This window comes from Camellia sinensis, chromosome 5 (genome assembly GCF_055761805.1).
Source record: "Camellia sinensis isolate YWXY chromosome 5, ASM5576180v1, whole genome shotgun sequence".
NCBI lineage: Eukaryota > Viridiplantae > Streptophyta > Magnoliopsida > Ericales > Theaceae > Camellia > Camellia sinensis.
In genome coordinates this window covers 166,554,840-166,626,928 of record NC_138965.1, presented here as the reverse complement: position 1 = coordinate 166,626,928, position 72,089 = coordinate 166,554,840, and the positions used below count along the sequence as shown (strand labels likewise).

The following is a 72,089-nucleotide window of genomic DNA, read 5'->3' as shown; positions in this document are numbered from 1 at the left end:
AAAGAAAAAAGAGAGGGTCAGATGAGGATAATGGTTTTTTTTGGATGGGAAAGGATTTTGTTTTTGCTGGATTCAAAGGGGAACAGAGTGGACATTGTGATGATAAGTTTTGGGTGGAAAATAATTCGGTGAAGTAGGTTTGAAAAGTGATGGAGGAAATTGAAAAAAGAGGAGGGCAGATGAGAGTGGGTGGAGAGGAGACACCTAATATCAGAATAATTGAGGTCTGTGGGCACCAGGGGTGTGAATTTTTTATGATTGTTGGCATGGTGAATGATAAACAATTAAAAAATCTCAATCTTTATATTTTCCAACTTGTTTGAAGCAAAAGGGGGGAGGGGAGACACTACACAGCAGAGAGAGACCACATACACACAGACACCCAGGTGACACATGCACAAAGAGGTTGATCTCTCTCCCTCTCGGCACCTCTCTCTCTGAGAGGCTGCATGGCCTCTTTTCTCTCTCTCTCGGGTGGAACAATGGCACACAACCACACACACTCATCACCCACACACTACCCATGCACACACACACCATTCACACACAGCACATACCCACACGGCTCTCTCTCACCTCTCTCTAGCTGGGTCTCTCACGAGACACACCCGTCAGACACCCAATACATGGCAGAACACACCCAGCACACCCAACACAGACCAGCCACACATAGACACCATTCACACTCTTCTCTCTCAAGATCCATACACACCCATGGACATCACGGGGGACACCAATTGAAAAAGGATCAACACACGGCACACGCATCACACATAGCACACTGACATACACACACACACACAAGCTCACCTCTCTCTTTGGGGGCTGCTATCACACTACACACACCCGTAGAGATCACACGGCACACAGGATAGACACACAGACACACGGTTTTGAGAGGGGAAGATCCATACACATGCGGTCCCTCACCATTTTTTAGCTATCTCTCTCTCTCTCGGCAGAACCCCGCCGACTTGAACTCTCTCACACAGACACACAGATTTTTGGGCAGCAGGGGATTGGATGGTGATTGAGCAAAACACACAGGAGGGACTTCACCCTCCTCTCTCTCTCGGCTGTTTTTGAGTGTTGAAAATGGAAAGAGATACACACTGATACGGACTCAACACACACTTCCAATTGTTCTCTCTCTCAACATCAACCTCTCTCTCTCTCGGCTATCACAGTCCATACACACAGACCACAGAGCACACATTGAGACATGGGCTGATTCTCTCTGTCTTCTAAGTGCCATGGGCAGATCTCCTTGATGTGAGAAAAGAACATACAAACAAAGGAGCATGGACCAAAGAAGAGGAGTGGACAAAAGTAGTGGACTGTGGACTGTGCCAGTGATGAAGTTCTTTATCTTCTTTTTCTTTTGAGTGTTTGTGAGGTTTCATTTTATTTTATTATTCCCTCCTCTCTCTCATTTGGATTTGTAATATTTAAAGGATTGTAATAATTCCCCCACCCCGCTTCTTTCTATCCCATTCTTTACTCGCTTTCCCTAACTGTACATATGTATATATCTGACATGCCATGCATATCCATACTTTACATTTATGTCTCATGCATTAAGATTCGGCTACATTTACATGTGTGGATTTAATCAATTCTTCTGTGATTCTATGCGCTACCTCATGTTATTGAGATGATTCACATGCCATATTTTAGAAGCCGAATCTTTAGTGCATCACATGAGTGAATTGCATTAGGATTCTGTATATAAGATCATGCATATTTTACTAACTTTGTTTTGTAGTTGTTCGAGGGACGCCGGTCGATTTGTGAGTTTTTATGCTTTAGCATCTCATTTGTGTGTGATTTTCTTATTATGTTTAGCATCCTACCATGTGGCTATTTGCTTAAGTGATAAACTGTATGAATGCCTGTGGATGAAGGCTTGTTGTTTGAATTGGAATAATTCAATAAATGTACGTTTTAAGCCCACTTTGTAGTGGCAAATTCACAAACTTTAAGCCCACTTTGTCAAGTGGCAAATTCAAACCCTTTTCGAAAAACGAACATAAAATTGAATTGTTCTAATTTGAGCAAACTAGTCTATACTTGTATGCTTCACATAGTAAATTTTAGGATTTATTCAGTAATCAGAACATGAACATATAAAAAAAAAATAAAAAGTCATATCATGGTTTAGTAGAGGCCGATCTTTTGATCGGGTGAGCGGGGGTGCTCATTATTGACCTTCCCCTCTCATACCTAAGGTTCCGAGCCAAGCATCCTTGGTTACGACGAACAGTGGCCTTGGCACCGAGTCATGGGTTTCCTAATTTCCCAAAATATTAGGTGGCGACTCTGACATCTGATGACGCAGTCCATTTTTGACAAAATTGCAATAAAATGGATTTTCAATAAAAGTTTTCAAATCTGGACTCTCGTCTACGTTTCACATTACACTCGTGAGAATAAATCAAAGAGATCTCGGGGGTCCGAACTGTTTAACGCGCGCGGGTACCCCCCCGGGCATGTTACAAGACCCCATCAGATACTCACCACATAACAGCTCTCAAATTCTAGCAGATCTATCAGATACACACCAAACACACCAGTAGCATTCCTCCGATTATATCAGACCATACACACCAAATATACTAGTCTAGGAGCCAAATCAGCAGGCAAATTGTTGATCAGTATTCTATTTGTGTATCAGTATTCTTTGTCATTCAATGAAGACTATCTACTTGTTTTGCACATGCATACAAACTGATTCTGCGAAAAAAATTCTCTGAGATTTTGTTTTTATCAAAAGATTTAAGAGGGGGAAAAAAAAGAAGAAATTTCACTTTTGTCTTTCCTTTTGATTTTTTTCCACTTATTTTTACTCTAATTCTTGATTGAAATACAGAATGTTTTGGTTTTAACTACTCACTTTGCATTTGTAGTTTTTGCGATTGGAGCCATAAGGAGTGAAAATCTAAACAAGAGAAGGTTGACAACGATGTCAAAACCACTTTCCCGGAACTGTAGGTTTAGTTTATGACAATGTTTCACTTGTCAGACACTAAATATATCCTTCATTCTCATATATTGCACAACCAAAAATGTCTGGATTCATTTTGGTTATGTTTTGGGGAACCCAATGCCATTTTCTTTTTTGCTAACATGATTTGGTTTATAGGGGAACCAAATTGAATCCAACCATCAATGCACCACTAGTGTCTTTAGTCGCACAATATATATAAAAAAAAAAAAAAAAAAAAAAAAAAAAAAAATTGATGCATTAGTAGTCCTACTGGTGGACAACCATGATAACCTAAAACCCACAACTCAATGATTACTTGGAGTTGCATCAACATATCTCCACAACCAATCTCAAAAGGAAGTATAGTACTTGGCGAAACACCATTTGCCAAGGTTAAAATCTCCATGAAAATAATTCCTCCTCTAAATAATGATAGACCCACGTACAACACACTAACAAAATATTATGAGGTAATAACAAGCATTCCAGTGACATATAGGATAGAACTTTACAATATGCTGATGGTTTTCTGTGTCAAAAACTGGTAAGCCTTTCTTGTAGCATGCTTTGCATCGTTGACATAGCAACCAAATGAGTACTAGCATGTAGAGGGCCACATGTTTGTACCAGTGATGATGCACAATGCTGAAGTTCATAACAAAGATTCAGCTATTGAGGTCTTGTGCAAGTTGCATGAACAATGTTCCCTGCATAGGCTCAGGTAAAGGTTGCACACTCCTAAAACATGGATATTCTCTCTATTAAATCCTCATTACTAGAATAAGGGTCATAGAAGTAAGATTTATGAGAAAAGCAATGGATGAGGCATGCTGTGAAGCAGATATCCTTTTGAAAAAAGTGCAGGGAGGAAAGGAAAAGTTGTCGGGAGAAGAGAACGATAGGAGAGAAGATAGAATTGCATGAGATGCGCAATAACGCTTTGAATGTGAATGCAATAGTTTCAAAGAAGTCACAGAAAGCCACACAAAATGTCTGAGCTACTTACCAATTCATGAGAGAGGGGATCAATGATTTGAAGGTGTAAATATATATATATATATATATATATATATATGTCTTGCTCGTGGTGCTTTCTTTGCTACTTGCTAAAGGTTTTCTACTGTGTAGTTACGGCATTTTATAGTTTTGGCTAGGTTGCTGTATATATAGCAATTTTGGTTTTGTTAGTTATAAGATATGTGATTGGTTTTTGTTCTTAATTGATACCCCAAAGAAACAAGAAAGCAAACTAAAACTCCCAAAAATAGTAGCAGCAGTAGCCACAGAATCAAATTGACAGATAGCAGCAGTGGCCATAGAGCCAAACCAATAACCAAAACTGACAGCTCAACCACCTCAATCAACTACCAGCTCTAACAACTTAAACTCCAACACAAATCAAAAAAAAAAAAGAAAAGAGAAAGAAAAAGCATCAGGACCAAACAAGAATTCAGAGTCACCTGGAACAAAATCTAACCCGATATAAATTAAAGATAATGTCATTCATTGGGAAGGGCAATCTTGTGTATGATGCTTTGGTCCATAATGCAATTCTCACTTTGACAAGTAAGCCCCTATGTTGTGTTTCTGGGAATTGCATTCTATTTATACAAGTGAGCTCCCTATCTTGTGCAATATCTAGCTTAAGATCACATTGGAAGATGCATTTATTGTACCATACTCTTATTTTTATGAGTTTCCTAAGTTTTTATTATTTTTTTATTTTATTTTATTTTTTTTTAACCACGGCCTTTATGAATGGTTGTCTTTTTTACATTTTTAGTAATGATGAATAAAAATAGTAGTAGCATAACTTACTCAACTCAACTAAGCCCTGTCCTGCTAGTACTAGGAGTAGTGATATTGGTCGTGTTTGCAAAAATTAACGTTCAGAACTTATTACCTTCCAAACCAGAAAAAAATAGAGAAAGAAAAACATGATTTTGTCTACCCTTTTTAGCCATGTAAAACACAACCAATTTGAATGGGAATTTCTGGTTCACTAGTCTGACCAGCTAATCTGGAACTTCAATGTTAAATGCAATGATGCATGTTAGGGCTGTGCATAGGGTTATTTGATCCGCCCAAACCGCCCTACCCGATCCGAACCACGCACGTATGGGTGGTTTCGCAAACACATTAGGGTAGGGTGCGGTTTGGATTTTATGTAATTTTCGGGTTGCGGGCGGGTTGCGGGTTTAACCCGCACCCGCCCAACCCGCCCGCCTAAAACACTTTTTTTTTTTTTTTTGGGTTCAAATCTAATCTAACCGTTTAAAAAAAAACCCCTTTTCTTTTCCTTCAAATCCGACTGTTCAAAAAAGAAAACCCTAATCAATATTATCTATCTCTCACTCTATCTATCTCATTTTGTGTCTCTCATTCTCACGCTCACTCTCACTCTCGCGATTTTTATCTCCACTGCCTACACCCACTGATCCACTCTCTCTGTCTTCGCAAGATGGACTAATCGACCGATCAACAGATCGACCTCATCGCATACCTCACAGGTAAGCTCCTCTCTGAATCTCAGTCTCTGTCTATGTCTCTCTCTCCCCGATCTTTGTGTCTCTGATCTGTCTCCCTCCTCCACTCTCTCATCTCACAGTCTCTCACTCTTTGGCTTTGCATCTACTGCACCAATCGACTTTCTCTCATCACAAAATCGACCGATCGATTGACTCTATCATCTCACCGATCGCAAGTAAGCCTCTCTCTCTCTATCTTTCTCTCTTTCACTCTCCCCAATCTTTGATCTGTCTATGTTTGGAGAATCAGTTGATAGATCTATTTTGAATCTATTCATTAATGTGGTATTGGTTTGAAGAATCAGTTGATAGATAGATCTATTTATGTTATTTGTTGATGGAGGACATTAAATCTGTTTTTGGAATTAATCTGTTTTAAATCTGTTTAATTTGTGGAATCTATTTAATTTGTATTGAATCTGTATTAAATCTGTATTGAATATGTTTTAAATCTATTTGTGGAATCTATTTAATTTGTTTTAAATCTGTATTGAATCTGTATTAAATCTGTTATTTAATTTTTGGAATTAAATCTATCTGTGTCTGTATAATCTGTTTTTTGGAATTAAATCTGCGAAATTGAATCTATTAACTTGATTCAATTTGTTAACTTGAATCTGTGAAAAAAAAAGGTCCAAAATAAAGATTGACAAAATGGAGGAAAAAAAAAGGTTTAAAAATAAATTTTTGGAAAAAAGTTCAATCCGCAAACCGGCCGCAACTGCCCGCATGTCACGACCCAAACCCGGCCCTATGGGTTTAGCACCGTAACCGGCCAGTAATCCGAGATTACTGAAGGCCTGCTTAACAGAAATACAGTAAAACAGAGTACAGGGCCTGGCGGAAGCCAATACAGAAATTAAACAATGTCCAATGAGCTGTGACAGTCTGTATGCAAAAGATTTTCCATGCATTCATACATAAACGGTACAGAACAGTAAGAACAATATTCACATCCAGTCAAACTAGGGACTCAACCCTACATAACGGTACAGAAAACATTCCGTCTGTACAAAACAGTACGGTCTATACAAAATTTACAGTCACACAGTACAGGGACCTAATCCCTGTATAACAGTACAGTAAACAGTCAGTCTATACAGAACAGTTAGACAGTACAGAAGACAGGCGGGGGAAAACAACCAAAACACCCCCAAGCCATAGCATGGCAACTCGGAACCTCGCAGTGAGGCGCAAAGGCTGGCTTGACAAAACTGGAGTTACCCTGACGCTCCTAGCTCCGATCTGGTGCCTGTACACCTACATATATATATGAGCAGTGAGCTAAAGCCCAGTGAATAACACAATATGTAAAGAGGTTAAGAATGAATGTCCTTACAGTATGAAAACAGTTCATTTCAATCAGTCATTCAGTTGTTCAGTACAGTAAACAGTCATATGTGGTACATCCATTAGCATAACAGTAACAGTAGGTCTTAAAAGACCGAACAGTAATGATGGCCATCAGTCAGTAAACAGTAGTGGTTCCACGAGGGAACCGACAAAGATCTCTGTAACAGTAACAGTAACAGTAAACCGTAGGTACTAAGGATGCCACAGTACAGTTCAGAAATAAAGGACATACATTCATTCAGTAAATAATACTAGTTCAGTAAACAGTTCAGTTTAGTATTCAAAAGATAATCAGTTGAACATATCTTTACACAATTGTTACTCACAGAGTTCTGGGCTACAGTATGCTAGAGCGTGTCTCCCCAGTCGCCAACCCTACACAGTTCACAGGTTGAACACACTAAGCTACATAGTTGGGAAATCTCATAACTTAATCCCTAATTTGCCTTGGTGTGTTCTACATCTATATCCTCATTAAGATGCCTTAAAGTAGGCCTAAGAATGCCTAGGATGGGATGAGGATGCAAAAATACACTTAGAAAATATTTCGCAAAGTTTGCTAAAAATAAGGGCTTCGCTCGAGCGAGACTTTCTCCGCTCGAGCGTAAGTCCAAAATCAAAGGCTTCGCTCGAGCGAGTAAACCTTCGCTCGAGCGGTCTGCAAAACAGTAAAAATACTGGATGCTGTGATTTTACGCGCGATGGTCGCTCGATGGTCGCTCGAGCGGAGCCCTGGACAAAGGTGCTCGCTCGAGCGAGGAATCCTTCGCTCGAGCGAGGAATCCTTCGCTCGAGCGAGGAAGCCAAATCTGGAATTTCCAAATCTGCCTCCCAAGCTCAAACCAAGCATTCTACCACTCCAAACTCGACCTCTTGGGCCCAAATTCTGGAAAACATCATTAAATTCAATGTATAACAAGTTTCAAAGCTCAATTTGTGAATTCAAGCCCCAAAGGTGAGTCAATTAAAACCACATTCAAACCCATTTTCAAGAACAACATTCAAACATGTCATGCATGAGTTTCAAACCAAATTAAATCTTCAAAGCTTGTTCAAATGGACTCATTTCTTCAAGAACATGATGAATTCATGGAGTATGACCAAAAGATGGACATGCATGTAACCTTTTGCCATGGAAACAACTCAAATATCTACATTACAAACATGCATGCATGAAATGAGTTCCAAATCAACACAATGAACCAATTCTAGACTTGAATCACTAGAGGCTCAAGAATCTAACATGAAGGAGCTCAAACACAACAAAGAGGGGTTGAATTCCTTACCTACGGCTTTAGTTACAAGGTGTGGAAGTTAAATTTGCAACCTATGTTCCAATTCCTTCAATTTCCAAGCAATTCACAAGGTAGAACTCAATTTCTCTCCCTCTCCCTCTCTTGGTCGGTTAAGCACAAGAAAATGGCTGAGCAAATGTGTTTTGATTCAAGTATAAGGCTCAAGTGTGTGTATATGAGATAGTGGCAAAATGGTAAATATGGAAAACCCTTTAATTGGCTTATTTTAATCTAATTTAATCATACCTAATCAGTTTTCAGATAAATATACCATAAAATCACATTAATTATGAGGGTCACGGAACATCAATCGGTTTCTAATTCGGCCGCCGATAAGGCCTTCAATTAGCAGTTTAAACATATAAACATGAACAGATAATCAGACAATCAAACAGATAGAATACAATTAACTAACATATACTCAGTCAATTCAGTTTCAATTTCAGTCAGTCAGTTCAGTATTTCATTCAGTTCGATTATCAGTCAGTTATCAGTTCCGTTTAGCAGTAATCGGTGATTATCGGTAATCAATCAGTCCTTAATCAGTAAACAGTATGAGGGTTGTTACAGTCTCCCCTCCTTATAAAGAGTTTAGTCCTCTAAACTCGAGTTACCTTCATTCTGGAAGAAAACCGGATTCAGTGGAAACAGTTCGGGATATCGTTTAGCCATGTCATCTTCCCTTTCCCAAGTGGCATACACGCCACCATGGTTCTGCCAGTCAACTTTCACTAACGGGATCTCTTTGTTCCTCAGTTTCTTGATTCGTCTGTTTACAATCTGTATAGGCCGTTCCTCGTAAGTGTAGTCATCACTCAACACTACATGGGTAGGCTCTATTATATGGAAGGGATCCGGGAGATAGTCTCTCAACATAGAAATGTGGAAGACGTTATGCATATGCTCCATTTCAGGAGGAAGCGCAACTTGATACGCCATCGGATTGATTTTCTCAATGACCTCGTATGGTCCGACGTATCTCGGTGCTAACTTGCCTTTGACTCCAAAACGAGTCTGGCCTTTCATTGGTGTCACTTTCACAAAAACGTGATCACCCACTTCATACTCTCTGTCCCGTCTTCTGACATCTGCATAACTTTTCTGTCTACTCTGTGCAGTTTTCAGTCTTTGCTGTATCAGTTTCACTTTTTCAGTTGTTTCATACACAATCTCGGGCCCAAGCAAAGGCCCATCTCCAACTTCTGCCCAGCAAATTGGAGATCTACATTTTCTGCCATACAATGCCTCAAAAGGCGCCATACCAATACTCGAATGGTAGCTGTTGTTGTAGGCGAATTCAGCTAAGGGCAAGTGACTTTCCCAGTTTCCCTGAAAATCAAGGACACACATTCTCAGTAAATCCTCCAGAGTTTGGATGGTCCTTTCTGATTGGCCATCTGTCTGAGGATGATAGGCACTACTCAGTCTCAGTTCAGTACCCAATGCAGTCTGTAGGCTTTGCCAAAACCTCGATGTAAACTTCGAATCCCTGTCAGAAATAATAGACACAGGCACTCCATGCAGTCTTACAATTTCATCAATATAGATGACAGCCAATTTATCCGCATTATAGATTGTCTTGACAGGTAAGAAGTGAGCAGATTTGGTTAGTCTATCAACAATAACCCAAATTGAATCCATACCTTTTCTGGAGCGAGGTAATCCAACGATAAAATCCATCGTGATATGCTCCAATTTCCACTCTGGTATGGGTAGGGGTTGCAATAGTCCGGCAGGTCGCTGATGTTCAGCTTTGACCTGTTGGCAATGAAGACATTTGGATACAAAATCAGCAATTTCTTTCTTCATTCCCGGCCACCAGAAATTCTGTTTCAGATCTTGGTACATTTTCGTATTCCCCGGATGGATAGACAATTTCGAATTGTGGCCTTCTTGCAGAACTCTTCTTTTCAGTTCAGTATCATTTGGTACACACAGTCTTTCTTGAAATTTCAGTACATTATTCTCAAATTTGAATCCCGGTCTCGGTTTAGATTCTCTTTCTTCGATGATCTTCTTCAAGAAGTCATCCAGTTGCTGTTTCTCTTTAATCTCTTCAATCAGCGCCGGTTGAGCAGAAATAGCAGCTAAGGTTCCACCTTGTTCTCTTAAAACAATTTCTATTTCAGATTTTTCAAGGTCACAAAGCAACTCTTTCTGTCCTGTAAGCAAACAGGCTAAGTTTCCAATCGATTTCCGGCTCAATGCATCGGCAACGGTATTGGCCTTTCCCGGATGGTACAATATCTGTAGGTCATAGTCTTTAATCAGTTCCAGCCATCTCCGCTGTCTCATATTCAGTTCTTTCTGTGTGAAGAAATACTTTAAACTCTTGTGGTCGGTGTATACTTCACATGTCACCCCGTACAGATAGTGACGCCAGATTTTCAGTGCAAATACTACTGCAGCAAGTTCCAGATCATGGGTCGGGTAGTTCTTTTCATGTGGTCTCAGTTGTCGGGAAGCATAAGCAATAACCTTCCCATTCTGCATTAAAACACATCCCAAACCCTTATGAGAAGCATCACTAAATACAGTATAACCATCCGTACCTAAGGGTAAGGTAAGCACCGGTGCAGTCACTAATCGAGTTTTCAACTCCTGGAAAGCAGATTCTCTTTGGTCAGTCCAGTCAAATAATATCCCCTTCTGAGTTAACTGAGTCAATGGTAGAGCAATTTTGGAGAAATCTTTGACAAATCTTCTGTAATATCCAGCCAATCCCAAAAAGCTTCGGACTTCAGTCACATTTGTTGGTCTAGGCCAGTTCACTACAGCTTCAATTTTCTGCGGATCAACAGAAATTCCATTTTTGCTAACAACATGCCCCAAAAACATAACATGGTCAAGCCAAAATTCACATTTAGACAGTTTAGCATACAGTTTTTGTTCTCTTAAGGTTTGTAGGGCAAGTCTCAGATGATGTTCATGCTGTTCTATGCTTTTGGAGTAAATCAATATGTCATCAATAAATACAACAACAAAGTCATCAAGGTACGGTTTAAAAATTCTGTTCATGAGGTCCATAAAAGCAGCAAGGGCATTCGTGACTCCGAATGGCATAACCAAAAAATCGTAGTGTCCATACCTTGTTCTAAAAGCAGTTTTATCAATGTCTCCCGGTTTAACCTTCAGTTGATGGTATCCTGATCTGAGATCAATCTTGGAAAACACTTGTGCACCCTGTAACTGATCAAATAAGTCATCAATACGTGGCAAAGGGTATTTATTTTTCACAGTTACCTTATTCAGTTCACGGTAGTCTATACACAACCTCAACGAGCCATCTTTCTTCTTTACAAACAAAACTGGTGCACCCCATGGTGAGGTACTGGGTCTGATGAACTTTTTGTCTAACAGTTCTTGCAGTTGCACTTTCAGTTCTTTCAGTTCAGTTGGAGCCATTCGGTAAGGGGCTTTAGAAACTGGTTGTGTTCCGGGAATCACATCAACGGTAAATTCAATCTCCCTGTCAGTCAAATCTCCTGGAAGATTATCTGGGAAAACAACTAGAAATTCTCTGACTATAGGAATGCAATTCACATCAGTTTTAACGCTATCATCAGTAGACACAGTCAGTACAGAACACAGATATCCTTTACACCCCTTTCTAATTAATTTAACAGCTTTTACTGACGAAATCAAATACGGAGGAGGTACTACTCCACTCCCATTAAACACAAATTCAGGTAAACCAGGTGGACGGAAAACAACTTGCTTGGTCACACAGTCAATAGTGGCATAATATTTTTGTAACCAATCCATCCCCAATATTACGTCAAAATGATCAATGTTCAATGGCAGTAAATCAATAAACAGATGCATATCCCCAACAATGATTTCACATGCGGGGTACATATAAGCACATGTCATGGATCCCCCTACGGGTGATGATACGGCTAGCAGATAGTTCATAGGTTCTAAGGGTCTATTCAATTTCCGTGAGAAAGCATGCGATACATAAGAATGTGTAGACCCCGAATCAATCAATACATATGCATTTTGTGTACAGATAAAGAGGATACCTGACACAACGGTCTCAGTATTTTGCACGTCTCCCGGTACTAGGGCGAACACTCGGCCCTGCCTCATGGGCTCTTTCCCGGTAGCTCTGGGGTTAGGCTTTGGTGCTACAGTTGATGCTGCTGCGCTTGGTGCAGCTTTACTACTGGCTTGTGGAGCAGAGGGGCAGTCTTTAACCATGTGGCCCACCTTGCCACACCTGTAACAGGCTCTAGATATTCTGTAGCAGACCCCCTTGTGCTTCTTGCCACACTCAGGACAGGGTGGTATGAATCCACTCCCTTGACTGGGGCTAGTTGTTGTCCCCGTATTCTGTTTCTTGTTGGCTGGGTTGTGCTTGCCTTTCTTGAATTTGAAACCCTGCCTTTTACCATGCCATTCAGTTGTTGGTGTTTCAGATTGTTTCACTGCTGCAATGTTCGACTCGGCCATCAATGCCTGGTCGAGGACACCCACAAAAGTCGGTAATTTCAAAACATTTATCCGGTCAAGTATTGCCACATTAAGGCCGCCTTCAAACTTTCTGGCCTTCTTATATTCCGTATCCACCATATGCGGCGCATATCTAGCAAGCTCGGTGAATTTCGTCTCGTATTCCGCAACAGTCATTGTGCCCTGCTTCAGCTGTTCAAATTCAGTCACTTTTCTATCCCTAACACATTGAGGGAAATACTTTTCAAAGAAGGACTCCTTGAACTGAGCCCAAGTCATAACGGTATTTGTATCACGGATTAACATCCACCACCTTCTAGCCTCTTCTTGTAGGGTGAAGGTAGCTAACAGTACTTTGTTCGCTTCTGAGCACGGAAACACTTCGAATAATTTTTCTGTTTCCAGAACCCAAGCTTCAGCTTTTAACGGTTCAAGGCCTCCCTGAAAGGATGGCGGTTTCATCTTGCTGAATTTATGGGTGAGAGCAATAATATCCCCATCATCCACATTCGCATTAGGTTCCGGCTGTACCGGAGGAGGAGGAGGTGGGGGCGGTTGGTTCTGTTGTTGTTCAAGTCTAGCAGTTATCAGTTCTATCATTCTTTCCATTCTTTCCATTCTTGCCTCGGTAGACGAGGATTCAGGTTCATTTGCATTGTCCATTTCACTATAAGTAGTTATAACAGTTTTAAACATAAGCAGCCATTTGTTTAACAGTTTAACACATTAGCATGTATTCAGTCATAACATAACCACACACTTATCATGCTCATGAGATGCCCTAATAACTTTTCTAGGACACCCTATAGCTCATTTGGACACGTGTGTGCGGTATAACTCGTGGTTAAGTATCGCTCTGATACCACTCTGTCACGACCCAAACCCGGCCCTATGGGTTTAGCACCGTAACCGGCCAGTAATCCGAGATTACCGAAGGCCTGCTTAACAGAAATACAGTAAAACAGAGTACAGGGCCTGGCGGAAGCCAATACAGTAATTAAACAATGTCCAATGAGCTGTGACAGTCTGTATGCAAAAGATTTTCCATGCATTCATACATAAACGGTACAGAACAGTAAGAACAATATTCACATCCATTCAAACTAGGGACTCAACCCTACATAACGGTACAGAAAACATTCCGTCTGTACAAAACAGTACGGTCTATACAAAATTTACAGTCACACAGTACAGGGACCTAATCCCTGTATAACAGTACAGTAAACAGTCAGTCTATACAGAACAGTTAGACAGTACAGAAGACAGGCGGGGGAAAACAACCAAAACACCCCCAAGCCATAGCATGGCAACTCGGAACCTCGCAGTGAGGCGCAAAGGCTGGCTTGACAAAACTGGAGTTACCCTGACGCTCCTAGCTCCGATCTGGTGCCTGTACACCTACATATATATATGAGCAGTGAGCTAAAGCCCAGTGAATAACACAATATGTAAAGAGGTTAAGAATGAATGTCCTTACAGTATGAAAACAGTTCATTTCAATCAGTCATTCAGTTGTTCAGTACAGTAAACAGTCATATGTGGTACATCCATTAGCATAACAGTAACAGTAGGTCTTAAAAGACCGAACAGTAATGATGGCCATCAGTCAGTAAACAGTAGTGGTTCCACGAGGGAACCGACAGAGATCTCTGTAACAGTAACAGTAACAGTAAACCGTAGGTACTAAGGATGCCACAGTACAGTTCAGAAATAAAGGACATACATTCATTCAGTAAATAATACTAGTTCAGTAAACAGTTCAGTTTAGTATTCAAAAGATAATCAGTTGAACATATCTTTACACAATTGTTACTCACAGAGTTCTGGGCTACAGTATGCTAGAGCGTGTCTCCCCAGTCGCCAACCCTACACAGTTCACAGGTTGAACACACTAAGCTACATAGTTGGGAAATCTCATAACTTAATCCCTAATTTTCCTTGGTGTGTTCTACATCTATATCCTCATTAAGATGCCTTAAACTAGGCCTAAGAATGCCTAGGATGGGATGAGGATGCAAAAATACACTTAGAAAATATTTCGCAAAGTTTGCTGAAAATAGGGGCTTCGCTCGAGCGAGACTTTCTCCGCTCGAGCGTAAGTCCAAAATCAAAGGCTTCGCTCGAGCGAGTAAACCTTCGCTCGAGCGGTCTGCAAAACAGTAAAAATACTGGATGCTGTGATTTTACGCGCGATGGTCGCTCGATGGTCGCTCGAGCGGAGCCCTGGACAAAGGTGCTCGCTCGAGCGGGGAATCCTTCGCTCGAGCGAGGAAGCCAAATCTGGAATTTCCAGATCTGCCTCCCAAGCTCAAACCAAGCATTCTACCACTCCAAACTCGACCTCTTGGGCCCAAATTCTGGAAAACATCATTAAATTCAATGTATACAAGTTTCAAAGCTCAATTTGTGAATTCAAGCCCCAAAGGTGAGTCAATTAAAACCACATTCAAACCCATTTTCAAGAACAACATTCAAACATGTCATGCATGAGTTTCAAACCAAATTAAATCTTCAAAGCTTGTTCAAATGGACTCATTTCTTCAAGAACATGATGAATTCATGGAGTATGACCAAAAGATGGACATGCATGTAACCTTTTGCCATGGAAACAACTCAAATATCTACATTACAAACATGCATGCATGAAATGAGTTCCAAATCAACACAATGAACCAATTCTAGACTTGAATCACTAGAGGCTCAAGAATCTAACATGAATGAGCTCAAACACAACAAAGAGGGGTTGAATTCCTTACCTACGGCTTTAGTTACAAGGTGTGGAAGTTAAATTTGCAACCTATGTTCCAATTCCTTCAATTTCCAAGCAATTCACAAGGTAGAACTCAATTTCTCTCCCTCTCCCTCTCTTGGTCAGTTAAGCACAAGAAAATGGCTGAGCAAATGTGTTTTGATTCAAGTATAAGGCTCAAGTGTGTGTATATGAGATAGTGGCAAAATGGTAAATATGGCAAACCCTTTAATTGGCTTATTTTAATCTAATTTAATCATACCTAATCAGTTTTCAGATAAATATACCATAAAATCACATTAATTATGAGGGTCACGGAACATCAATCGGTTTCTAATTCGGCCGCCGATAAGGCCTTCAATTAGCAGTTTAAACATATAAACATGAACAGATAATCAGACAATCAAACAGATAGAATACAATTAACTAACATATACTCAGTCAATTCAGTTTCAATTTCAGTCAGTCAGTTCAGTATTTCATTCAGTTCGATTATCAGTCAGTTATCAGTTCCGTTTAGCAGTAATCGGTGATTATCGGTAATCAATCAGTCCTTAATCAGTAAACAGTATGAGGGTTGTTACACCGCACATCCGCGAACCCTATCCGCACAAACCGCAGACCGCATTGCGGGCAGTTGCGGGTTGACTTTTCCCCAAACCGCATAGATGCGGGTGGGTCCAAATCGAACTGCAAACCGTCCCAAACCGAACCGCGGACACCCCTTGTGTTTAGACATAGGACACCCACCGATACAAATGACATGGACACGTTGATACAACAAACCTTTTTTATTTTAATTTTATTTTAGTTAAAAGGAAAATTTATAAAATAAATATATATAATGACACTTAACAGAGGCCAATAGAGTAGTGAGTTTCACTGTTTCGACACTCAACCACTGGTTGCAGAGAGTGACAATCATCATTCATATGGTTCGAGTAGGAAGGATAGCAACCTTCAAATGATCCAAGCATAGCAAGTTTCTATAATTAAGAATCGACGGGAACAAAATACCATCTTGCAGAACAGAAAAGCAAATTCCAAAATAGATAGAAGGCCAACCAAATACACATCCTTAGCATACATATAAATACAATGACAGAATATACAGCCAACAAGTTAAAAGGCCAATCAAATACACATCGATATCCAATACCACAAGAGGATAAATACACATACAGAAAAAAAAACTCTGCAAAATTTGTGATTCTACTATACCGATAGAAATACACACAAAGGGGGCATAAAAACTAGAGGACTCACTAGAAATTTCAAGAGATTTTTTATTTCAAAAGACAAACTTCAATGGTGGTTTGAGTGAGTAACTTCAATGGTGGTTCGAAGCTATGATGAAGAAAATGAAGGGCTTCGTTTCAGCAAGGAGAAGAGATTCAATCTTGTTGGGAAAGGCAATGGTGGTTCGGGGCTATGATAAAGAAAATGAAGGGCTTCGTTTCAGTAAGGAGAAGAGATTCAATCTTGTTAGGAAATGCAAGAGTCATTTGCTCTCAATGGTGATACATAATAGGCGCCAACTTGGGAATCAGATTTTATATAAAAATGAAATTGAAATATTTTATACAATCACACCTATTTAAGGAGTGCGATTAAAATACATATATAATAACACTTATTTAAAAGTGTGATTAAAATAAAATGAAATTGATATATTTTATACAATCACACCTATTTAGGGAGTGTGATTAAAATACATATATAATTACACTGATTTAAAAAGTGTGATTAAATATATATATATATATATATATACAATCACACTTATTTAAAAATTAATAAATATTATATATAATGACACTTTATTGAAAAGTGATATAAAAATAAATATAATCACATGTTAATTAAAAGGTGTGATTAAAAATATATATATAATCACACTTAATTAAGAAGTGACATAAAAAATAAATATTATCACACTCAATCAAATCAAGTGTGATTAAAATATCAATCTAATTTTTTTTTATCACACTTACATTAAAAGTGAGATATTTGTATTTACCACGGCTTGCATTTACTGTATGTCGTTAATGTGAATCCGTGAAAACCCAGTTTTGTTGTAGTGAGGAGAAGAGACCTGTGTGTTTGTGAAATTCAATCTTGTTGGGAATGGAAAAGTCGTCCTCGGTCATTCATGGGTGTAGAATAGAGGTGCGAATTTAGGAATTGTACATTTTATATAAAAATCAAATTGGAATATTTTATACAATCACACCTATGTAGGGAGTGTAATTAAAAAGTAATAATGTATATATAATCACACTTTAATTAGAATGTGTGATTAAAAAATATATAAATAATCACACTTTAATTAGAATGTGTGATTAAAAATATATATATATATATATATATATATAATCACACTCATTTAAAAAGTGTGATTAAAAAGTAGTAGTGTATATATAATCACACTTTAATTAGAAGGTGTGATTAAAAAGTAGTAGTGTATACATAATCACACTTTAACTAGAAGGTGTGATTAAAATATATATATATATATATATATATAATCATACTTAATTGAAAAGTGATAAAAAAATAAATATTATCATACTCAATCAAATTAAGTGTGATAAAAATATCAATCTAATTTTTTTTATCACACTTCCAATAAAAGTGAGATTTTTTTCTTGTCCCTCAAAGTGTGATTTTTAACTTTTTTTGTAGTAGTGATGGTTATTAATTTGTATAATTGTATCCAAATGCACACATAAACATAATCTAGAAACTTTAGTGGCCAAAATAATTTGAAAAACCATATCACCCCCACTTATCTATCCACATATTATTATGGTATTGTGAAGTTTATTGCATATATATAAATTTATTTTTATGGTTATATATATATATATATATGAGAAATCTAAGTGATTCATGATTAGATCAAGATTTAATTATTCCAATTCCCAATCAATTAAAACTCACAATCTAAATCATCAAGCACGTACGAAAGTGATTTAGATTGTTGTTTTAGAAAACAATAAATCGATACAAACGATTTTTACGTGGAAAAATCACAATTGAAACACCTTCAATTATGATAAAAAAAACCATGGGCGAAACGCCACTAATCAATCCACTACCGAAGAAAGAAATATTACAAAGATAACAAACAAATTATCCAAACACTTCCAATTTGTCTTCAAATCTTCTGTATATCTTTCACCACAACCTTCGTCTTGGAATTGATTAGATTGATGTTGAATCCACAACATCTATTATCGAATCAACGACTGCACACAACATCAAACTGCTTTGATTACTCTGTGCTTGAATCTTCAGATTCCACCGAAGAAGAATACTCTCAAAGAAGATCAAACAAACTCCTTGATGTGTGCTTATAAGAACATGAGTTCAAAAAATTCAATCAAACATCAAAGAAAACTAGAAAAATATCCCCAAAAGAAAAACCTAAAACCCTTAAAGAAGATCTAGGAAAAGTAACCCTAGATTTGGAGCAACTTGAGGTTTTTAGAGACTGAGATAGTGAGATCCGCTCGAGCAGAAAAATGGACGCTCGAGCAAGGAATATATATCGCGTGTTCCAAACACCAGGGTTCACGCTCGAGCGGAAGATCCCACACTCGAGCGTAAAAACACAGCACTCAGTATTTTTGCAGACGCGCAAAATACTGTGAGAGTGTAATCTTCGCTCGAGTGACAATTTGCCTACTTGAGCAGGAAGACCAAAAACAGGAAAATTACAACTCAATATAAACCCAAGTTTGTCCATGGAATTTGACAACAAGTAGGGTCCTAACAATATATATATATATATATATATATAGTGGAATCTTCTATTTAACATAAAAAAAGGATTTTTTTTTTTTTTTGTTAATCAGAAATGGCTACAGAAAGTAATGTTACATCGAGAAATACTGCCCCTACACCCGTTGTGTCTACACCGGTTACTTTGATTCCAACAGTTGTTGGACATGGTTATGTTCCGTCAATCATGGGGAAAAACCTGAAAAATTTACTAGTATAGATTTTAAGCATTGGCAATAGAAAATGTTATTTTATCTAACCACCTTAAATTTGGCAAGGTTTTTAAGAGAGGATGCTCAATCTCTTAGTGAGAATGAAAGTGATACACAAGTTGTTGCAGTACTGGATGTATGGAAACATGTAGATTTTTTCTGTAGGAACTATATCCTAAATGGATTGGATAACACATTATGCAATGTGTATAGTCCAATCAAGACTGCAAAAGCATTGTGGGATTCGCTTGATCGCAAATATAAAACAAAAGATGTTGGAACAAAGAAATTTGTTGTCGGTCACTTCCTTGATTTTAAGATGGCGGATTCCAAAACAGTGATCAATCAAGTCCAAAAACCTCAAGCTATCCTGCATGAAATTCATGCAAAAGGAATGTCTCTGAGCGAATCTTTTCAAGTGACAGCTATTATTGAAAAATTACTTCCGACTTGGAGGGATTTTAAAAACTATTTAAAACATAAATGCAAAGAGATATCACAAGAGGATTTGATTGTTCATTTGTGGATTGAAGAGCATAATCGTGGTTCTGAAAAGAAAAATGAACATCGCCTCATGGAATCCAAGGCAAACATTGTGGAATATAAGCCAAAGTTTAACAATAAGAAAAGGAAGCATCCCAGAGAGAACTCTAAGCAAGGTGTTAAAAGTGGAGATAGTCCGAATTTTAATGGCAAAATGGGATATTGTGCCAAGGATTGTCGCAAGAGGACTCAAGGGAACTACAAGAAAAAAACCTGCTCAAGCTAACTTAACTGAAGAAAAGAGTCTTTGTGCAATGGTTTCACACCTGAATGTATCTGGCATTGTGTCTGAAGTCAATTTGGTGGAAAACCCCAAAGCATAGTGGATGGACATAGGCTTTACTCGCCATATTTGTTCCAAGAAAAAGATGTTCTCATCATATCATGTAGCAGAATATGGAGAACAACTTTATATGGGGAATTCTTCGACTTCCAAAGTTGAGGAACGAGGGAACGTGGTGCTAAAGATGACATTAGGCAAAGAACTCACTCTCAAAGATGTGCTGTATGTACCAGATATTCGAAAAAACCTAGTTTCTGGATTTTTGCTGAGCAAGAATGGATTTAAATTTGTAACGCCCTCAATTTAAGACATTAATCATTCATTATCAAGTTTCATGAACATAAGGGAAAGAATACATTTTCATTCATCAGAGTTTTCTTTACAAAAATAATACATGTTATCAACAAAGTAAATGCCCTACGGGCTTACAGCTTTCCAAGTTACCACTTGGTCACAACAAAAGAAGAGTTCTAACTCTTTACATAGAAGCCCTCGGCTTGAATTTACATTTAATCAACAAAACAAAATAACTAAACAAGGAGCCTTCAACTCCTAAACCTCCTAAGCTAAGATCTTGGAGGCGGCATATCACCTGTACCTGAAAAATGATGTCCCAAGTAGGGTGAGCCAAAGCCCAGTAGAGATATGCTAAACAACAAATGAGAATTAACTAAAACATTAGCATTCGATAAATGTTTAACACTTATGAACCATCTTAAACCTTTTCCATAATCAATCAACATTGATACCCACATTTCAATTCACTTCCGGTTATTACTCAAGTCAATTCATTAACATAATTCATTATCATAAAAACAATTCAACATGAGACTGCAACTCATTCATCAATACTTCAATTATAAACATCATTCATATACTTCCATAACTTTGCCATTTTACGGAACTACGTCCGAGGGAACCGGCACCCAAACATAAATAAGGTTTCGAGACTTTCACCCAGGACATTCCGGCCAACTTAATTATCCATAGAGTCCATCCCCTATCTCCTCCCAAACAATGGAGTACATCCCCTATCTCCTCCTAGACGATGATACATATATAATGTATTTAAACATGTTGTCATATATAATGACCAATTCAATCACATATACAATGTTTTCTTCCAACCGTCATATCCATTGACATATTTCAATTGACTAGTTTCAATTTATCTAATCAACATGCAGTTTCTACAACAATCATGACTATCCTCCACCGATAGCCCAAAACAGATATATCTAAATAGATAAATAAATTTCTCAACAGATAATATATCACATTTTCCATAGGTGAGTGTGTAGACGTCCCCGAATGCCCCGGGAGGAACGAGCTCCCGTTCTGTTCATTTGGGGTCACTACAGCTCAAGACTCTCAATTTGTCACGGTTCTTAATCTGAACCAAAGAGTCCAAATCTGGCAAATCGTTTTGAGAAAACAGATTTTGAAAGAAGTGCCAAACATGGACTGCTTTTCTAGATATAGAGTCGCCACCTAAATATTTTATTTTGAGAAATTTAGGAAACCCTGACTCGTTGCCTAAGGCCACGTGTCTGTCATCACCAAAGTTGCCTCGGCTCGGGAACTTGGGTATGATTGGGGAAGGTCACTTCGTGAGCACCCCCGCTCGCCCGATCAAAGATCGGCCTCTACTAACCATGATATCTAGTTTTGAAAACATTGTGTGTTCTTATTCCGGTTATTAGCCTAGATTACTATGTGATGCGCACAGCATACAAGTATAGACTGGATCACCTGAATTGGAACAAAACATTTCATGTTTGTTTGTTTGAAAATGGTTTGATGGTGCTACCCGCAAGTAGGCTAACATGTGGATTTGCCACCCTCAGGTGGGCTTAGAAAACATGATTTTGCCACTATCTAGTGGGCTTAAAACAAACATTTGATGAATTGTCCCAATCCAACTAACCCAACCTTCACCCACAGGCGTTCAGGCAGTTATATCACATAAGCAATTAGCCTCATGGTAAGCATGCTATTCATGTCACTCACGCGCATGCAAGGATGCTAAAGCATAAAACTTACCAAGTACTCTAAGCCAAAACAAAAGCTAATTAGAAATCCATGTATGATCCTAATTATACAGAAATACTTAATGCAACACATGCAAAAATGCAACTATAGCAGGCTCGGCTATTCTAAACATGGCATATGAAATGCTACAACTAACATGTATTCAATTTGGAATTGAAAGTACAATGCAGTTAGTATGATGCGCCGAGCCCGGTGCATGCGAAACAGATGAATGATGCAAACATGCTGTCATACTGTATGCTAATTGAAACATGTCCTAATCTAACCATCATAAGCGGGTAAATAAAAGGGAGAAAGACGTGGGGTTGGAAGACATACATCACACTCATGCACACTTATTACAATATTGCCCTCGCGCAGAGGGTCCGAATAAATATACAGTCTCGAATAAAAGAATAGTACAATCCAAATAAATATTACAGTCCAAATATGTACAAATTCCTAATTAATTAACAAATTAACTAAGAAAATAAATAAACTGGCATGCAAGCCAGGGACTACCTTGATTCCATTCTGGATGATGAATGATGCATGCCCGGGTTGCCTTTGCGCGGAAATCCATGACGATGCCCCAATTAGCCTCTGTTTGCACCTATTCTTGAAATGCATGCCAAGCCTCGGAAGACCGCTGATTCTTGATTTGCTGCAACAGAGAGCAGGAAAGGGGCATAGCAATGTATTTTCACAAATATATGCATGCCTCGATCCTCGTGCCACCAATCACGCATCTCGATGCATGATGGCCGAGGAGTCGAATTGCACAATTTAATATGAAATGAATGCACATGAAAACACAACAAGACCTAACTCCATCATGGATGATCCGGAGTGTCAGTGACTAGGGAATTGAGACACGTTCCGTCACTCGGAGTACGAAATGCACCTTGTTTCCCGTGCCCGGGCTAACTCCTATCCCGAACACGATGCAATATGAATGATATGCATGAGGTGCAACTAAGATACAATCCTAACATACAGAATGTTATGGAATGGCATACACGCTGCACGAGGTAATATACAACCGAGCATACACAATGCTATGGATGAAATGGCACACGCAATGCAATAATGGGCTTACACCAACATGAGAGAGCCTCAGCCACACTCACATAGGAGGCCATCAGATGAAAACAAGACGACTCGAAATGCATGCACGCGTGCACGCAAACCGAGGACCGACCCTCAGGCACCAAAATGCCACTCTAATGAGACATGGCAAAGACATGGAATATGATATGCAAACATGCGAAAATCAGTAGCAAAATGAGGGGCAAAACAACCCCGAAATAAGGCGAAATGACACCCGATGCATGGAATTTCTCCCGAAATGCAAGACTAGGTACATGAAATGGCTTACAGCTATACAAAGCATGCATAATTAGTACATGGAATGAAAATACAGAAATAAGGCAGCCCCAAAATAAGCGTTTTTACAGTTCAAATCATGGCCAAATAGGGAACACAAGTGAGGCTAGATTAACATACAAAAATGGGGCCAAGAGAGGGGTAATGAAGCAAGTGGTAGATGAAAAGCCCAAACAGAAAAAGACTCTTCTACAATACTGAAGAGGAACCAAAAATATGACTACTTACAGTTTATGGAAACCTCCAAAACAATATACAAGTATGCTCGAAATGCCATGCAAGGTAGGGCCCAAAAGAGGTCAAAACACAAAGTATACAAAACATTCATCAAAAAGCCAAATACCCTTAATGAAACATGACAAGGGGGTCAAAATATGGCCACTTTCAGTTCGGACCAAGGTCCAAAAACAGAAGAAAAATAGGCTAAAAAAACATGCAAAAATGGGGACCAAAGAGGGGTATAATGACAAGTGGCACATGGAGGTCCCAAACAGTGATGATCCCTTCTTCAATGTTGAAGAAGGGCTCAAAATAAACCTATCTAAAGTTTACATCATCCTCCAAAACAGATCACACATAGGCCAAAAATACTATGCAAGATTATGGCATACAAAGGGGTAATGAAGCAAGTGCAAGATGGGGGTCCCAAATAGGGTAAGACCCTTAATGAAACAGAAAAATGAGCTCAAAAAAATGATATTTTCAGTTATGGTCGGAGCTCAAAACAGCAAGAAAAATAGCTAGAAAAATGTTGCAAAATTAAGCTCAAAAAGAGGGAATTGACATTTACCCTTGAAGACCAACCCTTGGTTGCTTCTTGGCTTGAGAAATGATGCCTCCTAGCTGCTGGAAAGCTCCCCAAGCTGCTGGAAATGGAGTAGTGGTGGTGATGCTAGGTAGTGATGAAGGAATGGTGCAAGGAACTTGGATGCATGAGCTTGAAAGAGAGAGATGGAGGGAGATGTGTATACAAGGCTTAAGGCAATTTTTTTCCAACCCTCAAGACAGAGCTGGAGGCTCTGTTATGTAGACAAAAATGGGGGGGAAATGGAGGGAAAAAGTGGGGGGAAAATGGATCAAGTTTTCCCCCCAAAAGTTGTCCCCCGGATATAGGTTTTTTGGGGGGAAAACAGATATACAGCTGGAACATACACATTGCAAGGATCATGGCCGGCCAACTTTCAGAGCTGCAGGTGGCCGGCCGGCCACCCCCCATGGCAGGCCGGCCAAGGGTCAAAATGGTCAAAAAGATTTTCTGGCCGGCCACCACAAATTGGTGTCCTCCCAGGTGCCCTCAACACAACCCTGTGGTTCAAAATTGTCAACTGTAAAACAGGAGAGAGAATAGGCCATTTTTAAGAAGGGTTCAAAAGGGTCAGGTGGAATTACTGGCCGGCCACCAACTTTTGGTGTCCTCCCATGTGTGTACAACACAAATATGGGGGTTAGGATTGAAGAAAGTGACCCTAGGGTGGTCAACATTGGCTTGGAAGTGAGAAAAAAGGGCGTCGGAGGGCGCTGGAGGAATATAACTGGTTGCTGAAACAATTTCTGGCCTCCCACCCTTCTACGGCCTTCCTGGTGATGAAACAGAGGTACCTGCCAAAAAAGAAGGAAAACCGATGCAAAACGAATGTTCGGGGGCCAGAACGCGCAGTTTGGGGCCCCGAAAACCGCCTGTTAAGCACCAAAAGTGGCATTCGACCACGAAGTGGGTCTCTCAGACCTCAGTGTCCCTCAAAAGGGAGTAAATAAGATGCATGCCAAAAACCGGAGCAATCGGAGGTAGTTAGGCAGTCCCGAACCGAGCCACACTGCCTAACGGCTCTGAAAAATCGGGAACCGGGCTCCGAAATGGGCAAAATGGCCTACAGCCACAAAATGTAGCCCACGGCCACTGAGGGATGGTCTACGGGACCTCTCCCTTCCCTCAGGAAAAGAAACAGAGAAAACCGAGTCTAGTTCGCAAACCGAGGCAAGGCACAGTAGAGGGTTCGGAAATCCAGAGGCAGGGCTCACAGCCGCGACTCTGAGAGTTCTGAACGAGCACAAAACGCAACATCACCGAGCACTCAATCGGTGACGTCTGAGTCTTAAGGTCGGTCAAAAATGGGGTGTCTACAGTTGCCCCTCTTTGACAGAACTCGGAAGTCACAAGTGACGGGAGTGAATGTCAAAGCCTAGAGACAACCCATTTTTGACAAGGCCGAAGACTTAGACAAACATACAAGATAAACAGAGATGTGCCCGCAGGCAAGGGGGCAAAATGCAAAGTGATATGCACAGAGCCGGAGGTAACTCAATGATCATGCAAATGCAGCAAGCTGTAATGAAGCAAGTATTCGCAAATAGATGCAACAGTTTTAAGCAAGAATGCAAAGCAACAACTACATTTCATGCAGTTAAGAATGCAGAGAATTTATTCAATTCTCGTCGCGTCTCACACGGAGAAGATACGATACCTGCGCGATTTGTCTAGTCGCACCAGTCTCAAATGAACCGTACATACAATATCGTGCTTGCAAAAGAGAGAAATTCAACAAGCATAATATGCTACCAACATATATTCAATGTGATTCCGAAAGTTTGACACACGCAGTGCCAGCGAGTGAATGCATCGCGATGCGAGAAAGGAACGTACGTGACAACGCGTGCTCAAGCACAGAGGTATGGCAATATCAAGAAATGTGCATAATAATGCAAGTATGCTCATGAGAATGCAAGTTATGTGCATGATAGTGCAAAACGAGCATAAATCAAGGTGTCCGTTTGTTACGAACTAACGAGCAAGGAAACGTGTGTTTCGGCGAAGGCGACTCGATCACGGCCTCCGATTCACTTCCTGGAAAGGCTACAACACATTGAAAAAGGATACATTTTGATTTCGATGAATAATGATGAGACACATGTCAGAACTTGAAGCTGAACTTCCGGCGGAGCAATTTCGCGACAGAAAGTGCACTTTCCTTGAACTTTTTCAGGTCCCGGGAACTCCGATCTTCCTCAAAATTTGCAGAGAGCTAGGTGAGCATGTGGGGGATACCACCGGCCAGTTATTTTCCCAAGGGGAGGCCACCGGCCACTTTTCAAAAAGAGAATGGCCGGCCAGCCAGAAAAGGTGGCCGGCCGGCCACCTGCCCAAATCCGCAGGCAAATTGGTCTTTTCACCTTCTTTTCTTTATATTCTCTCACCCAAACACTTTGAGCTCATAACCTCTGCCATGAAATCTTCTCCTCTTGCTTCCCAAACCATTTTCTCCCTCAGATCTGAGCTCTATATGCGTTTTCCAACGCCCCACGCAAGTTGTTTTCGCGAAAACATTCAGTCTCAAGCACTTTGAACCGATTAAATTTTGGTTTCGGGGCTTCTTTTCTCATTTTCGCCACTTGTGGTGAGTTTGTCTCAATATTTGGAAGATTTTCTCGGGAGTTGACTTTTGTTGACTTTTTCATTTCCCGAGAGTTGACTTTTGTTGACTTTTTCTAATTTTGGCTCATTTTTGCTCATTTTTGCTCCTTTTGTAGGTTTTCCGAAATGGCGGGTAATTTTCCTCATGGTGGAGGCTCTCCGGGTGCCGGGGATGATTTTGATGTCATGACTTTGCCTCCGAGGGTCCGACCCTTTATTCCCGAGAGGTATGCCCCGCCGGCACATGTTCTTCCCCGGGCCATTTTTCGTCACTTTACTAATTTTAATGATCGAGTACCTGGAGATCTACTTCTGCGAGAGCCAGAGCATCACCTCTCCTATGAGGCACGAGAGGTATTTACTTCATTTTCTGCATTTTTCGTGCATTCCGTGCCTTTGCCATGCTTAAACACACAATTTAGCCTATGACATAGTACTTTGTTTGCATCCTGAACATGTGGCTTAAACACTTGAATTTCTGAACACTCGGCTCATTAATTGATTGCGAACGCACGGCACACATTAGTTAAGAAGTTGACACACGGCTCAAACACTGATTTGTCGAACACACAACCCGAATTTGAAGGTGAACACACAGCACACACTAACTAAGAGTAGAACACGCAGCCCAAACTCTGATTTTCTGAACACGCAGCTCGAATTGATGGTGAAGACACGGCACACACTGATTGGGATTTGAACACACAGCCCAAACATTAATTCTCTGAACACACAGCCCAAATTGATGGTGAACACACAGCCCACACTGATTGAGAGTAGAACACGCAGCCCAAACTCTGATTTTCTGAGCACACAGCCCGAATTGATGGTGAACACACAGCCCACACTGATTGAGAGTAGAACACTCAGCCCAAACTCTGATTTTCTGAACACGCAGCCCAAGTTGAAGGTGAACACACAACCCACACTGATTGAGAGTAGAACACACAGCCCAAACTCTAATTTTCTGAACACACAACCCAAATTGAAGGTGAACACGCAGCATACACTGACTAAGAGTAGAACACGCAGCCCAAACTCTGATTTTCTGAACACGCAGCCCAAGTTGAAGGTGAACACACGGCCCACACTGATTGAGAGTAGAACACACAGCCCAAACTCTGATTTTCTGAACACACAGCCCAAATTGAAGGTGAACACACAGCCCACACTGATTGAGAGTAGAACACACAGCCCAAACTCTGATTTTCTGAACACGCAGCCCAAGTTGAAGGTGAACACACAGCCCACACTGATTGAGAGTAGAACACGCAGCCCAAACTCTGATTTTCTGAACACACAGCCCGAATTGATGGTGAACACACAGCCCACACTGATTGAGAGTAGAACACACAGCCCAAACTCTGATTTTCTGAACACACAGCCCAAATTGAAGGTGAACACACAGCCCACACTGATTGAGAGTAGAACACACAGCCCAAACTCTGATTTTCTGAACACGCAGCCCAAGTTGAAGGTGAACACACAGCCCACACTGATTGAGAGTAGAACACGCAGTTCGCTTACTCTGATTTTCTGAACACGCAGCCCAAGTTGAAGGTGAACACACAGCCCGCACTGATTGAGAGTAGAACACGCAGCCCAAACTCTGATTTTCTGAACACGCAGCCCAAGTTGAAGGTGAACACACAGCCCACACTGATTGAGAGTAGAACACGCAGTTCACTTACTTTTCTTCGCACGCAGCCTATTTACTTGCACACAGCTTATTCATTTCATTGGCACACAGCTCATTCATTTTTATACTGACACATGTATTCATTCTGAATACAGGTTGGTTCTTGCACTGTGCGGGGATATGGCTCCACCGCTGCGAGAGATTGGTATGTTGAGCTCCCGGAGGCTGTCCGGGATTTAGTAGATCTGGCGGGGTTCGGGGCCTTCTGCGTTGGGTTATCGCGTTGTCCTGCCAGGAGGACACTGATGGCAGCTTTGGTGGAGAGATGGTGGGACACCACCAACTTCTTTCATTTTTCCGCCACTGGGGATTTGACTATGACCCCGCTGGATTTTGCTGTATTGACTGGCCTGGACATAGGAGGTTGGCCCATTCCTTATGACGAGGACATGGGCGAATGGGAGGCCGCTTGGATACATTTGTTGGGGGCCCGCCCGCCTGTTGACAGAGCTTCCGGGAGAGCCCGATACACCTGGTTCTCTTCCCATTTTCGGAGGGCGGAGATGGAGCCCGGGACTCCTGAGGAGGCAGAGTAGTATGCCCGTGGTTTTCTTATGTTCCTCTTCGGGACTACTCTATTTGCCGATAGAGGGAACACGGTTGGGCTATATCTGTTGAGCGCTCTGGTTGACCTATCACAGGTCGGTCGGTACGACTGGGGTGGCGCCGGCCTGGCTACCCTTTACTATTACATGAGCGCGACCTCCCGCGGGCAGGGAGACTTACTTGGCGGTTATTGGAGAGCCTGGGAGGTACTTTCTGTCTTCTTGATTTACATTTCTGCTCCTCATTACCTGTACATTGCACACACAACGCACTTTACTGTCTGTATTTTGCCCTCAGCACTTTGTACTTACATTCTGCTCTGCTTTTCTCAGTTATGGGTCTACGTATATTTCCCGACGTTAGCCCCAGAGTTGGAGGTGGCAGGGCCCCTCATGACCCCGTACTCACTGGTGTTCGAGGGCCAGCACCGGCCGAGACCCCGAGAGACTCTCTTTTATCTACGGCAGTATTTTGACTCTGTACGAACGACGGAGGTATTTCAAAACTCTCGGTCCCTTCCATTTTCATCTTTGATTTGCCCCGCATATTCCCAATTTCTGATTGGTTTATGCACTTGTTATCCGCAGATTACATGGCAGCCCTGGGCACCCTTGGGTGATGGTCTCCGATTTCAGTATGCCGGAGGATCGGGCACCTCCCAATACAGGATCCTGCTCGAAGGACCGGTTGGTAGAGCATGGTTTCTGGGGGAACGCTTTTTGCGTCAAGTATGGGGGTACACTTCTCAGGACCCTCCCGCAGCACCCCCAGTCAGTATGCGGACTGCTGATAAGCTCTCTTCCCAGGATGTAGTCAGTGCTATGCTGGGTACTGATGCTTTGCTACATCTCGAGGAGGGGGATTATGCCACTTACCGTCATACATACCTGATGCCTCCATTGACGGGAGTTCGCACCCCGATGATGAGGTCTGCTGGTATGCCATCCTCGAGCCAGGCCCGAGCTCGGGCTGCAGAAGCCCCTTCCACCAGCAGGGCTGGTACATTTAGAGGTGGGGGTAGATTGGTTCCCCCGATTCCTCCGACTCTTCCTCATCCTGGGTGGCCGGATATGCCGACTGAGCTGATGGGGTGCCAGTATGGGACCACCTCTCCGATTCTAATCTCGATATAGCCTCCGATGCCCGGTCATCGATACGTCATTGATCCCGACTCACCACTGGTATGCCCCACTGTTTTTCATCTATCATTCAAACATTTAGACATTCCTTTATTCACTGATGATTATGAGCTCGTATTTGCAGCCACCCAGACAGTACATGGAGGAGGTGATCGGATTGGTGGCCTCACTTGAGGGGATGGTCCTGCGGAGGGAGGCACAGTTGTCTATCATGGGCATCCAGGTACCCTTTAGTTTTCTGGCATTTATCATACTTCTGATGACATGCTGATTTCTACTGCATTGATAGGCTACTTGTGTAGAGCACATCTGACACACACCCCACTTGTACACTGTGTTTACATGCACTCATTTCATGTAGTTTTTGCTTATATCTGCGTCTGATGTACATATTTGGACTGATGTATTTGAATTGAACTCTTTATTTTCAGATGCCCCCGGTATACGCTCAGCCGCAGGCCAAGCCACCTGGGCCTTCTTGGGGAGCTAGGCCATCTGGGCCCTTTCACAGAGCTGGGCCATCCAGGCCTTTTCAGGGAGCTGGGCCATCCAGGCCTTTCTGAGGAGCTGGACCATCCAAGCCTTTCCGAGGAGAGGGGTCGTCTCGCAGACGCAGAGCACATATTGTGGAGGAGGAGCCTGGTAAGGATGAGGAGGAGGAGGCTGAGGATCGTCAGTCAGAGACATCTGCTGATGGAGAGGACGGCTCTGATTCAGATGATGACGATGGTGATGGTGGCAAAGAGTCTATTCCGCAGAAGAGGACGAGGAGGGCCTCTTATTCCCGCTCCTGAGAGCACAGACGCAGTTGTTTCCTGTTTTATTTATCTTTTTGCTAGTAGTTGTAGCACATTTGTACATTATCAGGCAGTTTATTTTCTATAAAACTTGTGCCTTAGTCTGTAAAATGTTGTAACAAGCGAGGCATGATGGGATGAAATAGCTTTTGAAAAAAGTATTGTATTTTAAACACTTAGCATCATATCGCATTGTTCTGCATCATAATGAGATTGAATGGAAGCATGTATTGCGCATTTTGCCCAGTCAGGTAGTGAACCGACGCAACAACCTAATTTTCTAAGATATAACAAAATCTTAGCAAGTGTACAACTCAATAAGCAAAATACAATAGCATTGACAACTCAAGACTCAAACAAAATCGCTTAAACAGAGAGTATCGACTCAAAAACATGAAACACGACAGCTCGACAAACAACTCGATAAGCAAAATGACAACTCGATAATCAAAACAACAACTTGATAAACAAAACAACAACTCGATAAACAAAACTCAACAACACAAAGTGTACTCCGGACGATCTGGGCGACGGAACGCATCCAAAACAGAGGGAAATGAAGGCCTTTGACTCTCCCGTTGCATGGAAATGCTTGTAACCTTCTCTCAGAGGGTAAAACAGGGCCAAAGATGCACATTGGAGCATGGCCGGCTACTTTTTGGGGCCGGCCGGCCATGTTTATTTCAAGGGGGGGCCACCGGCCAGTTTTTGAAAAAGGAAATGGCCGGCCTGCCACTTAGTCCAGCAACCGTCAAATTTTTGACACTTGTCCCCTGAATAGTGTCTTTTCTTCTTTAAAAGCCCTAGCTCCATGGTTCATTCAATTCACCTCAGTTTTGCATCAGAAATGGAGGCATTTCTTGTTGAAAACCTCACAGCTTGGATTGCTTCTCTAGATGGTTCGGAAAAGCTGAACTTCCGGGGTTTCGGCTTAAATGCACTATTCACACTGAGTCGCACTCCGCTGCACCTTCCTTTCCTCCATGCCGCGGTGAGGTTTTGGAACCCGGTGACGCATGTCTTTAGCTTCGGCGGGCAAGAGGTATGTCCGACTTTTGAAGATTTTCAAGTTTTGATGGAATCTGAAGGTCTTGAAGAGATCTTGCCCCAGTTCCGCTTCGGCCATGCCTAGGCTTTGGGGCGGATGTGTGGACTGACCGCGCATGATGCTCGATCTCTGATCTGTAATGGGGAACTGGATATCCTCGGTTTGATTCATCACTTTTCTGACGCCGGTAACCGCAGCAACCATTATTGGCAAGGTTTCCGGCAACACGCCCTCTGCTTGTGCCTGCTGTCTCACTTTCTGCTTTCCCCGGGCTTTGGTGGATCCAGCATCCGTGTGATTGAAGTTGCTCAAGGTTTGAAAGAAGGAAAGAGTTGCATCGCCATGACCTTGGCCAAGACGCTGATGGGCTTGGATGCTTTCCATCGCCGGGAGACGACTAGATTTCCTGGGAGTCCACTACTGCTGCAGGTAATGTTTCCCACCCAATCTTACATATGTATTTGCTCACATCACTCGGCCCTCAGGCTCGATTTTTCTCACAAAACCCTTGTCTTACTTTTCTCTCATCGTACCTCTCTCTATTCTTTATTCTCTCATTTTTCATCCATCCCCAGGTATGGTTGATGGACAAATTGCAGGTTATGGATTCTTGCCCAGCCTACTCGGCTCGAGGCTATTTCTTTCGACAACGTCTAGTTGACGCCCTTGATGAAAGGTGGTGGTTTGACTGGATGTGCAACTTGTCTGCAGATCGCATTGCTTGGCATTGTCCTTGGCTCAATCTCCTGGCAATGAGCTATAGCATGTCCCGGCTGATCGGGATCCAGTTGATTGGTCTGACCCATTGTGTGTTCTACTTTCCGTTCCGGTTCCTGCGCCAGTTCGGTCATGATCAGATTTGGCCGCCAGAGGGGATTGAGTACCCGGCTGCTTTCCCGGTTCGAGGTACACAGCTTGCCCGATATGCCACAGCATGGAGGACTAGAGAGCTCCTGGCCCCTGCTCCCACTTTCAGTTGCACCTTGTCTGACGAGTGCTTGGATTGGCTCAATGAGGAGGCACAGGTTGGGCCTAGCTTGGCGTCAGAGGCTTCGACCATCTCTGGGAGGGGGCGCAGGGATACTTGACTTGACTATGCCCCGGATTTATTGCTTTATTAGTACTTCCAAGTTTTCTTTATGAATGTAATAAAAAGCAACTTCGATTGTATGCAAGAGTAGGAGAACTCTGTTTTGAAATCAATGAAATTGAAGGTTGTGGTACTGAAAATTTTTCGCTTTGGTCCAAAAATGGTCTTAGTTGTAAAGAGATTAATTTGAACAAAGTCAACTTTTATTAAAACTTTTCAAAAGCATTTTCGATATGGATCAGAACTGGACACGCCTAAGATATGTCACTGAGATGTACAACCCCAGATCCTTGCAACTGGAAAATTGCCCCTAGTTTGAAGAGTACCGCGGCACTGCATGGCAACGGAAAGTTGCCCCTAGTCTGAATAGCACTGCACTGGAGATTACGATAAATGCTGATGGATAAAGATGACTGAGATGGTCAAAATGGACAAAGTTGATCGGGGAAAAGTTTATGGCTGAACTTCAGGGTGAAGCTGCCTACGTATCCCAAAGATGGGAATCAAGCCTTACGTAGTTCAGGCTTAGGTTCACTCGGGTATTTTCACTCTCCTTTTACGCTCTAACTTTTGCCAAGGCCGCCCTTTGCGGGTTTTCAACCTTGCGAGCTCAGTTTTTATATTTTCCAATTTTTGTGCTCTAACTTTTGCCTAGGTCGCCCTTTCGGGTTTTCGGCCTAGCGAGCCTCTCAGGGGTAATATTTCTTCAACTTGTCCATGTTGATCGGTTGTGAAAACTCTAGGCCATCTAGATCCATCAGAACCACAGCTCCACCTGACCAGATAGCTTTGATGATGTAGGGACCAGTCCAATTGGGTTTGAACTTGCCCCTTGGATCGTGGATGGGAGCTTGGTTGTCCTTGAGCACCAGATCTCCTTCCTTTAGATTCCTGGACTTAACTTTCTTGTTGAAAGCCCGGGCAATTCTGCGCTGATAGCCTTGAACATGGTACAGTGCTTTCAGTCTTCTTTCATCAAAAAGTATGAGTTCCTCAAATCTGCTCTGCTGCCAATTTGCTTCGGCTATTTGACACTCAGCCAATACTCGTAACGACGGAACCTCAATCTCAATAGGTAGAACGGCCTCCATCCCATAAACCAATGAATACGGAGTCGCTCCGGTAGAAGTTTTGATTGAAGTCCTGTAGCCCCACAGAGCAAATGGCAGCTTATCTGGCCAATCCCAGTAGGTTTCCACCATCTTCTGCAGTATGTGTTTGATATTCTTGTTGGCGGCCTCGACCGCTCCGTTGGTTTGCGGCCGGTATGTAGATGACTTATGAAAAGCCACGTTGTATTTCTCCAACAAGTCTATCACTTCCTTTTTGAAGTGGGAACCATTATCTGAAATTATCTCATTTGGGACCCCATAGCGACAAATGATGTTGTTTCTGATAAACTTTGCAACGTGTGACGCCTTCAACACCGCATATGATTGGGCCTCGACCCACTTCGTGAAATAATCTATCGCAACCAGGATAAACTCATGCCCATTTGACCCCTTCGGGGTGACAGCCCCGATCACATCGATTCCCCAAACTGAAAATGGCCATGGCGAAGTCATGTTATACAGCTTCGACGGCGGGATGTTCATGCGGTTTGCATGAATCTGACACTTGTGGCATCGCCGAACAAAACTAATACAATCCTCCTCCATGGTGGACCAGTATTAACCCTGTCTGAGGATCTCCCGTGCTAGCATTACTCCGTTCATATGCGCACCGTATTCTCCTCCATGGATGGCCTCCATCAGGCGCTTCGATTCCTCGGCTTCAACACACAGCTTGTGCATTCCCAGATGACCTCTCTTATACAGCTTACCCCCACAGATGATGAATTGAACAGCCATTCTTCTGATTGCCCTTTTATCCTTGGCATTTACCCCTGGCGGGTATACTTCCTTTTCCAAGAAATTCCAAATGTCATAATACCAGGGGTTTTCGTCCTGAACCTCATCTATAGCGGCGATCGACTCATAGGCTGGCGCAAATTTCTGGTCAATGACGACTGGACGCATCCGGATTCCAAACGGGATGTCTATCATGGAAGATAGAGTTGCTAAAGAATCTGCGAACCTGTTGTTCTCTCTTGGAAGATGAGCAAAGTTTATCTTTTCGAACCGAGGGATTAACAAGTCCAAGGTCTGGTGGTACATCATTATCTTTTCTTCCTTGACTTTCCAGTCTCCGTTTGCTTGAGATACAACAAAGTTCGAATCCCCGATGACGTCCAAACGTCTTGCCCCTAGTTCCAGGGCCGCTTCTAGGCCGGCAATGCACACCTCATACTCTGCTTCGTTGTTTGAGACTTTGAACCGGAGTTTGAAGGCTAGAGGGATACGGGAATTGCCGGGTGCTATCAGCAACACTCCTATCCCATACCTGTACTGATTTGACGCTCCGTCAAAGTACATCGTCCAATACTCGTCGTCGATGTGCAAAATGGCTTCATCTGGGAATAAGTACTCAACTGCTTCACCTCCTTCCACTGGATGGTCGACTAAGAACTCTGTCACTACTCTTCCCTTGACTGACTTGCGTGTTACATATTTCAGATCAAATTCGGAGAGCAATAGCAGCCAACGGGCTAGCCTACCCGTAAGTGCCGGTTTCTCGAAAAGGTATTTGATGGGATCCAGTCGTGAAACCAACATTACGGAGTGAGCTAACAGGTAGTGCCGCAACTTCCTGGTAGCCCATACCAAAGCTAAGCAAGCCTTCTCTAATGGTGTGTAGCGAGTCTCATACTCTAGCATCTTCTTGCTTAGATAGTAGATGGCCCTCTCCACCTTATCCTTTGATTCCTGTGCGAGCATGCAGCCCATTGTGGTCTCAGTCACTGAGAGGTACAATATCAACGGTTTCCCCGGCTCTAGCGGCGACAACACGGGTGGGTTCTGCAAGTATTCTTTGATCTGTTCAAAAGCAGTTTGGCATCGGCCGTCCCATTGGAATTTCTTGCCTTTCTTCAGGAGACCAAAAAGTGGTTCACAAGTCAAGGTTAATTTTGAGATAAACCGTCTTATGAATTGCACTTTACCCAGAAAGCCTTGCACCTCCTTTGCAGTCCTTGGTGGTGACATTTCTAAGATGGCCTTAATCTTTGAAGGGTCGACCTCGATGCCCCTTTGTGTAATCAGAAACCCCAGCATTTTCCCTGCTGTGACACTGAAAGTACATTTCTGAGGATTTAGCCGCAACTGAAATTCTCTGATCCTTTGAAAAAACTTTTGCAAGGCGGTGTAATGGCCCTCTCTTTCTTTGGACTTGACAATCATGTCGTTCACGTACACCTCAACCTGTTTGTGGATCATGTCGTGCAATATTGTGGTCGCGGCCCGTTGATAAGTAGCTCCGGCATTCTTCAACCCAAACGGCATTACTCTGTAGCAGTATGTTTCCCACGGGGTGGTGAAGGCAGTCTTTTCTCTGTCTTCTGGTGCCATCACTATCTGATTATACCCTGAGAAGCCATCCATGAACGAAAGTAAAGCATGCCCTACCGTAAAATCCACCAACTCATCAGTATGCGGTAAGGGAAAGTCGTCCTTTGGACTAGCTCTGTTCAAATCCCTGAAATCCACGCATACCCGGATCCTGCCATCCTTTTTCGGCACTGGAACGATGTTGGCCAACCAAGTCGGGTATTCGGATGCCAGCAGGAAGCCTGCATCGATCTGCTTGGTGACCTCTTCCTTAATCTTGAGAGCCCAGTCGGGGCGGATCCTTCTGAGTTTTTGCTTAACAGGTCGGGCTTTGGGGTCAAGGGGGATCCAGTGCTGTACAATCTCAGGATCGATCCCAGGCATGTCTTCGTAGGACCACGCGAAAACATCTTTAAAATCTTTTAATAAAGCGACTAAGCGCTCGCGTTCCTCCGAAGACAACGTGGACCCGATCTGGACCAGCCGCGGGTCCTCCTCAGTACCAATGTTCACGGTAATGATTTCATCAGTTAAGGGTTTGACAAATCTCTCCTGCTCCTGCTCAATCAAACGTTGTAAAACCGGAGGAATTTCTTCCTCGTCGTTTTCATCAAAATTTTGAAAGTCTGAGTTTATGCAATAAATTAAGGGCACAAAGAAGTACTCAGAAACCACAGTCACTTGATTCTCATTAAGCATTTCCAAATCGTCCGAATTCTCGGTTACAACAGACTCAAATGAGAAAGAAAAAGACGACCTGGACATAACTGTGGCATCCGGGTTATCATCCCCAGGATTACCAGACTCAGACTCAGTCGAGCTGGAACCTGATTCCGACTTACAGGACTCGGTGGAATCAGATTCTGGCTCACTACCTGACCCGGTGCTGCTGGACAAGAATCCCTCTTCGTACTGCCAAGTGAGAGAGGGTGCGATAGATGCATCCAAAATAGCCGCTGGAAGGTCTGCAACCGTTTCATCCCCAATCATGGAAACCGAGGAGTTATCCCCCAAGCACTTATGGTCGATCGGAGGATCTAAGAGTAGACTTGCCAGCGCTACCCCCATTTCAAGTTCGGTGTCCTCAGACTGCACTTTCTTGCTCTGCTCAACCTCAGCTGATGGGTCTGTCTGCTCTTCGGAAATGTCATCCCCGGGTAGTTGCAAGTCGAAGAAGATCTCGAAACCAGGCACGCGCTTCTTCTCCGCGTTTAGCCACGGCTCTGGGAAGCCGCAAAATGGAAAGTCTTCCCCCTCCCGGACGAAGCGTCCGTTCAGGGTACCCCAAATGGGCCTATGCATCAATTCGAAAGGCTTCCCAGCCTGCTTAGCTCTTGCTCTTCCGGCCATTTCCTTTCCCTTCCTTACCCAGTCCTCTTTGGTGGGCAGATAACCCAAGCCAAAGATATGAGGGTTGTGTGGCACTTCGGCCAACGCTGAGACGCCCTTCCGGCCGCTCCTTCCCAATCCCATTCCGGGGATATGTTGTGACTTGTTCATGAGGTAGACGGATTGAGCACTGACGTACACCCCCTCATTCACAGCCATAATATTTTGCACCACTCGAGCCTCAGCCAAAGTGAACCCTGATAAGAACACATCCTCAGTGCCATGCTCGATTTCCAAGACTGGTGTGGACACTTCCGGCGGCGGATGGATTGATGAATTCCCGAAGACAATAGCTACCCCTTTCCCGTGAGGGTACTTCAGCATCTGATGTAAAATGGAAGAGACTGCCTTGACCTAGTGCAACCACAGTCGCCCCAAAAGTAGGTTAAAGGTTGCGGGAACGTCCAAGATATGGAATTCAATGTTGTGTTGTCCTAGACCAACCTGGGTCTGGATCTTGACAGTCCCCATCACTTCCCTGCTAGTGTTGTCATAGGCCCTGATTACCTGAGTAGTCGGCACAAAGTCCACGGGCTTCAGCCCGATTGCATACGTTGTTCTAGTCGGGCAGACATTAATAGCGAACCCAGTATCAACAAGTACCACCGGTATCCACTTGTCTCTACATTCCACGAAAATGTAGAGGGGTTTGTTGTGATTTATGCCCTCAGGCGGTAGTTCCTTGTCTGAAAAGGTCAATGCCGGGGAACCTCCTCCCGGGAAAACCAGCCCAACCAGCTGTTCGGATATAGTATCTATGGAGAGTTTGGACTTGTCCATAGCAGATAAGACAGCTTGTCTATGTACTCGCGACGCCATAAGCAGTCCCCAGATGGAGATGTCTGCTTGTATCTTCTTTAACTGTTTCAGCACAGCTTCCTCTTCGATCTGCTTCTCCTTCTGTTTCTCAGCTTCTTTATCCTTCCCGGATGTCTCGGGTTGGTCTAGGTGCGGGGGCTTGAAGTACCGCCCACTTCTCGTCATGTGATCAACCTCATCGAGGTACCAAGTGTCGTCCGGTTGGCCACTTTCCCAGTCTTCGTCTGTGTGGGCAAGACATAAGTCATCGTCTTCCCACCACATTCCGCTGGCATTCAAAAGGCACCTGTCCGGTTCGGACACGCTTGTACTCACAGCACTTTCAGTTTGCATGCCCACAGCATCTTCTGTTCTTGTGCCCGCAGCACTTTCGATCCCCTCATGGATTTTGGCTTTCCCGGTTCTCTCAGAACCCTGCTGTTTTATCTGTGTCAGTGCAGTTTGTTGTTCAACCTTCCCCGCATTCACAATGCTTCCGTCTAGAGCGAAATTCTTCGTACCGACGCTCTCCGGCAATGTAACTTGACTTCCGGTCCTTCCGGCCACAGCTGATACTCTCACCCCTGCCGGGCCCTGTTCTGGTTGGGATTCTCCCACTACATCTGGTTGATCATCGAGCCATCCAATGGCCTCTGCCAATTCCTCATAGTCGAACCAGTTGACTGCCGTATCCCCTGATTCTTGATCATCGAAAAACTGTAGGTTGGCAAAGTCCTCCTCCACAGCTGTCAGATCATCTGCTCCTTGCTCAAATCCATCCCCCTGGATAACACACAGCTCTCCCTTCTCTGGTAATTCTATACCCAGTCCAATCCGGCCAGTTGACAAGATGTACTCACTTGGATCATAAGTTTTCCCAGCAAACCTCTGTTCAATCCCGAACTCAACAATCCCGTTTTCTCCTGAAGTCTGCCCTGCCCCATCTTTGATGGTTACCACCGTCGGCTCTGGTTGGGTTGTGGAGATGTCCAACATGCACAAGAAGTCAGTGCAATCTGGGAGGAACACCTCCAGCTTGGGTAGGTGGGTAGGAGTAATATAGATGCTAGGATCGTAAGACACGACCCCAGTCTGGATAAGGTTGACTCTTTTGGGAGGTGGAGTTTGGTTGTGTGTAGGGAGGGGGTTGGTTGTGACGTTGGGTTTTTCTGGCGGCAAAATCACATTTTTGTCAACGAGGTCTTGAATCTCGTGACGCAGCCTAAAACATTGGTCAGTATCATGGTCGTGCTGCTGGTGATATGCACAGTACTTGGTTGGGTTGTGAGAGGGAGGGAGTGGGTTTGGCAATGGCCTCGGCTCTAGGGGTTTTAGATGCCCCTTCCTGATCAAGACCCCCAGAGCCTTAGACAAAGGCATGTATAGTGGGGTGAAGGTTCTTTGGCCTCTGGGCTGGTATTTAGAGGTTTGGGTGTTGCTTCCGGATGCACCGGAGAAGGGTATGGCTGCCATGGGCCTTGGAAGGGGAGGGGGAATAGTGGTGACCATGCTCACCTCTGAAGCTCTTGCAGTTGCAGCGCCACTCGGGCCTGCATTGTTGTTACGGTTGAAAGTCCTCCTCGGTTGTTCCCTATCCTGGTCAATCAGACCTTGCTTCATTGCATCCTCAATTTGTACCCCCATCTCGTGTAAATCTGAGAAGGTGGGGAAGGGGAGTACAATCATTTTCTGCATCAATTTCGGTTGGAGATTGCGCACAATCATCCTGATTTGGTCTTTATCAGTGGGCCTCAAAGTCATCATCGACGCCTTTGCCCTCCACCGGGTTACAAAATCTGAGAAAGTTTCCTTGGGCTCCTGCCTCGTCATCTCGAGATCACGAGTTGTAATCTCGATCTGAGTGTTGTACGAGTACTGTGCGACAAAGGCCTCAGCCATTTCATCCCAGCTTCTTTTCATCTCATCCTCTAATTTCGCGTACCAGATGGCGGCTACACCCGACAGGGTCCGGCCGAAAAGTGAAAGCTTTTGTGGTCGGGTTAGGCCCATTGGCCGGAGGTTGTCTGAGAATAGCCGAAGATGAACCATAGGGTCCTCGGACCCGTCGAAGCGGTCAATTTGCGGCATCTTCAACCTGTCGGGTAATGTCACGCCCACGTCGGTGTATCCATCCTCGATATCTGGAATAGCCTTTACCCCTTGTGATTTCTTGAAGAGCTTCTCAAGTTTGCTCAGTTTCAGAGCGGTGTGGTCTATTTCAAACTCGAAGGGAGAGTCCGGGTGGTTGGGTGTATGGGTCTTGGACAGTTGAGGTGGAAGCGGGGGCGGAGCTCGCCCCGTTGGAAGGTTCGTGTCCTCTTGCATGTTCTGGATATTTGGCCCGGTGTTCTGGGTGTTCGGCAGAGCATTCTAGACAGTAGGTGCCTGCTCAGGTAATGGAGCCCCTGCCGGAGGAGGAACTTGATGTGAAGCAGATGCCGCATTCTGCTGCTGCAGTCTAGTGATTAGCTCAGCCTGCTGGGCCATGACCACGGCCTGCTGTTTGGAGAATTCCGCTTGACGGGCGGCATCCTCTTGCATTTGTCTCATACTCTCCTGCATCTGGCGCATTAGGGCTTCCATCCCTGATGTATTTTGCTGATCCATCCGACTAACTGGTATGTCTACTTCTATAGCAACAATCGGGACCTCAGTTCTATTGTCCTCCGACGGAGTAACCCACTATTCTGACAACCTCTATTCTGACACACTGCGCTTTCTCGGCTTTCTTCTGACAACGGGGGGTAGAGAATGAAACACTAGCTGTCCGTCAATTAGATCCTCGGATCGATTGAGTCGGCGACCTCGTGTCCAAAGTGCTTGGGGAATATCTACTGGGTTGGAAGCAATTGTGCTAGAACTGCCCCTAGTAAAAAGATAAACAAAGCAATAAGGAAATAAATAAACAGATAAACGGACAGCATAACAGCTTGAAGTAAAGGCATGACACACAGCCGGGCATAACAACACACAGTCGATAAGCTGAATACACTGCCCTCAAACACTGATTATTATCCCTGAGTCACTGCCCCCAAAACTGAATCTCTGATACCCGCAGATAACTGATTCTCAAATACTGACTGATGCCCGCAGGCCTGATGCCCAAACTTATACACTGATACATGCATTCCTGTAGAGACGCACTCTAAACAACATAACAGATAAGTGAGAGCCAAAACACCCCTATGTTGGGGTAGGGTTTCCCTGTCCTATTTTGTCAGGAGCTAGGGCTCCACTACGCACGCAGCGGTTTCAAACAACCTATGATCGGGTAAGCAACCTGTCCTAGTTTGGAATGGTCACTATGGATCCGAATATGCACTAGGTCGAATGGTCAAAGAGGGTGCCCCAGTAAAATCGGGGTTTGTGTTCCCATACTGGCAGAGCCCACAACCAGTCAGCCTTATGGTCATGCCTTGACAAGACAAGCCTCCGGCAAACCGTTCAGGAATAGCAGATGGCAAACACGGTGTCCTAGGCACACCAATGCACATGGAATGCAAAGAAACACATAAGTGTAGTCAAAAACAAATATCATGAGTTCGAGTCAAGTTCTCTAAATCCCCAGCAGAGTCGCCAGAAACTGTAGACGTCCCCGAACGCCCCGGGAGGAACGAGCTCCCGTTCTGTTCATTTGGGGTCACTACAGCTCAGGACTCTCAATTTGTCACGGTTCTTAATCTGAACCAAAGAGTCCAAATCCGGCAAATCGTTTTGAGAAAACAGATTTTGAAAGAAGTGTCAAACATGGACTGCTTTGCCAGATACAGAGTCGCCACCTAAATATTTTATTTTGGGAAATTTAGGAAACCCTGACTCGTTGCCTAAGGCCACGTGTCCGTCATCACCAAAGTTGCCTCGGCTCGGGAACTTGGGTACGATTGGGGAAGGTCACTTCGTGAGCACCCCCGCTCGCCCGATCAAAGATCGGCCTCTACTAACCATGATATCTAGTTTTGAAAACATTGTGTGTTCTTATTCCGGTTATTAGCCTAGATTACTATGTGATGCGCACAGCATACAAGTATAGACTGGATCGCCTGAATTGGAACAAAACATTTCATGTTTGTTTGTTTGAAAATGGTTTGATGGTGCTACCTGCAAGTAGGCTAAGACGTGGATTTGCCACCCTCAGGTGGGCTTAGAAAACATGATTTTGCCACTATCTAGTGGGCTTGAAACAAACATTTGATGAATTGTCCCAATCCAACTAACCCAACCTTCACCCACAGGCATTCAGGCAGTTATATCACATAAGCAATTAGCCTCATGGTAAGCATGCTATTCATGGCAGTCACTCACATGCATGCAAGGATGCTAAAGCATAAAACTTACCGAGTACTCCAAGCCAAAACAAAAGCTAATTAGAAATCCATGTATGATCCTAATTATACAGAAATACTTAATGTAACACATGCAAAAATGCAACTATAGCAGGCTCGGCTATTCTAAACATGGCATATGAAATGCTACAACTAACATGTATTCAATTTGGAATTGAAAGTACAATGCAGTTAGTATGATGCACCGAGTCCGGTGCATGCGAAACAGATGAATGATGCAAACATGCTGTCATACTGTATGCTAATTGAAACATGCCCTAATCTAACCATCATAAGCGGGTAAATAAAAGGGAGAAAGACGTGGGGTTGGAAGACATACATCACACTCACGCACACTTATTACAATATTGCCCTCGCGCAGAGGGTCCGAATAAATATACAGTCCCAAATAAAAGAATAGTACAGTCCAAATAAATATTACAGTCCAAATATGTACAAATTCCTAATTAATTAACAAATTAACTAAGAAAATAAATAAACTGGCATGCAAGCCAGGGACTGCCTTGATTCCATTCCGGATGATGAATGATGCATGCCCGGGTTGCCTTTGCGCGGAAATCCATGACGATGCCCCAATTAGCCTCTGTTTACACTTGTTCTTGAAATGCGTGCCAAGCCTCGAAAGACCGCTAATTCTTGATTTGCTGCAACAGAGAGCAGGAAAGGGGCATAGCAATGTATTTTCACAAATATATGCATGCCTCGATCCTCGTGCCACCAATCACGCATCTCGATGCATGATGGCCGAGGAGTCGAATTGCACAATTTAATATGAAATGAATGCACATGAAAACACAATAAGACCTAACTCTATCATGGATGATCCGGAGTGTCAGTGACTAGGGAATTGAGACACGTTCCGTCACTCGGAGTACGAAATGCACCTTGTTTCCCGTGCCCGGGCTAACTCCTATCCTGAACATGATGCAATATGCATGATATGCATGAGGTGCAACTAAGATACAATCCTAACTTACACAATATTATGGAATGGCATACACGCTGCACGAGGTAATATACAACCGAGCATACACAATGCTATGGATGAAATGGCACACGCAATGCAATAATGGGCTTACACCAACATGAGAGAGCCTCAGCCACACTCACATAGGAGGCCATCAGATGAAAACAAGACGACTCGAAATGCGTGCACGCGTGCACGCAAACCGAGGACCGACCCTCAGGCACCGAAATGCCACTCTAATGAGATATGGCAAAGACATGGAATATCTCATGCAAACATCCGAAAATAAGTAGCAAAATGAGGGGCAAAACAACCCCAAAATAAGGCGAAATGACACCCGATGCATGGAATTTCTCCCGAAATGCAAGACTAGGTACATGAAATGGCTTACAGCTATACAAAGCATGCATAATTGGTACATGGAATGAAAAGATAGAAACAAGGAAGCCCCAAAATCAGCGTTTTTATAGTTCAAAGCATGGCCAAATAGGGAACACAAGTGAGGCTAGATTAACATACAAAAATGGGGCCAAGAGAGGGGTAATGAAGCAAGTGGTAGATGCAAAGCCCAAACATAAAAAGACTCTTCTACAACACTGAAGAGGGACAAAAAATATGACTACTTACAGTTTATGGAAACCTCCAAAACAATATACAAGTATGCTCGAAATGCCATGCAAGGTAGGGCCCAAAAGAGGTCAGAACACAAAGTATACAAAACATTCATCAAAAAGCCAAAGACCCTTAATGAAACATGACAAGGGGGTCAAAATATGGCCACTTTCAGTTCGGACCAAGGTCCAAAAACAGAAGAAAAATAGGCTAAAAAACATGCAAAAATGGGGACCATAGAGGGGTATAATGACAAGTGGCACATGGAGGTCCCAAAAAGTGATGAGCTCTTCTTCAATGTTGAAGAAGGGCTCAAAATAAACCTATCGACAGTTTGCATCATCCTCCAAAACAGATCACACATAGGCCAAAAATACTATGCAAGATTATGGCATACAAAGGGGTAATGAAGCAAGTGCAAGATGGGGGTCCCAAACAGGGTAAGACCCTTAATGAAACAGAAAAATGAGCTCAAAAAAATGATATTTCCAGTTATGGTCGGAGCTCAAAACAGCAAGAAAAATAGCTAGAAAAATGTTGCAAAATTAAGCTCAAAAAGAGGGAATTGACATTTACCCTTGAAGACCAACCCTTAGTTGCTTCTTGGCTTGAGAAATGATGCCTCCTAGCTGCTGGAAAGCTCCCCAAGCTGCTGGAAATGGAGTAGTGGTGGTGATGGTAGGTAGTGATGAAGGAATGGTGCAAGGAACTTGGATGCTTGAGCTTGAAAGAGAGAGATGGAGGGAGATGTGTATACAAGGCTTAAGGTAATTTTTTTCCAACCCTCAAGACAGAGCTGGAGGCTCTATTATGTAGACAAAAATGGGGGGGGAATGGAGGGAAAAAGTGGGGTGAAAATGGATCAAGTTTTCCCCCAAAAGTTGTCCCCCGGATACAGGTTTTTTGGGAGGAAAATAGATATACAGCTGGAACATACACATTGCAAGGATCATGGCCGGCCAACTTTCAGAGCTGCAGGTGGCCGACCGGCCACCCCCCATGGCCGACCGGCCACCCCCCATGGCCGGCCGGCCAAGGGTCAAAATGGTCAAAAAGATTTTCTGGCCAGCCACCACAAATTGGTGTCCTCCCAGGTGCCCTCAACACAACCCTGTGGTTCAAAATTGTCAACTGTAAAACAGGAGAGAGAATAGGCCATTTTTAAGAAGGGTTCAAAAGGGTCAGGTGGAATTACTGGCCGGCCACCAACTTTTGGTGTCCTCCCATGTGTGTACAACACAAATATGGGGGTTAGGATTGAAGAAAGTAACCCTAGGGTGGTCAACATTGGCTTGGAAGTGAGAAAAACGGGCGTCGGAGGGCGCCGGAGGAATATAACTGGTTGCTAAAACAATTGCTGGCCTCCCACCCTTCTACGGCCTTCCTGGTGATGAAATAGAGGTACCTGCCAAAAAAGAACGAAAATCGATGCAAAACGAATGTTCGGGGGCCAGAACGCGCAGTTCGGGGCCCCAAAAACCGCCTGTTAAGCACTGAAAGTGGCATTCGACCCCGAAGTGGGTCCCTCAGACCTCAGTGTCCCTCAAAAGGGAGTAAATAAGATGCATGCCAAAAACCGGAGCAATCGGAGGTAGTTAGGCGGTCCCGAACCGAGCCACACGGCCTGACGGCTCCGAAAAATCGGGAACCGGGCTCCGAAATGGGCAAAATGGCCTACAGCCACAAAATGTAGCCCACGGCCACTGAGGGATGGTCTACGGGACCTCTCCCTCCCCTCAGGAAAAGAAACAGAGAAAATCGAGTCTGGTTCGTAAACCGAAGCAAGGCACAGAAGAGGGTTCGGAAATCCGGAGGCAGGGCTCACGGCCGCGACTCTGAGACTTCTGAACGAGCACAAAACGCAACATCACCAAGCACTCAATCGCTGACGTCTGAGTCTTAAGGTCGGTCAAAATGGGGTGTCTACAGAGTGATTCATCAATCCAACTAAACCATTTAATCACAATTTTCCCCAATTTCATAATTTCCAAACCAATTTCATGTTTCCACAATGATCTCACTATTTAAACAAATAATTTGTATAACACAAAGTAGGGCATTCTCCCCATTTTCTCAAACATTGCACCCAAGGCCAAATTTCACACAACATACCCAAATATTCTCATATTCAAGTCCTCACATACATGTGGAACCCCAAAATAGGAAACCCCTCTTCAAATAAAAAAACCCTAACCTTGACTTTGCCCAAATCTTCCACAAATCCACCATTTAAGTGTTTGAGTCTGATAAGTTTGTACTTAACAAAAATGGAATATATGTGGGAAAGGGGTACATGAGCGATGGGCTCTTTAAACTTAATGTATTGATTGTTGTTCCAAAGTTTAATAAAATTAACACATCTTTTGCTTACTTGCTTGGGTCTTCTTGTGTGTGGCATGGACGATTAGGTCATGTAAATCATGATACTTTGTGAAGACTAATTTACCTAGATTATTTGTCTAAATTTCAAATTGATTCAAATCACAAATGTAAAGTGTGTGTTGAAGCAAAATTAACTAAAGCACCATTTCAATCAATTGAAAGGAAAACTAAGCCACTGGACTTAGTCCATAGTGATATTTGTGATTTGAAATTTGTTCAAACTCGGGGTGACAAAAAATATTTCATTACTTTTATTGAGGATAGCACTAGATATTGTTGTGCACTTGCTACGAAGTAAGGATGAAGTCTTGGAAAAATTCATCAAAAATAAGAATGAGGTTGAATTACAATAAGGCAGAAAAATTAAGGTGTTAAGAAGTGATAGAGGTGGTGAATATGATGCACCTTTTTGGTGACTTATGTTCACAACTTGGAATTGTACATCAAACTACTGCGCCTTATACACCTCAGCAAAATGGAGTTGCTAAGAGGAAAAAGCAAACTTTAAAAGAAATGATGAATGTTATGTTAATAAGTTCGGGACTGCCTTAGAACTTGTAGGGGGAAGCTATTCTTTCTGCCAATTATATTTTGAATAAAATACCTCACAAGAAAACCTTTCAAACACCTTATGAATTATGGAAAGGCTGAAAGCCTTATTTTAAATGTGTGGGGGTGTTTGACTAAGATAGCATTACCAGACCATAAAAAGGTCAAGATTGGTCCTAAAACAATTGATTATGTATTTATTGGATATGCAAACAACAGTAGTGCTTATCGATTTTTAGTACATAAAAGTGACAAGTCGGAGGTCCATGTTAATACAATCATTGAGTCAAGGAATCCTTCATTTTTGAAAAATATTTTTCCTTGCAAATCCGCTCAAGTGATTATTATTCCTAAACGGACTCATGATATTGCATTTGACAATAGTCAAGAATTGGTTAAAGAAAACCAAGGAGGAGAGTTCAAAAAACAACCTAGACAAAGTAAAAGGGCTAGAATTGAGAAAACTTTTAGTCCTGACTTCTTAGCATTTCTACTTGAGAAAAAGCCTCAAACTTTTAAAGAAGCAATGTCAACTCCGGAAGCTCTTTTATGGAAATAAGCTATTAACAGTGAAATTGAATCCATTCGACAAAATCATACTTGGGAATTGTCGGATCTTCCACCAGGTTGTAAACCTCTTGGATATAAATGGATATTCAAAAGGAAAATGAAATTGGATAGATCAATTGACAAATACAAAATAAGAATTGTGGTCAAGGGTTATAGTCAAACTAAATAAGTGGATTACTTCGATATCTATTCACCTGTAACAAGGATCACATCTATTAGAATGTTAATTGCAATTGTTGCTTTAAACAATCTAGAGATACATCAAATGGATGTAAAGACTGCATTTTTGAATGGTGATCTGAATGAAAAAATTTACATGGAACAACCAGGAGGTTTTGTCGTTCCAGGCAAAGAGAAGAAAGTGTGCAAATTAGTAAAATCATTGTATGGCTTGAAACAAGCACCAAAACAGTGGCATGAAAAATTTGACAACGTCATGGTGGTAAATAAATTTAAAGTCAATGAGTGTGACAAATGCGTTATGTCATTGTTTGCCTATATGTAGATGATATGCGAATTATTGGTAGCAATAGTGGAATGATTAATTCAACTAAGAAAATGTTGAAAACTAAGTTTCACATGAAAGATATGGGAGTAGCATATGTGATTTTAGGAATGAATATTACTGAAACATTTGAAGGATATGTTTTGTCTCAAACTCATTATGTTAACAAAATTCTTGAGAAATTCAATAAGCATGATGATCGCCATGTAAAGACACATGTGGATGCTAACCTTCATTTAATGAAAACTAAAGGTGAAAGCATATCAGAATTGGAATACTCTCATATAATTGGAAGTCTAATGTATCTCATGAGTTGCACTCGTCCTGATATAGCGTATGCAATAAGTAAATTGAGCAGATACACTAGTAACTCAGGAAAAGACCATTGGACAACAATTGTTAGGGTTCTTAGATACCTAAAATTAGGATTGAGTGTAGGGTTATCCGACGCACCCAAACTGCCCTACGTGAGCCGAACTGCACACGTATAGGCGGTTTCGTAAACACATTAGGGTAGGGTGCGGTTTGGATTTTATCTAATTTTCGGGTTGCGGGGGGGTTGCGGGCGGGTTGCGAGTTTGACTTGTACCAGCCCAACCCACCCGTATAAAACTCTTTTCCTTTTTTTTTTAATCTAACCGTTCAAAAAAAAAAGGCCCCTTTTTTTTCCCTTCAAATCTGACCGTTCAAAAAACAAAAACCCTAACCAAACTCACTCACTCTATCTGAGTCTGTCTCTCACTCTCACTCTCACTCTCGTGATTTTCATCTGCACTGTATATACCCACTGATCGACTCTCTCTCTCGTCGCAAGATTGACTGATTGACCGATCGACCTCATCGCACACCTCACAAGTAAAGCCCATCTCTGAATCTCAGTCTTTCACTATGTCTCTCTCTCCCTGATCTTTGGTTTTTTTTTTTTTTCCAACATATCAGATCTCTCTGTCTCTGATCTGTCTCCCTCACTCTCTCATCTCACAGTCTCTCACTCTCTAGTTTTGCATCTACACTGATCGACTCTCTCTCATCGCAAAATTGACCGATCGACCAACTCTCTCATCGCACCGATCGACCTCACAGGTAAGCCTCTCTCTCTCTCTCTCTCTCTCTCTCTCGCCCGATCTTTGATTTATTTTGCAATATATCAGATCTGTTACTTTTTTTTTGTAGCAACAGATCTGTCTGTGTTTGTTTGAAATGTATGTGTTTTTTTTAAATTTAATTTTTGATTTAATGTATGTGTTAATTTTTGGAATTACATGGAGTATCAGTTCATAAATCTGTCTATGTCTATATAATTTTTGGAATTAAATCTGTTGAATTAAATGGAGTATCAGTTCATAAATCTGTCTATGTTTGTATAATTTTTGGAATTTTTGATTTAATTTTTGGAATTAAATCTTTTTTTTTTGAATCGGTATTAAAATTGGATCTGTATTGAATCTGTATAGAATTCATATAATTGGATCTGTATTGAAATTGGATCTGTATTGAATCATATAATTGAATCTGTATTGATCTGTTATTGAAATTGAATTTGTTATTGAAATACTATTGAATCTGTATAGAATCTGAAATCTGTTATTGAACCATTATAATTCATATAACACTATTGAATCTATTATAATAACTATTGATGTAAAGGATAGTATTGAATCTGTTATAATACTATTGAATCTATTATTGAAATTGAATTTGTAATTTTTGTAATCCAGTTTAAATGGAGGATAGTATTCAATCTCCCGCAATCAATCATGTACCTCTAGAATCCTCTAATTCTCAAATGAATATCCTCTTAGTCGAACCCGAACCTAAACCTAAGCCTCCTTGACCTCCAAAGAGAAAGAGTGAGGGTGGAGGGGGGAGAGTACCATCCACAATTTGGGATTATTTTGACAAGGTTGTAAGGACCGATGGGAAGCGTAGAGCCGTATGTATATATTGCAAGAAAGAGTATATGGCTGACTCTAGACTTCATGGGACTAGAAATTTGAGGAGTCATACACCCAATTGTAAAAAATATCCAAATAGGGATACAGATGGTCAACAAATATTAAATCTTAAACCGAAACAAAATGAAGATGGTGTTGAGGTTGTAGCAACAATTTTTAATTTTGATACTTGTAAAAGGGCACTTGCGGAGATGGTGGTCATTGATGAGTTGCCATTTAGATTTGTGGAGGGTGTTGGGTTTAGAAGATTTTGTAATGTCATGCAACCCAAATTCACACCAATTTCCTTTCGTCAAACCATATCTAGAGAAGTGCTCAACATATTCAAGAATGATAGGGATAAGTTAAAGAAGGCCATGAAGGGTCATAGAATTTGCTTTACTACGAATACTTGGACATCTATTCAGAATTTGTGTTACATTTGTTTGACTACTCATTTCATTGATGATAACTGGAAACTTCAAAAAAGAATCATAAATTTTCAACAAGTTTAGGATCACAAAGGAGAAACATTGGGTCAAAAAATTGAGTCGTGTTTGATTGAGTGGAACATTGATAGCATATTCACCTTAACAGTTGATAATGCTAGTTCTAATAATCTTACCGTTTAATATTTGAAAACGATAACCAAAGATTGGAAGCGGACTATTTTGCAAAATGAGTTTATTCATATGCGTTGTTGTGCACATATTCTTAATCTCGTTGTGAGTGATGGGTTGAAAGAAATGGATGATTCTATTGCCAACATTAGACTTGCGGTGAGATATGTGAGGTCTTCTCCTCATAGGCATGATGTTTTTAAGAAGTGTGCGGCCACACTCAAACTTGATTCAAAAGCTCTTGTATGCCTAGATGTACCAACTAGGTGGAACTCTACCTATTTGATGTTAGAGGCCGCCGAAAAGTATGAGAAGGCTTTTAACTGATTGAAGTTTATGGATTCCAACTTTGAACCTTATTTCAAGAATGTTGATTGTGGCATAAGAAGTCTGAATGAGTTGGATTGGAAAAAATGTAGAATTTTTTTAAGGTTTCTAAAATTATTTTATGTTGCAACTAAGAAATTTTTGGGGTCTCTCTTTGTTACTTCCAATGCTTTTTACAAGGAAATGTTTGTTATTGAAAGCAAAATTAACCAATTAATTTTGGAGGGGGGTGATACTTTGAGCACAATGGCAAAGACTATGAAACTAAAGTTTAGCAAGTATTGGGGGGATGGAAGTAAGATCAATTTGTTTTTGTATGTTGCGGTGGTTCTTGATCCTACCAAAAAAATAACATACTTGAAGTTTTGTTTTTCCAATTTATTTCTTAGAGATAATAGGAAGGTGGAAGAGATGGTAGACAATGTTAAGAGTTGTTTGAGTCGTTTGTATAGCCATTATGTCACACTTTATCCTTCAAATGAGAAACTTCCAAGTGTGAGTGAAGTTGTGAATATGGTAGAAGATGATGACGATGATGATGATCCCTATTCTTTAGTTGACTCCCAATTTAATTCCTATTTGGAGGGGCGATGCACTAGTGGATCTAAGTCGGAATTGGAACAATATTTATCCGAGATTGATCATTTTGCAAAGAATCAAACATTTGAGATTTTGGATTATTGGAAGGTGAATGCAACAAATATAGGGTGTTATCACAACTTACAAGGGATATGTTGGCCATGCCTATTTCTACTGTTGCATCGGAGTCGGCTTTTAGTACGGGAGGGCGTATTCTTAACCCATTTCGTAGTTCACTCTTGCCTTCTATGGTTGAAGCTCTTGTATGTACTCAAAATTGGCTTCGAAGCAACCTTCCAATTTCTCTTCGAAAGGCAATGGATGATGTAGAGGAATTTGAGCAATATGACTCAAGTAAATGAGAATTTATTTATGTTCATTTTTATTAGTATTGTTCATTTTCTAATGTAAGTTTTATTAATCTTCTCTTGTTGACTCCTAATTAGGTACTTTGGAGTCAATCTCATCTTCAAGTTGAACCTATAATGTTGATGCTATAATTGATCTCTAATATCCATTTGCTCATTGGTAATTTTTTCATTTATTCAACACATTTTCTTACTATATTGAGATGCAATATATAGACATTTGTTTGTCTTTTCATTTCTTACTATAATTGAAGATTAAAGTTTATATTTTTTCAATTTGTATTTGTGTAGGGTTCATCAACCAAATGCATGGAATTGGAATTGGAATTTGTGAAAGTTGGATTGGATGTGATTCATGATAAAGTTTGATATCTTAGAAATGTTTTTATTTTATTTCATGGGTTTGTATTGAATGAAGTTTGACAACAAATTTTTTTTTTTAATTGCATTTTGGTTTTGGATGAATGTAAGTTAATGAATTTTTATTTTATTTTTTTGCATTTTGGATGAATATAAGTTAATGAAGAATTACTCTTTTTTTTTTTTTTTTTTTTGTATTTGGGTTAGGAATGATGAATGTAGAATTTTCAATGTATGATTTTTTTATTTGGATTATGAATGATGAATGTAGGATGAATGCAAGTTAATGATGAATGTAGATTTTGAATGATTTGTTTAGGTTGCGAATTGAATTTGTTGTGTTTTTTATTTTATAAGTTTTAATTTATTAATTATTAATGTTGGAGCATTTTAGAAATTATGAGGAAAAAGGTCCAAAATAAAGATTGACAAAATGGGAGAAAAAAAAAGGTATGAAAATAAATTTTTGTAAAAAAGTTCAATTCGCAAACCGCCCTCAACCGTCCGCACATCCGCGAACCCTATCTGCACAAACTGCAAACCGCATTGTGGGCAGTTGCCGGTTGACTTTTCCCCAAACCGCATAAATACGGGCGGGTCCAAACTGAACTGCAAACCGTCCCAAATCGAACCGTGAACACCCCTACCTAAAATACACCCATGACTATAGACTGTATTATACTCGATATTCAGCAGTCCTAGAAGGGTATCGCGACGCTAATTGGATATATGACACTAACGATTCTAAATCCACAAGTAGATATGTCTTTACCTTGGGAGGTGGAGCGGTCTCTTGAAAATCTTCTAATTAGACTTGTATAGCTAGATCCACAAATGAATCTAAATTTATTGCTTTAGACAAAGCAAAAGAAAAAGCAGAATGACTTCCAAATTTCTTAGAAGATAATCCAATATGGCTAAAAGCTATGCCAGTGATTTGCATTCATTGCGATAATCAAACTGCAATGGCTAGGGCACATAATCATATATATAACGGGAAGTCTTGTCACATTCGCTGTAGACATAACACTGTTAGGCAACTTCTCTCTAATGGAATAATTTCCATTGAGTTTATAAAGTCAAAAGAAAACATTAGCAGATCCGTTGACAAAGGCTTTGACCAAAGAGCAAGTGTTGCGATCATCGAGGGGAATGAGATTAAAGCCTGTCACTTAAGAGTTATCTTAATGAAAACCCAACCTAATTGATTGGAGATCCCAAAATCTAAGTTCAAAGGAACAACCAAATTAAGAATGACTCATTAGAACCACTAAGGAGTAAAACTCCTACCCATTTCTATGATGAAATAGTGATTATCAGTAGCAATAAATAAGTTAAGCTTTGATTTTAATGAGACTCATAGTTTGGAAATTCAAGTGGGGTATAGCATGATACTTTTAATGGGAATCACCTATGTGAGTGTGAACTGGGTCGGTTTATAAAAATTGAAAAGGCTAAATTCTCTAGAACACTTATGAATTCAAGAATTGTCTAGAGCCAAAATAGACACAACCGATAGAATCAAGTTGTGTATGAAAATAAAACTGCGTGATAGGCTATTGTCTCGGTTTACACCAACAGCAGAAAAATTCAATACATCATATTCACTAATCAACCAGTAAATCCGATAGTCTTTTATAAGGGAAGGTTCAAGATCAAAAGCTACCTATCCTATGTAGGATATTTCTAGATTTGTATTCACATAGTCTACATGTTGTTGCATTTCTCATTATGTCAATTTCATTCATGTGGGGAATTGTTGAAAAATTTATAAAGGCATCAGTGAATTGAAATCAACTCCATTTGAATGAAAGGGTGCAACCCTTCATTTAAATAAAAGGATGTAATCCTTTCATGGTGTTTTTTTATTTTAATGAAGGGTCATGTCCTTTTTTTGTGCCTTTTCTGTTCAGACTTAACAGGTACCAACAAGCCTATATAAAGGTAGCCCCCATTCCAATTTTTTTCATTCCAACTTCCTCAAGTTCAAGCATTCCTCTTATATTCTTCATACGCGTGAGTTTGAATTTTGTGAGTGTAAAATATAATTTTGGTTCACAGTACAATCAAAGAGTGTGCTCTCTTCGTTTGTGGTGATTGTTGTATCCTAGAGACAGTACATCCATTATTCTCAAGCACCATTGAAGAAGCTGAAATTATGTCTTAAAGACACAATGTTCATACATTGGCCTCAATCACAAATTTGTTCATAAACTATCTATAGAAGTACTATAAGGTTTAATTTTGTTGTTTACTTTATTTTTTTATTTGCTTTAATTAATTATTATTGAAATTATCTCCCACACATCTTTCCCATCTCCATTTCTGGAGTGGTTTGTTGGCCTCCGCTGCTCGAACCAGATGGATACAATCCATATTCGCTAGTTAGTGCACTGTGCTCGTTGCTTCCATACTCTTTGGTTCCCAGAGCCATCTTCCTAAATTTTTTCATGTCCTCATTGTATTGGTTAGTGTCATAGTCTGAGCTGCCATGAGAACTGTAGACTGTGTTGTGTCCGGGTTTGATTCCTTCGTTAAGATCAGACAAAGATATGTCTCCTTCGAAGGCCCGCACTACCTGCACAATTCGAGTTATGCTTATCGATTAGGAGTCAGCTCACATATAGCACATCTAAGTTAAGAAGCAAGAATCTTGCAGGCTATCGACATACTGACACATCAACATCAAAAAAATATAGGACATGACATGTGGTGGACATGCACAAAATATATGATCTTATATATTTATTATATATCACATATATGAATATTTCATTCCAACATAATAAAAAATACAACATAATATTAATTCCTTAATTTAAAAAGAGCAGGGACTAATACGTATAAATTTATATTGTTTTTCTTATGTCATTGTATCCTTTAAGTTATTTTGTTCAAATATATGTTTCATCATGTGTGTCCGACGAATGTCAAGAAGTGTCAAATGAGCATCAGCGTCGGACAAGAACACGCAACTTAGAATTGTTCGTGCTTCTTAGGTAACACGCCATGGGGCTCAAGTAGGGTTGTGCAAAATACCGCCCAATCCGCTAAAACCGCACTAATCTGCATCAATCCGCACCGCTCTAACCACTAACCGCGGTTTAAACTTTAAAATTTATAATCCGCCAATCGCTCTGCTCTTCTATAGTAATACATATATATTTTTTAACCTTCAATGAAATATCAATGTAAAAATGAGTGTGAGATATTTAAGATATGAAATTTATTACAAATTAGTAGTTATATATATGAAACATATTATGTAAAATTACTTTGTGTTATATATCTAAAAAATGTTATACAAATTAGTATTATATATTATGCAAATATATGATAATTAGTTAGAATATTCTTTAATCTGCCAACCCGCCAAAAACCACTCAAACAGCAATTTGTCAATCTGCTAATCCGCCAACCCGCCATTCGGTTTGTAATTTTACCCTTAAACCACCCGAACCACACCGCGCACACCCTTAGGTTCAAGTGTTATAGTGCAAGATACACCAACCTTGGGAAGCAAAATCAAATTATTTGAAATTTGTAGATCAGATCATTCATAGCTTTGTGTGTTTTAAAGGTCTCAACCAAGACAATGCATTAAATTCCAGGCCTGACTTCCACTTGCAAGTGATGTAAGTAGTATGGAATGGTAAAATTTATAATTGAAGAACCATTCCACAATATCGAAATGCCACACTGGATTCATAACTTGTTGGCTCCATTAGGATCAACCAATTTGCATAAGATATAGGAATTGTTTAGCTTGACTATATTGCAAATAGGAAAATGTTTAGGACCCCCACAAAGGAGGACCCCCACGGCCCCCGCTGATGTATTGACCATTGATGTTTTTGAATTTTGTTTCCCTATCTCTGACAATGACATGAATGGTCCAGATCATTTTTGGGGTTGTGTTTTGTAGGGGTTTTTATCATGGCTGTTGCAAAATAAACCCAAAATCTTACTTGGCTCATTCGTGGTCGACACCGTGCTGAATGACGCACAAGCAGCAGCACAACCAACCATACGAGCCATCTCGTTGGGTCTGTAATCCCTTTGCAACCGTGGATCAACAAGCGTATCAAAGTTTTCATCTTTCAAAGCTTGTGTGAGCAAGGGCCGCGCCTACAGCAAAGATAATTTTGTTAGACTTAGAAAAAAAACCAAAAAATGTGAAAAGTAAATCAAACAAAATAAAAGCCTTTTATTAGAGTGGAAAGAGATTTAGTGGTTTTGATGTAATTGCTCACCCAGTCTACCAAGCTATCATCTATGTAAGATTGAGATGAGTTAACAGGTCGACGTCCAGTAATTAACTCTAGAAGCACGACTCCGAATGAGAAAACATCAGACTTGTCTGTAAGTTTCCCAGAAGAAGCATATTCCGGAGCCAGGTATCTAGAAGTGGTGAGCTTATTATTAGAATGTGAATGATATTTTAATAAGAACTAGTGTAGAAAACATTGTAATACCTTTGTCATTATCAAAATGGAATGAGAAATTGAATCTTGGAAATGAAAACAGAGCACCCAGAATGAGATAACAATAACTGAATCAATTATTGACAGAAGCAACTGAAAAGTTCCCATCTCCCATGTTAATGTATATATGGTATATATTCCTACATATATTAGGTATTGATTTCCTAGATATATTAGGTATTGCCATAGTTAGGTTTCTTATAGAATACTTTTTCTCATAGTTAGATTTTAGTAGGATATTTTTTCTCAACCTATATATACATGACTTCTACTGTATAGGACAATATTATTCAATACAATTCATTCATTCAATGCAGTACATATTATTTCCTCTCTCCCTACTATTCTAACATCATATCAGAGCTAGGTTAAGAACTTAGTAATTTTGCTTCACTGGCGAGCGGCAGCCTCACCTTAGCCGCCTGCCGGACTTCAACCTATTCCGCTATCATGTTTTTCTTTTAGTATCACCTCGTAGTGATCTCTTCTTTTTTCCGCTAGTTTATTCCTGCCCCAAATATCTCAAATTGGTTTCTATCTTCAAACCTATTTGAGTTTGAGGGGGGGGTATTATACATATATCATGATGAACATGGTTATACACCATGAAAACCACCTAGCCGCTACCTCTGGCGCACAATCAAAGCCGCACTCTCTGGCCCACAACCCAAGCCATCCCTCTCTAGCACACAATCCAAGCCGCTTCCTCTGGCGCACCACCAAACTCACCCCCCGGCGCACCATCCAAGCCGCCTCCTGGCGCACTCAGTTATCTATTGCCATCATTGTTCAGCACTACGTCATAAGTTATATGTGTGCCACACTTACTGGTTCAACATTCATCTCTACAACGGTCTGGCATGACCCCGTAAACTGTCCCGACATTGATTCCGATTAGCTCCTACATCAGTTCGGCGTGACCCCTGTAAACTGTCCTGGCATTAGTTCCAACTAGTTCCTACAACGGTCCGACACGACCATAAACTGTCTCTCGGCATTAGTTTCAACCAATTCCTATATCGGTCCGGCACAACTTTAAATTGACTTGGTATTAGTTTCAGTCAATTCCTATAATAGTCCAACACAACCATAAACTGTCTCCTGACTTTAGTTCCGGCCTCTTATCTATTTCAAGCGCCTTTGCGCTCTTGTTCTGATTTTGCAATCTATTTGCCTTTTATTTTATTTAGTTTTATTTCATGTTATAGTTTCTCTCTCCAAACTCAAGATGTTTATCCTCCTTGAATTTGAGAGGGGCTGTTAATGTATATATGGTATATATTTCTACATATATTAGGTAATGATTTCCTAGATATATTAGGTATTGTCATAATTAGGTCTCTTATAGGATACTCTTTCTCATAGTTAGATTTATAGTAGGATATTCTTTTTCAGCCTATATATACAAGTCTTCTATTGTATAGGACAATATTATTCAATACAATTCATTCATTCAATACAATATATATTATTTCATCTTTCTCTACTATTCTAACAACCCAAAAGAATCAATTATTGACAGAATCAATTATTTGAAACTTGGACATAAGAGGTAGGCCTTACCCAAAAGTTCCCATCACCCTGGTGGATATGTAAGTGTTGACATCAGAAGAAAGCTTTGCAAGTCCAAAATCTGCAACCTGAGAAGAGCATAAAAAATTACAGGTTACAGACTTAATGACAACAATCACCACTACTATAAAGTTTGGACAACATAATCAGTGGTTTGAAATTTTTTGTTTGTCACTTGTGATTAAAAATATTCATTCTACTCCTTGCACCCATAACTGATAAATCTCACCAATCATATCACATACAGAAAGGGGAAAAAACTCCGTTTTTCTTGGATTTATTATGACAAACTTCAAAGATGCAAATTGAAATTTAATGATTCTCGACCCATGCTTACAAGGAAATCTTACCATTGCCTCAAAGTTAAAATCCAGAAGTATGTTGGCTGCCTTAATGTCACGATGTATGATCTTAGGATGACCTGCAAATAAAAAAAATTCAATTAAAAAAATATATTAACCCCAGTATCATATGCTAAAGAGTCGCTTCTTGCTTCTAAAACGAGAAGCAAGTATATGTATGAAGAGAACTTACAGTCCTCGTGCAGATAAGCCAGTCCTTTAGCAGACCCTAGAGCAATTCTCAATCTTGTGGACCAATCCATGGTAGGTCTTCCCTTTCCTGAAACGTTTTATTTTCTATATCAGAATCAATTTTACCAGAAGCATCCAGCATCAGCTCAACAGGTTCTTAGACAATAAAGCATATGTAGGACTCATAACTTGAAGTACATTTGGCGACTAGAGTTCATTAATATTCTATTGTTTATTGAGAAGGATTGTTCAGAAAATATACATGCAAATTTAAAAGTAAGAACCACTAAACAATAATAACCAGCAGACTTGAAAATTTAACCAACCCCTTAGGCCCTTACCATACCCAAAAATTAAAAATATATATATATATATATATATATATATTTGTAAAAGCAACAGTAGATAGAAAATCAGATAAGCATGAAGATAAAGTAGTTGCCTCTGTAATTTAGTAATGAAAAGAACACTCACCATGTAAGTGAAACTCCATGGTGTTGTTCGGAACAAACTCGTAAACTAGCATTCTTTGGGACCCGGTGATACAGTACCCAACTAATGAAACAAGATGTTTGTGATGCACTCTGCTAATGATCTCAACCTCAGCTTGAAATTCACGCTCCCCCTGACCACTTCCAGCTTTCAGCTGCTTAATGGCGACTTCTTTTCCATTTGGAAGGACTCCCTTGTGCACATACCCAAAACCACCTTGTCCAAGGAAGTTGGCTTCTGAAAATCCATCCGTTGCAATTGCCAATTCATCATACGAGAATGTGCTCTTTGCAAAACCTAAAGACATGGCAGGGGAAAGTGGTGGCAATGAGTTTTCACCGCCTGAATGATTGGACCCAGAACCACCACTGCTCATTAATTATGGTTTTGAGAAAAAAAAAAAGTAACAAAATCATCCAATTTTGTCCATTTAATAGGTAAAATATTAAAGTACGCATATTATGCTTCTTGAAGCCTTCACCAAAATCATAAATTCTGACAAACATGACTAGTGTTTCACCAAAATTATTAAATTATTTTTATAAAAAATCCAAAATTAATAATTTGTATATTAAAATCATTAATTAATTATTCATATAAATTTTAAATATAATAAAATTACATAAATAAAAATGCAAATAAAAGATAAAAAAAAACATTTAAATTAAAAATATTAAGTTTGAGGTATAAGTCCCAGAAAGATAATAAATGTTTTAACGATCTATATTTATATTCTGTGAGTTTGTTGTAGAATTTTCATATATTTTAGCTTAATCTTTTTAAATTTTATCTTCAAGTTTAACTTATTATTTTACCTTTTAAAACCATCAATTAGTTATCCATATAAAGTTTAAATTTAATAGAATTTCATATTTTGAATTGATAAAACTTCAAATACAAGATTAATATTCAAATAAAAAAGATTAGGAGTTAAATACTTTTTAAAATAAATAACTATTTATGTATGGATAACAAAAAAAAATAGAGATGAAAAATTATACAAAAATAAAAATATAACTATTTAGATTTGAACTGCAAAATGAAAATTCAAATAAAAGATAACAAAATATTTAAATAAAAAAAAAGATTAAATTGGGATATAAATATCCCAAAAAGATAATAATTTTTTTAATAACCTATATTTATCTTTTGTTAGTTTGTTATAGAATTCCCATATATTTCAACTTAATCTTTTTAAAGTTTATCTTCAAGTTAAACTTAATATTTTTTGTTTTGAAATCATCAATTAATTATCTATACAAATTTTAAATAGGATAGAATTCCATATATATCTTTTGTCTAAGCATAATTTTTCAATATAAATACAAGGTCCTGCAAATAAAACCATGAACAAAAGATTGGGGTGTGGGGCAGAGAGGGGAAACAATCAATATTGAGTCATTTTTTTATCTCTTTTCGGTGCCTAAAAATCCTAAATATTTGCTTTACATTTGAAATGTGAACTTGCATGAGTTTTTGCATTTGTGAGAAAGTAAGTTTATGTAAATGGATATTATTATTTAATTTTTTTTGGGTTATAATCCGTATTTTTCTTTATTTCGTTCTTTTTGTTAATAATGTGTTATTTAATTGAGATTTTATTCTATTTTTTTCTTTTAAAAGTGCTACTATTATTAATTTGTAACTCTCTCATTTATTGATTGTGTTTAATTTAATTTTTTTTTTTTTTTTGTGAAGATGTTAGATTGAAAATGAAGAACACATCAAAATTGATTGAATATGGGTTTATACTTTAAATGTACTCATCCGTTGATTTTTTATTATTGATTATCCTGTTGAAATAACTCATAATTAAATTTACTTTAGGAACTTATTTCCTTTGAGAACTAAATCACAAATTTCTTCTTTTTTTAATTTTTTTTATTTAGATTTAGAGTTTGAGCAAATGGAAGAGGTCTCATATTAAAAATGTTAATTTTTTTTTGAATAATTTAAATATTTATATTCATTATGTTTGTCAATTCAATTTTAATGCATTTCCAAACCTTTTAAAATTTTTTTTTTTTTAATCATTCCAAACCTATTTTTGTTTAATGAATCAATATAACCGAAAAACAAATAGCATGCAAAAAAAGTTTAACTACTAAAATGGGATGATTAATATAATATCTACTATTGATTAAACAAAATTAGTGTTACTTTTATTTAATATTAGTCATTTTGATTAATTATAATGTCTTTGTTACTCTACTTTGGTTGTCTGAAATAATTCTTAGATAAATTAGCTATTATATATATGATGATTTACTTAATGTATGATAGTTTTTAAAAATTTTCAATAATGTGAAATGTTAAATATTTTTAATGATGTAAAGTAAGATTTACATACACAAATTAAATTAAAATATTATAAAATACAATCAAATAGGAATTTTTTTTTAATAATTATTGACTTTCTAAAATCCAGTGCATCACACGTGTAACAACCCTCACCTTACTCTTGCCATATTTGCGTACATTCTTGCATGGTCTTGCCGCTTATGTTAATTTAAAGGTTTTATCTTGGCTTGATTTGCTTAAGTTGCTTGCATGATTTTGTTCCTTGCTTAGTGTGTGTGTAGCCGAGATCATCTTGAGCTTAGTCCGCCTTTGACCCTTTGTACTTAGAACTATCTTGAGGTCTTGTTTAACCCCATCTTCACCTCGGGCATTCTTTGCCGAGATGTTTCGTACTTGAACCTTGTCCGCAGGCAGGTATGGCCTAGGCCGAGATGTGGCGCACCCCGGCCAAGGTGTGGCACAGCTTAGTCAAGCGTCGTCCTCCCTAGCCGTTGTTTTTCCATCCCGTTGTTGGATCCTTGTTTTGAGCCGATGTCATCTTGTTGCCGATGTGTCTTACCCGAGCTTGCTGCATAAGCTTTGTCAGAGACTTGTCTTGTCCATCAATCACCTTTTTGGAGCTGAACCAACCCGGTAATGCCACGTGTCCGAGCTGTTTGTTAAGGCAGCCGACAGACCTTGAAACAAATCATTTCTTGTCTCAAATCTTTGTTTTAGAGAGAGAAGCTCTAGAAAGGAGGAAGAAGAGTTCTTGAGTGAGAGTTGTCTTCCAAGCTTGATCTTTGTGGCTTGAACCGTTAGATCCGAGTTTTGAGGTTAGAATCTTGATCTCCTTTGATTGCTCTTGCTGAAAATCTAGCTGCATTGCATGATCGGATTTGTGTTGCATGTCATGCATCGTTTTGGAGTTGGTTTTAGAAAGAGAAAATGGTTTTTCATGTGCTCTTGAACAAAGTCCCATTTTGATCGAAGAGTTTGGAACGAAAATCATGTTTTGTGTTTGTTCTTGCATGACCTTCTTGAATGGGTACTTAGGTCCCTATTTTGAACTCTTGGCATGAAACTCAGATTTTTGTAACAAGTTGTGAGCTTGCATCCATCTTTCAATGATCATGTTCTTCATATTCTCCAAAGGAAACCCAGATTTTTCCTGGCTTTGTTTAACGGGACCTCGGCTTAGTCCTGGTCAGTACCCGGTGTGTTTTATGAGCGGGAGCAGTGATCTAACTCCCAGCTTGTTTTGCTTTGTCTTTGACTTGGATCTGGCAAGAATGCCGAGATCATTTGCATGTATATATAGAGCTTGCTTTGAGAATGTGACTTGCCATGTGATTGTAGGTCCTTGATATTTGCTTGAGCCTACACCTGAAGAACTAGGTGAGTGGTATTATTGATAAAGCTATGTTATACGCGTTTTGATAAATCCTGCTTGCTTGTTTTGACAAAAGTATTTGATAGCATGAATAAATAGCTCTTGTTTGATGAGTCAAGTATACTCCTTGTTTTGATGCCATCTTTGGAAAGGATACGGTCCTTGTTAAATCGGGCTACGGGCCTAAGTAACACAAGTCCCTTGTGCTGGAGGACTCTAAACTTTCGCAGTACCTAGTATAAAAGGATACGGTCCTTGTTAAATCGGGCTACGGGCCTAAGTAACACAAGTCCCTTGTACTGGAGGACTCTAAACTTTCGCGGTACCAAGTGCACAAGTCCCTTGTATTGGAGGACTCTAAACTTTCGCAATACTTTTGACCAAACGATTACGGATCGTACAGCTTTTGATATTTGATGATGAATACGGTTCATCCCTTGTCTCGCCGATGTTACGATATTTGATGATGAATACGGTTCATCCCTTGTCTCGCCGATGTTACGATATTTGATGATGAATACGGTTCATCCCTTGTCTCGCCGATGTTACGATATTTGATGATGAATACGGTTCATCCCTTGTCTCGCCGATGTTACGATATTTGATGATGAATACGGTTCATCACTTGCCTTGCTAAAGTTTTGGTGTGTTTCGTTTTGAAGGACCTCGGCTTTATTCATGTAAAACCTTTATTTTTAGTACCATTCACTGAGTTTTGTACTCACCCCTCTATATATATGTAGGTGATGAGCAGGACGGCGGCGACGCCTAGTTCGTTGGGGTACTTGTTTTGGATTCGTGTAGTCGTCGGCCTTACTTTGTATTTACGTCGGCGATGCCCTGTTTTGCATGTCGGCGAATTCTTGAAAATCATGCTTCTTGACTTGTATTAGCTGTATTTTGTATATGTCGGCCCGAGAAGCCTTTTGATCAAGATGTAACATGTGTTTTTGTACCTTGTTGTATTTAAATTGTGAAGTTAACTGGAAATGTTCGGCATTGCTTTGATCTACGCACAGCTCTTATGGACCGCTTGTAATTGATTTATCGCTTCCGCATTTGTGAGCCCCCTATATTCGTACTCTGATTGTGTTAAGTTTTGAAAAGTTGGCCTTCGGTAATTACGGATTACTGGCCATCACGGCACCAAACTACTAGGGGCGGTTTGGGGTCGTGACAACACGGGTGACCACTAGTACTATATATTATACCAAAGTGACTTTTCATCTTAGATGCCCTAAATGTTTCCAAACCTTAAATGTAATTTTTTAAAAAGAATATAAATCTCATATAATCTTTCTCTCTTAAAATAAATCTAATAAAAAGAAAACTCTTTCACCTCCGGTAAAATGTATACTATTAAAATATTTCACAACTAGTCTAATCTATATAAACCCAAAATTAAGCCTAACATAAAATAAAAATTAAACCTTATATCTAGATTCTCTTTCTATTCCATAATTAAATACAATTTTATTCCCAAATAAATTTAAGCATATCTATACTATATATAATTTTTTAGAAAAATCTCATAATTTATTGTTTTTTATAATGATTCCATGATTTATAATTTAAAAAAGAAAAGATGAAAAAAATTATTCTTATACACTCTTTCTCTAACCAATTCTTTCTTCTATCTAAAAATCTTAGCCAGCATACGTTATACTTTTTCAAATGCATATAATAGTTTTTCAAAGTTATAAATAGAATATTTTAATTTTAATCAATTTTTTCAAAACTATTAAAGGTGTTAGTCAATTATTTAATTATTTATCTTTAATATGTGCAGCTCATCTATTCATTTTTGGCACTTTTCTCTCTATTTCACTGTGAGTTTATATGTTTTTAGAAAAAAAAAATCATATGTAATTTAAAATTTTGAATCTTTTTATATAGGAAGTTAAAAAATAAATTTTAGAATTTTAAATATGGCTATACAAAACCATAACCTTTTAAATATAGCTATATTTATAATTAATTTTAATCTATCTATTACCTATCCTTAGTTTATATAAATAAAAATGTTGTACAATAATTAAAGTTCAAAGTCCTAATTTATTTTTATTTTTCAAAGTTTAAAATTGTTAAAATGCATATGTTGCAATATCATTAATTTCTTCCTATTATAAATCTTATAAGATTTATTCAATGACTAATATTCAATTTTTGTAAAAAAACTCCAATATATTCCTTTCAAAAGTTAATATAGCAAGTCCACAAAATTATATTTTAAAACTCAAAATTATTAATACTTTTATTTTTATTTATTTTTGTTTTGAATAAACATGTTAAAATATAAATAATATCCAAATAAAACTATACGTATTAATAAATATGACATTAGTTTTAACTGTAATCATATCTTTTTAAAGTCTTTATTCATTTTTAACTTTTTTTTGAAATTTTAAATTATATGTTACAATGATTCTTTCTTATTCATTAAGTTTTTAAAATTTCTTTAATTATTTTCCTTTCAAAAACCAATATAACAATTTTTTAAAATTCATATATTTTTATTCTAAAATAGTGAAGTATTAGAACTATGTCATTTTTTTTATTTATAACAAAGCATAATTTTAATTGTTAATTGTTAATACAACAATTTTAATCTATGTTTATGAGTAAATATTATAGTAAAGGAACGTTTGAAACAAAACTCTTAAATTTATATATAAAATTTTATTTACGAGAGAAAAAATGTAAAAAATTAAATATACTAATTATTATATTTTTAATAAATAATATATTATTTTATCTCGAGCATGACACGGGTGACATGCTAGTATCTATACTATATATTAAGCAAAATAAGGTTTTTAACCCTCAGGCCTGTGAGAGCTTCAACATCCCAATCTGAATTTTCTAAATTTCTTATTAAAAAAAAAAACTTTGCATTTATTGATTTGATCAAAATCTCCTGATCAATATTTATTAACTTTTTTCAATCGACATGTATTTCCACATGCCTGCATTTATTGATTTGGTCAAAATCCCTTGATCAACATTTAAAATTCCCTCATACAAATAATTATAGGTACAATCCGTGTATAGTTACTGCAGTACCCTTTTCAACTTCTCCCATACACTATGATTAGTGATAAGATTGTTAAATTATTTTTATAAAAAATCTTAAAAAACATAATTTATATATTAAAAAAATCTAAAACAAATATAAATAACTATAATTATCCCGTGCATAGCACGGGTGATAGGCTAGTATATACTATATATTAAGCAAAAGGGGGTTTTTAACCCCAAGCTTTGTGGGAGCTCCAATATCCCAATCTAAATTTCCTGATTTTTTAATTTTTTTTTAAAAAAAATCTTAGCATTTATTAACTTCTCCCAACTCCCAAGTCTTACCCTCATAATAACACTTTAATGCATTAAGAATAAGTATAAAAAAAAATTCTTTGAAATCCAACACATATGAATTCCTTGAAAAGTTCCAACACATATGATTATTATCTCTCATAATAACCCTTTATATAATATAAAAAAGGAAAAAAATAAGACATTTAAAAAAAAAAAAATTTAAAATCACAATTCACATATATAGATAATTGTAAACGCAATCCGTTCATAGCACGAGTGATATGTTAGTCTATATATAAGGAAAATGAGATTTCTAACCCCCAAGCATTGTGAGAGTTTCAATATCCTAATTTTAATTTTCAAAATTTTTGACTTAAAAATAATAATAAAATCTCAACATTTTATTGATTTGGTCGAAATCCCTTAACCAACATTTATTAACTTTTTTCAATCCACATGTCTGTATTTATTGATTTGTTCAAAATCCCCTGATCAGTATTTATTAACTTTTTCCAATCCGCATGTATTTCTACATGCCTTTTGAGAGCTTTGGTCAAAATCCCCTCAAACAAATAATTATAGATACAACCCGTGGATAGTTACTGCATACACTATGATTAGTGATAAAATTGTTAAATTATTTTTATAAAAAACCTAAAAAAAATAATTTATATATTAAAAAAATTCTAAAATATATATATATATATATATATATATATCTATAATTATCTCGTGCATAGTACGGGTGATAGGCTAGTATTATATAAGGAAAAAGGGATTTTTAACCCACAAGCCTTGTAGGAACTCCAATATCCTAATCCTAATTTTCTAATTTTTTGATTTTTTTTAAAAAATCAACATTTATTGACTTCTCCCAACCCACAAACCCTTTTGACTTCTCTCATAATTACTCTCATACACTATGGTTACACACAAAAATAAAGAAGATAAGAATTTACCTATGGATCTCAAAAAGATATAACATTTAAATTTGAATTATGATTTAGTAATATAATTATCTATTTTTTTGATGTATATCTATCAAAATTTTAAATTACTTAATGGGACAAATTAATCAATTTTCTAAAATGATTGTTTTTTAATTTATAAAATAGATTAAAAAAAATATTGACTGATTTATTTATTTAATAACAAAAATATTTCATAATCTCTCCATCCTAATCTCTCTCACCGATTTCCAAAAAAAAATAATAATAATAATTAAAACTTACCTTCCTTTTTTTTCCCCAAAAGATTAAATAATATTTTCATTAAAGTTGTAGATATCTATCTATATCTTATATATTATATTATAACATAATCAAAAAAAAAAAATCAAATATGTAAACAGATAAAATTAATAAACTTGATTTTTATTTATTCACTTAAAATCTTTCTTTTGCATCACAATATCCAATTTTAAATTTTAAAAATATTTAAAGTTTATCTAAACAAATCTAATTTAAAAATATCTCTAACCATTATACTTTAAATCAATAAAACTCACATGTCTATCATAAATCTAACTTACATCATAACTTACCTAAATAATAATAATTAAAAATAAATAGAAACCACAGATAAATTAAATTTTTTTAAAAAAAAAAGATACCTACAGCTCCATCTTAAAAAAAAAAAAAAAAAAAAAAAAAAAAAAAAAAAAACCGGAATAGAAACTACACAAAAATAAAAAAGATAAGAATTTAGATATAAATCTAAAGAAATATGACAATATCTAAATTCGAATTATGATTTAGTAATATAATTATCTATTTTTATGATATATACATATCAAAATTTTTAATTATTTAATGAGACAAATTAATCAATTTTCAAATCTTATTTAAAGAATAATCTGATTAGTCATCCCAACTTCTAAATTTCGCGAGCACTGGCAGAGGAGCTAACGGATTTGGTTAGGTAAGGTTTAAATTGTTAGAAGTAACATTCTCCAACTCTATAAATTTATTTATTTTTTAATTTTATTTTTTCCTTGTATGATTCTCTTTCTATATTGTTGGTTTGCTTTTGGTTTCGGTTTTAGTGAGATTTATGTGTTTGTTTACAGGTTTGCATGGTAGAGAAGAATTATTGGTGATTATAGTTGCAATCGAAGTAGGGGTATTTTTATATTGTTAAATCGAAGTAGTTGTATGATTATAGTTGCGAATAGCAGTAGTAGGGGTATTTTTATACTTCTGAATCTCTCTCGATGCATGTCATCTTCTTGTACCTTTAATTTCATGCTATTAAAAGACATTTTTCTTTGCTAATAAAAAAAAAAAAAATAGTTGCAATCGAAGTATCTATGTCTGTTCATGCTAAGGATTTTGATCGAATTTTGTTTTCTTCAATGAACACCATAAAATTGATGTTAAAAAAAATGGATATCAAATTTTTTATGTTTTTTGTCATTTTATTTTATAAAAAATGTGAAAATTTATTGAAAATTCAAGATTTTACTATAACATTAGATTTTTGTATAACTAGGTGAATTTCAAACTTTTAAATATTATTGTGTTCTTTATTTTTATTCTCTTTCTATCTCATTAGACCATTACTGCTATTTATTAGTTTATTAATTATAATTCAATTAATTGAAAGTGAAAACTTAATATAACTTTTCATATATATTATAGTTAATTTGTTACTACTATAGTTGTATATAATAGTATAATTTATAGGGATAATCTCTAAATATAATTTTTATTTTTTTATGTGATTAAAATAGTCCATCTTAATTAGATGGTTTCTTTTTCTCTAAAAAAATCCAATCTATTTTTTTTTTGACTTTTTATTTTTTAAATTGAAATATCAATTATTTATATCCATAAAACAAAACTGATAAACACATATCAAAAAGCTATACATATTTTTTTCTTTTTCTTTTACCTTTTCCATTTTTTAATATGTAGGACATTTACAAATAGAAAATGTTTGAAATCCCAATTTTTTTTTCATAATCCAACTTATAATGATGTAGTTATAAGTGTCAATTTTTATATAAATATGAGAAGAAAATTAATTAAATTATATATTTCAACCAATTACATACTCAAATTTTGACTATTTCAAGATGTTATTTCACTATAATTCCAATTAAGAGAATCTTCAACCCCTAATATATTTTTATCAAATTATAATTTGATAAAAATTTTAAAAAATGAAACATTAAAAATTATTGTTTTTTCAATCAAAAATTGGTGAAAAGAAAAAAAAAGGAATAAAAATGAAAGTTCTTTTAAAAATTGATAAAAATTTAATGAAAAAGGTAAAGTAATTCATAAAAAAAATTAAAAGAAAATTATGAAAATTGAAAATATTTTGAACTTTCTTATTCATAAAGACTAGAAAATCCGTGTGTATATTATATTTGAAATTAAAAAAAAAATGTAACTTAAATTATTGGATTAATAATAGAAACATCATATTAATTATTGTTAAATATCACTTCACTTCATATTTAATAATAAAATTATATATATGTTTTAATTATAACTTTTAAATTTATATATTTCCATAACATGAAGAGGTATGTCATTACTCAGTTAATCTCATTTAATCAGGTTTAACTTTTTTTAAATACAAATTATCAAAATTGCACTAAATATTATATATATATATATATATATATATTTTAATTTTTTTAAACTAATAATTTAAAAAATTATAAACAGAAAAGTTAACCTATAAATTTCATATATACCGCAAGATAAAATATTAAATTACTTCAAGATAATTATAATAATTTTTTTTAAAAAAAATTTAGAAAGTCTCGTGCATAGCACAGGTTCTCACTAGTAGATATAGATTTTAAAAATGATTAGCAGGGAATCTAAACAGATAAGAACTGTGCTGGGACCCCAGCACCCCACTCCACGTGAGGCTCTGTGATTGCCAGATAAAAAAAAAAAAAATTCAGCCAATTAAAAAACACTGGAGGTCACTGGGGTTGGAAAAACTGGGCTGCAAAGCATTTTTGGAACAGATAAGCATGACGTTGCCTTTTCTTTTTGTAATTCATCTTGAATTTAAGTCTGTCAGATAAGCATGAACAGCTACATCTTGTATTCATTCATGATTTGCACATCCTCAAACCACAGCCATCACATATTCAAAATGTCAAATGAAAATAAATTCTTGGGAAAGGAATACTTAAAACTGACATTGAAAGATAATAAAAAATTATATTAATTTATTGAATTTAACTGAATAAATAGCCTTGAAAGGGAGGAATAGCAAAAATATGAAGGGTATGTTTGGTTTGTGTTTTAATATATATTTTCAGAAGAAAATTTTCAAAAACATATTTGGTTACAAATTTTCTCAAAAAAAATTAAAATTACTTTTTTCTCCATTACACATCAATCAATCACTTTTTCTCTCTCATCTCTCCTTTTCAATCATTTTTTTACACATATCTATTCAATTACAATAAAATATCAAATCATCTCAAATTTCAAAACTATTTTCAAAATATACAATTAAATATACCAATTTTTTTAAAAAAAATTTCTCCCCAATTATTTGTTTTGAAAATTTATCTCAAAATATAAACCAAACACACCCTTCGTGTAGCTGACTTCACTTGATCGGGATTCAAAATGTAACGCCCTCAAAATAATAACAATAAACCCATCAGATAAGACATGCATTTACATTTAAACTAACCGCATTCCTTTCATTCATTAGAATTCCAAGACATAAGTATTACATGTTAACCTCATAACAAAATGCCCTACGGGCTTACAGCTTTCCAAGTTAACACTTGGTTACAACAAAGAGTTCTAACTCGTTTACACATTAAGCTCTTGGCTTGAAATTACATGTAATACATCAACAGTAAACGACAAAACTATGCCCGCCACTAGCCTCCCAGCTATGTCCTTGGAGGTGGCATGCTTCCTGTACCTGAAAATGATATTCCCATATAGGGTGAGCCACAGCCCAGTAGAAA

The 72,089-nt window shown here is 38.9% G+C and overlaps 2 protein-coding genes, 1 long non-coding RNA gene and 1 pseudogene across 4 annotated transcripts; 3 read left to right on the top strand and 1 right to left on the bottom strand.

Annotated features, from left to right (window-relative positions):
• The first annotated feature begins 19,395 nt into the window (after positions 1 to 19,395).
• Positions 19,396 to 20,133, top strand: LOC114258003 (uncharacterized). The gene has a single exon (XM_028197833.2). The coding sequence runs from the start codon at positions 19,396 to 19,398 to the stop codon at positions 20,131 to 20,133; it is 738 nt and encodes a 245-aa protein (XP_028053634.2).
• A 9,101-nt stretch (positions 20,134 to 29,234) lies between these two features.
• Positions 29,235 to 29,988, top strand: LOC145790260 (uncharacterized). Its single transcript, XR_014328947.1, has 3 exons — positions 29,235 to 29,467; positions 29,594 to 29,755; positions 29,849 to 29,988. It is a non-coding gene; the product is annotated as an uncharacterized LOC145790260 (long non-coding RNA).
• A 20,847-nt stretch (positions 29,989 to 50,835) lies between these two features.
• LOC145791852 (zinc finger BED domain-containing protein DAYSLEEPER-like) lies at positions 50,836 to 51,324 on the top strand. The gene has a single exon (XM_082872303.1). It carries the CDS (start codon positions 50,836 to 50,838, stop codon positions 51,322 to 51,324), a length of 489 nt encoding a protein of 162 aa, XP_082728429.1.
• A 3,885-nt stretch (positions 51,325 to 55,209) lies between these two features.
• LOC145790971 (proline-rich receptor-like protein kinase PERK1) lies at positions 55,210 to 60,520 on the bottom strand (annotated as a pseudogene). Its single transcript, XR_014330460.1, has 7 exons — positions 60,127 to 60,520; positions 59,654 to 59,740; positions 59,470 to 59,540; positions 59,111 to 59,187; positions 57,317 to 57,464; positions 57,032 to 57,191; positions 55,210 to 55,641 (listed from the first exon to the last, which is right to left on the bottom strand). The product of XR_014330460.1 is annotated as a proline-rich receptor-like protein kinase PERK1 (transcript).
• Between the last annotated feature and the right edge of the window lie 11,569 nt (positions 60,521 to 72,089).

What these genes read in the sequence shown, in the direction of transcription:
- LOC114258003 (XM_028197833.2), top strand. Translation starts at nt 19,396, where the DNA reads ATGTTATTTTATCTAACCACCTTAAATTTGGCAAGGTTTTTAAGAGAG.
- LOC145791852 (XM_082872303.1), top strand. Translation starts at nt 50,836, where the DNA reads ATGGCTGACTCTAGACTTCATGGGACTAGAAATTTGAGGAGTCATACA.